Source organism: Molossus molossus, unplaced genomic scaffold (assembly GCF_014108415.1).
Source record: "Molossus molossus isolate mMolMol1 unplaced genomic scaffold, mMolMol1.p scaffold_m16_p_19, whole genome shotgun sequence".
Classification (NCBI taxonomy): Eukaryota; Metazoa; Chordata; class Mammalia; order Chiroptera; family Molossidae; genus Molossus; species Molossus molossus.
The window spans coordinates 50,566,762-50,628,585 of record NW_023425354.1 but is presented as its reverse complement, the minus strand read 5'-3'; the positions used below and the strand labels follow the sequence as shown (position 1 = coordinate 50,628,585).

Here is a 61,824-nt window from a genome sequence, read left to right as displayed (position 1 = left end):
TTTTTAATTGTTGACAGTATTACAGATGTCCCCCATTCCTACCCTTTGTCCCCCTTCTGCCAGCCCCTACTCCCCCTACCACCACCAGGCCTTCATCACACTATTGTCTGTGTTCATGAGCTATGTTTATAAATATATAAGTTCTTTGGTTTATCTCTTCCTGTTTCCCCCCCTCCCCTCTGAGATATGTCAGTCTGTTCCATGCCTCTATGCCTCTGGTTTATCTCCTTTTTTAACAGACAGGGAGCAAGCAAGTATCTTGTCCATTAGGACTATAACAAAGATCTTATAAGAACAGTATACGGCCCTGGCCGGTTTGGCTCAGCGGTTAGAGTGTCTGCCTGCGGTCCTGAGAGACCCGGGTTCAGTTCCCGCTAAGGGCGCGTACCTCGGTTGCAGTTTGTCCCCGGCCCTGGTCGGTTGTGGGGGTGGCAGCCACTCGATGTGTTCCTTTCACATCGATGTTCCTCTCTCTCCCTCCCACTCTACCTGAACAAAAAATGAAAAAATGTCCTTGGGTGAGGATAAAAAAATAAATTAAAAAAAAAGAACAGTATACGACCTATTTGAGAGAAACAATACAAAATTAAATGTTTTAAATTTGTTATCCAGTAGGTTAAATTCTTCAGCTGCACACTTCTGGAGTTTGGCTCCTGGGGAAGTTTCCCTCTGGGTTTTTATGCACCTTCACTTATTTTGTATTGATCATTGCATTGATTACTCTAACAGCACATCTTGAGCTGACTTTCAAGTGATTTATAAAACAGTTACAGTCCTTAATATATTATCCAATTTTCTGCTAAAAATTACAATCTAATAGTCCAATTCCACATTGCCATTTCATTTGGTTATTCACTTAATGAGGAAATGAATAGATAAACTGACAAATATTAAGTAAAGAGGCAGGAAAAGAAGGTAGAGTCTGATAACAGTAGCCGATCTTAGTTGTATCCACACCTAATACTGACCATCCTGCAAAAACATGAGATTTCTTATGCCCCTTGGAATATTCCCCCCACTGCTTGGCTTCAGTGGAAATCTGCTTCTCCCTGAAAATAAAGCATCCTGGAGCTCTCTTAACAGGTAACCATTATTCTCTCATGCTTTAAGAACTCCTTAGTCCTGAGCTAAACAGAAAAGCACCCCTCACCTTCAGTCTCCACTGCTACATATACTGTTGCGGGAAGCTCTTCCTTCTTTGAGATCCATGCTATTTGGCTATTCCACATACCTACTGTTACCATCTACTGACTTCATTCATTAAAGATTTTGCCAGTTCTCTCTTCACCCAATGTTTATCACATTTCCTGGAGGCTTCAATGTCCACATGAATTATACATCCAATATTTTGGCTCCTATCCTCCACTGCCTTATCTTCCACTCCGCCTCACTCCAGAAAATGCCTAATCTTCAAAGTCACCAAACCAAGCATCTCCTTCCTGATGTTCTAGCTTACGTGTTGGACTATTCCCAGCGCAAGTCTTCAATACCACTAACACTGCTAGTATTCTGGCTTTTACCTTTTTTATTTTCATCGCCCTTTTTTTTTACCTTTACTTTTCTCCGCGTTAAGCAAAAATTCATCATCTATTTTTTTTATTAATTAATTTATTTTTGTTACAGATGTTTTTCCTTTCCCCCCCACTGATTCTGCCCAAACCCTCACTCCCCGCCAAGTCCCCAGGTTTGTTGTCCATGTCCATTGTTCATGCACACATGCATATATGTTCTGTGGTTTATCTCTCCACCCCGACCCCTCTTCTGGGGATTGTCAGTCTGTATCCCACTTCCACGTCTCTGGGACTACCCCATTCCTCTGACTGTTATGTTCATTATATTCCACAAATAAGTGAGATCATATGATACTTGTCTTTCTCTGTTTGGCCTGTTTAACTTACGATAATACTTTCCAGGTCCCTCCATGTCGTCTCAAAGGATAAGAGATCTTTCTTTCTTACTGCTGCATAGTACTCCATTGTGTATATGTACCACCGCTTTTTTATCCATTTGTCTACTGATGGACATTTGGGCTGTTTCCAGATCTTAGCTATTGTAAATAGTGCTGCTACGAACATGGGGGTACATATATTCTTTCTGATCGATGTTTCAGGCTTCTTAGGGTATATTCCTAGAAGTGGGATCACTGGGTAAATGGCAGTTCAATTTTTAATTTTTTGAGGTAACACCATATTGTTTTCCATAGTGGCTGCACCAGTCTGCATTCCCAAGAGGAGTTTACTAGAGTCCCCTTTTCTCCATACGCTCACCAACACTTGTTTGATGATCTGTTGATGGCAGCCATTCTGACAGGTGTGATATGATACCTCATTGTTGTTTTAATTTGCATCTCTCTGATGATTAGTGATGTTGAGCATTTCTTCATATGTCTCTTAGCCATTGGTATGTCCTGTTTGGAGAGGTGTCTATTTAGTTCCTCTGCCCAGTTTTTAATTGGGTTCTTTGTCTTCCTTTTGTTGAGTTGTATGACCACTCTATATTTGGAACTTAACCCCTTGTTTGATGTATCATTGGCAATTATGCTCTCCCATACAGTGGGTTGCCTTTCCATTTCGGTGGTTGTTTCTTTTGCTGTGCAGAAGCTTTTGAGTTTGATGTAGTCCCATGTGTTCATTTTCTCCTTTGTTTCTGTTGCCTTAGGTGATGTATCAGTGAAAATTCTGCTGCGTATGATATCCGAAATTTTGTTGCCTACACTTTCTTCTAGGATTTTTATGGATTCATGAGTCACATTTAAGTCTTTTCTCCATTTTGAGTTTATTCTTATGTAGGGTGTAAGTTGATGGTCGAGTTTCATTTTTTTTGCATGTAGCTGTCCAATTTTCCCAACACCATTTATTAAAGAGGCTGTCCTTACTCCACTGTATGCTCTTGCCACCTTAGTCAAATATTAATTGAGCATATTGTCTTGGGTCCATTTCTGGGTTCTCCATTCTGTTCCAGTAATCTATCTGCCGGTTCTTGTGTCAGTACCAGGCAGTTTGATTACACTGGCTTTGTAGTATAACCTGAAATCTGGTAATGTGATCTCTCCTACTTTGTTCTTCTTTTTCAAGATTGCTGTGGCTATTCGAGGTCTTCTTTTGTTCCATATGAACTTTTGAAGTATTTGTTCTAGTTCTGTGAAGTATGTCATTGGTATTTTGATGGAGATTGCACTGAATCTATAGATTGCTTTGGGTAGTATGGACATTTTAATTATGTTAATTCTTCCAATACATGAACAAGTTATGTGCTTCTACTTTTTTATATCTTCCTCTATTTCTTTTTTCAATGACCTGTAGTTTTCTACGAATAGGTCTTTTATTTCTTTGGTTAAGTTTATTCCTAGGTATCTTAATTTTTTGCTGTGATGGTAAATGAGATTTTTTTTTTTTAGTTTCTCTTTCTGTGTATAACAATGCCATCGATTTCTTGACGGTTAATTTTGTATCCTGCTACTTTCCCAAATTCATTTATTAAGTCTAATAAATTTTTGATGGAGTCTTTGTAGTTTTCTACGTATAGTATCATGTCATCTGCAAATAATGACAGTTTCACTTCCTCCTTTCCAATTTGGATCCCTTTTATTTTTTCTTCCTGTCTGATTGCTGTGGCTAAGACTTCCAATACTATATTAAATAAGAGTGGTAAAAGTAGGCATCCTTGTCTTGTTCCTGTTGTTAAGGGAAATGCTTTTAGTTTTTGCCCATTGAGTATGATGTTGGCTGTAGGTCTTTCATATATGGCCTTTATTATGTCGAGATATGATCCCTCTCTATTCCCAGATTGCTGAGCGTTTTTATCAGAAATGGATGCTGGATTTTGTCGAATGTTTTTAGCACCTATTGATATGATCATATGGTTTTTATCTTTCATTTTGTTTATTGATTTGCAAATATTGTACCAGCCTTGCATCACATTTATTGATTTGCAAATCCCACTTGGTCATGGTGAATAATTTTTTTTTGATGTATTGTTGAATTCCATTTCCTAGTATTTTGTTCAGGATTTTGGCATCTATGTTCATCACAAATATTGGCCTGTAGTTTTCTTTCTTTGTAGTGTCTTTTCCTGGTTTTGGAATTATAATTATGCTGGCCTCATAAAACGAGTTTGGAAGTCTTCCTTCTTCTTGAATTTTTTGAAATATTTTAGAATGGGTATTAGTTCTTTGAATGTTCGGTAAAATTCCCCCGTGAAGCCGTCAGGGCCGGGGCTTTTGTTTGCTGGGAGAGTCTTGATTACATCTTCAACTTTTTTGTTGTTATTGGTCCGTTCAAGTTTTCTATCTCTTCCCAGTTCAGTTTTGGGAGACTATGTGTTTCTAGAAATTTGTCCATTTCGCTTTGATTGTTGAATTTGTTGCTGTATAATTGTTCATAATATTTGTTAACAATCCTTTGTATTTCTGTGGTGTCAGTTATTATTTCTCCTCTTTCATTTCTGATTTTGTGTATTTGGGTTCTCTCTCTTTGTTTCTTGATGAGTCTAGCTAATGGTCCATCAATCTTGTTTATATTTTCAAAGAACCAGCTCTTTGTTTCATTGATCCTTTGAATTGTTTTGTTGGTCTCCACGTCATTTATTTCTGCTCTGATCTTTACTATTTCATTCCTTCTACTTGCTCTGGGGTTTTCTTTTTGTTTGCTTTCTAGTTCTTTAAGTTGTGAGGTTAGATATTCTATTAGAAATTTTTATTGCTTCTTGAGGTAGTCCTGTAGTGCTATGAACTTCCCTCTCGGACTGCTTTCACTGAATCCCATAAATTTTGTGTTGTGTGTTCATCTTCACTGGTTTCTAGGAAGTTGTTAATTTCTTCCTTGATCGCCATGGTAACGTATTCATTATTCAATAACATGCTATTTAGCCGCCATGTTTTCAAATGTCTTTGCATGTTCTTGTTGCAATTGATTTCTAGTTGCATGCCATTGTGATCTGAGAAGATGCTTGATATGATTTCAATCTTCTTGAACTTGTAGAGACTTAGTTGGTGCCCAAACATGTGGTCTATCTTTGAGAGTGTTCCATGTGCACTTGAGAAGAATGTGAATTCTGCAGTTTTGGGGTGTAATTCTCTGTAGATATCTATTAAATCCATTTGATCTAGTGCTACATTTAGAGTCTGTGTTTCCTTGTTAATTTTTTGTCTAGATTATCTATCCAGTGATGTCAGAGGGGTGTTGAAGTCCCTTGCTATGATTGTATTGCTGTTGATTTCTCCTTTGAAGTCCTCCAGAAGATTTTTAATATATGTTGGTGCTCCTATATTGAGTGTATATATGTCTTCCTGTTGGATAGATCCTTTCAATATTATGTAGTGGCCTTCTCTGTCTCTAGTTATGGCCTTCATTTTGAAATCTACTTTATCAGATATGAGTATTGCTACCCCAGCTTTTTTTTCCTTTCCGTTTGCTTGAAAGATTTTTTTCCATCCCTTCACTTTCAACCTATGTGAGTCTTTTGTTGTGAGGTGGGTCTCTTGTAAACAATATATATGTGAATCATGCTGTCTATCCAGTCAGCTACTCTGTGTCTTTTTATCGGAGCATTCAAACCATTCACATTTAAGGTGATAATTGATATGTACTTATTGCCATTTTTGTTTAGTGTGGTTCTATTTTTCTTCCTATTTCTTCTACTAATTACAGCTGTCCTTTTAGCATACTGTGCAGTGCTGGTTTGGTGTTAATATGTTCCCTTAGCCTTTTTTTGTCTGGAAAGCTCTTTATTTGACCTTCTATTCTGAATGATAGCTGAGCTGGATAGAATAGTCTTGGATTCAGATCCTTGTTTTTCATGACCTTGATTACTTCATGCCACTCCCTTCTGGCCTGTAGTGTTTCTGTTGAGAAGTCAGCTGAGAGCCTGATGGCGTTTCCTTTGTAGGTAACCTGTTGCTTATCTCTTGCTGCCTTTAGGATTCTCTCTTTGTCTTTAATTTTTGGCATTTTAACTACTATGTGTCTTGGTGTGGGCCTGTTTGGGTTCTTCTTACTTGGGTTCTCTGTGCTTCTTGAACTTGAATGCCTTCTTCCTTCACCAAGTTAGGAAAGTTTTCTGTCACTATTTCTTCAAATATATTCTCTAACCCTTGCTCATTTTATTCCCCTTCGGGGACTCCTATGATACAAATGTTATTATGTTTCCAGTTGTCCCACAGTTCTCTTAAGCTATCTTCCTGTTTTTTAAGTGTTTTTCCCTTTTGGTTTTCTGATTGGTTGATTTTTTCTACCCTGTCTTCTAATTCACTGATCCTGTCCTCAGTACAGGCCTCTCTGGTGCCCCCGCACCCTGGAGGTCCTGTGGGTAACTGGATCACACGGTCCCTTTGGATACCCGGCTCTATGCCTATCTTATGGGCTTCTGGGTCACACAGGCCTCTCTGGTGCCCCCGCACCCTGGAGGTCCTGTGGGTAACTGGATCACACGGTCCCTTTGGATACCCGGCTCTATGCCTATCTTATGGGCTTCTGGGTCACACAGGCCTCTCTGGTGCTTCAGCACCCCGCAGGTCCCGTGGGTAACTGGATCGCACAGTCCCTGCTGGGTGGCACAGGCCTCTCTAGTGCCCCTGTACCCGGCAAGTCCCAAGGGCGGGCAGCTGGATCGCACCAGTCCCTCTTGGACTCTGGCTTCCCACCGCTCTTGTGAGCTGCTGGAACGCATAGGCCTCTGTGGAGCCCCAGGTGCTGACGCTGGCCGCTGCTGCTCCGTGGGGCTCAAATCCTGCTTAGCTTTTCCTGTAGTTTTGGGGGATGGGTCTCAACTGCTGGTCTATGCTTCTGTTGCCTGGGGATGGATATCTGCTCCCCAGCCTCTGTTGCTGGGGGTATACCTCGACTCTGATTGAACTGCTACTGTGTCCATCATCTATCTTTTTGTCTATTCTCTCAACAACATCATAAAATTCATTGCCATCTCCTATTCCTCTATTATACTTGAGTATAAAAACACTAAACCTGAATGAATCTGGTAATTTAGTATTCCACACTTCAGACAAAATGGTACCACTGTCAATTCCAAACCACTAACCCCACTGGGCCCTCAGTACTGGAGTTATGTCATCAACTTGCTCAGTCACTCTATTTCTCTGTATTTGAAATCTTTCCCACTCTCCTCCAATTTCTACTTGACCCTTTGATTCTGGAGAATGATCTCACATCCTGCTTTTTAAAAAAAGTAAATGTCACTGGATAGAAAAGGCCTTACATTTCTACTGCCAAGCCATCTTCTTCCTTTCACTGTGGAGGTCTCTCCTCCAATTTAGGTCTACCTCCCATGCCTGGCTCTGAATCTCATCCCCTTCCTCCTTCTTATAATATTTATAAAGTGGAGCATACTTTTCCTTTCCTTTTATTCCAATCTCTCCCATTCTACTGGATCCTTTCTTAAGCTCTTCCTGGACGCTGCTTTGTTCTTCTAGTAACTGTCTTATTTACCTACTTTCCTTCACAGCAACAATTCTCAAGAGCTGTGCATACACTCTGTCTCCATTTTCTCACCTCCCACCTACTCCTCTACTTACTCCAACCTGGATTTTGCTCCCTCCACTCTACTAAGTGGATTTTCATTATGTGCCCTGACTGGGAATCGAACCCACAACATATCAGTGTATGAGACGACACTCTAACCAACTGAGCCACCTGGCCAGCGCTGGTCATTCTCTCTTACTAGAAATGTTCTCTTCCGTTGATTTCCAAACCTCTACCCTGCTCTAGTTTTCTTTGTAGTTCTAGCTATCCAACTTCTCTTTTCCTCTCCTTCATCAGCTCATCTGCCTCTGCCTAAACATCAAATGTTTTTGTGAACCCAATGTAATGTGGCTCAAGTTTCCATCTTAGGCTCCTCAATTCTCACTTTACATGTTCTCCCTGGATGATCTCATCTACTCCCTTGGCTTCTTTACCATCTATAACCTATGAATTCCAAATTGACATCCCAACTCTAGTTCTCTATTCTGAGCTCCAGACTTGATCTCTCTACCAACAGCACTTCAAACTCAACACATTCAAATTAAATTCATGATCTCCTCCTCCTCTCCTTACAACCTGTCTTGCATTCCTATATTGTTCCTCATAGTAGATGGCAACAGCTAAATATTTAGAAATCAGCCTTGAAATCTACCTAGCCTCATTCACCCATATCCAATCAATAATCTTTTTTTCTTTACAACTCCTAAATATGTTTCAAGACCATCATCTCTCTCTCTCTCTCTCTCTCTCTCTCTCTCTCTCTCTCTCTCTCTCTCTCTCTCTCTCTCTTCCTCTCTCTCCCTCCCACTGTATCTGAACAAAAGTGAAAAAAATATCCTCAGGTGAACATAAAAAAAAACAAAACAGAAGTCAAGCCACCCACTCTTACATGTTCTATGACACCCAGGTAAATTTAAATGTTCCTTTTCACTGTCATATTCTTCTTGCTCCTATTGCCTCTGACCTTAATGCTCCTTCTCTCTCTTTGTAAGTTCACCCTATCCATCCTTCAAGAGTAAGAGTTTTAATAAGCTTTTCCTAGTAGGAAGTAGAATCTTTCTAGAGCAATTACCTAATACTTTCTCCTATTCAATTATCCTCTCCTGTCTTCTCTCTTTCACTGAGTTACTCTAACATGTCTTCTTTCTCACATTCAGTCACTGAATCCTGTTACATCTCCTGCTCAGTTACTGCATCTTGTCGTAATCTCCTTTCCAGCTACTGCACCCTTTCTTCTCTCTCTTGCACATTTACTGTATCCTATCATTTCTCTGTTTCACTTATTGCATCCTGTCTTGTCCCTCTTTGTCATTTATTGCAACCTGCCTCGTTGCTCCATTATCCCATCTTGTTTTGTCTCTCTCATTCATTTTACACCTTCTATGATCTTATCTACTTACTTATTGTATATTGCCTTAACTCTGAAGTTCAGTTGTTCCTTCCTGTCTAATCTCTCCTGTTCAGTTATTGCATCCTATTCTCTCTTGCTTTCTCTCTCTCCGCCCTCCCCAGGTACTCTCTCATTTATTGCATCCTTTCTTATCTCCCCTTTTCAGTTATTCTGTCCTGTCTTATCTCTTCTGCTCAGTTATTACATCTTGTTCTCTCTCTCCTCCTCCCTCCCTCTCTCTCATTTATTGCATATTTTCTTATCTCTCCTCTCCAATTACTGCATCTGTCTTATTTCTTCTGTTCAGTTATTCCATCCTTTCTTATGTCCCCTACTCAGTTAACATACCCTGCCTTATCTTCTCCTCTTCAGTTATTGCATCTGTCTTATCTCTCCTGTTATTCAAAGCAAGTTCAAATTTTAGAGTGATAAATCATATACTCATCACTGACTTTGTCATTATCAATAGCTGTACCTTCACCAAAAAAAAATCCCAATTTCATGCATCCCATTCTGTCTCTGCAGAAATTATCAAAGCTTCCAAGGAGAAATAGATAATCAGAATAGGCATATATCTAGTAAAGAAATTGAATCAATAATTAATAAGCTTTCCCAGAAAAGCACCAGACCCAGATGTTTTTATTAGTGAATTCTACCAAAAATTTGAGAGAAATGATACCAATTCGCCAGAATGTCTTCAAGAAAATAAAAACACAGGGAACATTTTCTAACACATTCTATGAGACAAGTATGGCCCTATTAACAAAACCAGATACAGACATTACAAGACAGCAAAACTACAGACCAATATATCTCATAAACATAGATGCAAAAATCCCCAACAAAATATTAGAAAATTGAATCCAACAGTATATAAAAAGCATTACACGCCACAACCAAGAGGGATTTATTCCATTCGCTCTCTAGCCAATATCCCTCTTCTTCCAACACACCCACTCCAGAAAGTACATCCCTAAAATTCTTTGCCATCATCTATAGGATCCTTCTCATCAGCACAAATATACTTTCTCTCTCCCAATCTTTTTCTTTTTTAAATTTTTTTTATCCTCACCCAAGGACATTTTGTTGTTGTTGTTCAGATAGAGTGGTAGCAAAAGAGAGAGGAACAAACATCAATGTGAAAGGGACACATCGAGTGGTCGCCACCCACACGACCCAACCAGGGCCAGGAACAAACTGCAACCGAGGTACGTGCCCTTAGTGGGAACCGAACCTGGGTCTCTCTGGACCGCAGGCCGACACCCTAACCGCTGAGCCAAACTGGCCAGGGCTCTCTCCCATCTTTTAACAAAACTTCCCTTGGCCCCATGTCTACCTCCAAAGACCACTTCATTTTTAGCTACCCTTCTCAACAATCCTTTTTCCCTCTAATCTTTATTATGAGACAATAATACTTGCCCCTAGCTGTTGAATCACCTCCAGGCTTGGGATTCCCAGAGGCTCCAGATATTGTAGAACAGAGTGCTATGTCCCTTCCTCATTCCAAGTTCCTGACCCATAGAATTTAAAGCATAATAAAAAGGTTGTTTTAAGCCCATATGTTTGGGATAATTTGTTATGCAGCTACTGTAACTGGAGCATGATCCAAACCATCATTATATTCCATCTACATTGTGGCAATAGCCTGTTGCCTCCCCTTGGCCTCCCCTTGCTGCCTATAATCTACATTCAACACAGGAATCTGAGTGGTTCTTTTAAAACTTCAGTCAGATTGCATTTCCCCACTTTCTAAATTTCTTCCCTAGTTTATCTCAGTGAGATTAAAAGCCAAAGTCCCCAAGACCCTACATTACCTGACCTTCCCTACCTCATCTCCTGCCACTCTCCCCCTTGCCCATTTTGCTCTCATTTTCCTTGCTACCTCCTGAACAGGTGTACTTGTGCCTCAGGGACTTTGCATTTACTGTTCCCATTGTCTGAAACACTTTCTCTAGATAGCCATACTGCTTACTTTTTCATATCCCTCAAACTTCTACCCAAATGCCAATGTATTGTAGAAGCCTTTCCTGGATCCTCCAGTTTGGTATGATAATTCCTTTCCCCTTTACTCTGCTTTATTTATTTTTTTAGCATTTACTACTAAACTGCATACTGACTTGTTTGTTTGTGCAGGTCCACCCCCATTCACTGAAATTGTCATGAGGGCATGGGCTGTGCCAGTTTTTGTAGTAACACCCTGTGCTAGATCAGTGGCTGACATATAGTGGACATTCAATAAATATGTACTGAATAGGCAAATAAGTGAACGACTATACCCACATGTTAGAATGAGAACACTAAAGTGTAATAAGCAGTTGACTTAAAAATAAATATACAGCCCAGCTGGTGTGGCTCAGTGGTTGAGCATGACCCATGAACCAAAAGGTCGGTGGTTCGATTCCCGGCCAGGACACATGCCCAGGTTACAGGCCAAATCCCCAGTGGGGGGCAGGCAGGAGGCAGCCAATCAATGTTCTCTCTCATCAATGTTTCTATCTCTCTCTCCCTCTCCCTCCCTTCCTCTCTCTCTAAATCAATCAATAAAAATTTTTAAAATAAATATACAATATCTTTTCAGGAGCGAAGACCCATTGGAGTCCCAGAGAAATTTAGAAGACCAACAACAATATGACTTGCCAAATCTCAAGGGGTTTTATTGAGGTCATATTGTCATGCTGGACATCACAGAAGCTAAGACATAAATCATTTTTTCCAACCTAGTTCCCAGCTGTATTTTTTAAACACAATTTATATATGAAAAACATAACAATAACAAAAATAAGCTTGTGAATTGACATTTCCTACCACCATCTATCCTCAGCCCTTTACTACCACTTTGACTCCTGGGTATATTTAGGGAAAATATCAGCATGCTATTTTTACCTTTACCTCTAATTAAGAAATGTTTGCTTCAGCAGCCCCTGGTGGACACTATTCTAAGCATTTCACATATGTGTGTCTGTGTGTGTATATAAATTGAGATTATGTATAAATTAGGTATAATTTCCATTTGCGATATAATAATCTATAATACATATATTACTTCTATAAGTATTATATACTATAAATTACTTATATAATCTAATTTAATTCATACAACTCTATAAGGTAAAATGAATGTTAGGTTTTCACCAGATTTAAGTTTTTAATTGATAAAGATCACAGAAAACTATAATATTTTTAAATTTTAAGGATAATAAGGGAGAAATGCTAGAGAGAAGCTTTTATCCAGACTGTTTAAATATGGCATCCAAAATCACTCTCCTTCCCACCCAGACCTACTCAGAAAGAACCACACACATACAAAAAGGCTTAGTGTTCATTTCCTGTATTTCCAATTTAGACAGTCATTAGAAAAGCAAGAGTAAGAAAAATGTCTCCTGCCTCATTCAGTGTTGGTTCTCTTCTCCTTTACGCAAGATCTGCAAAGTTCTCTGAGACACTCCTGGTGGTCTGTGCCAGTCTCCACTGCAGTATCACTGTCTTGTCTTAGAGTGTTCACGGTCTGAGTGATCAGTCTATCCGCAGCTGGTCAAAGGTCTGACTTAGGCAGAGTCCCCATTAGCCAGAGCTGTATAACTCAGCCTACATGTCTTGGTCTCATTCACAGTTTCTTATTTTATCTTTTAGTTTAAAAAGTGGTACATGTATTTGATAAAATTTATGTCTATAATTTAGATATTAAATTGCAAAAAAAGTAAAAATAAGTGAGTCGTGAAAAACTTAAATGAGAGAAAAATCAGATGTTTCTTCTTTCTGGCTTACAGTCTAACATTTTGGGTAAATCACTAGACTTCTGTGAATCATTTTCATTGAGATTAAAAAAAACAACAAAAAAAAAACGCAGGCCAACTATTCCACAGTACTGTATCAAAAGAAATAAAAAGTAGAAAAAATTATTCTGTTATGTGTCAAAGAAAAATTCTAAGTTAATAGAATGTATAAAAAAACTGTGATCACCATTAATCAGTAATTTAAGCTAGCAGATGACAGTAGAAAGTATCATACCAGATCTCAGGAACACACTAAGAGTAGATTTCCTGTCATATTCAGCAACAGCTGTGTATGTGGCAAAACCACTGAAATCCGATTTACAAGCATCATGCTCACATGTGATGGCCCACTCATCTTCTCAGTGCACAAAGAGAGTATTGTGGGTAGCCAGTCTTTCCTCCCACCTTAAATAAAATATCTGGTACCCACCTCATCAGAGCTACAGCTAGTCATGAGGATTTGCCTGTGAACTAAAAACACGTGTTTGTGCCTCCTTCCGTTATGCAGTGGGATGTATATGGAACGTCACACAGCATTCTGTTGTCCCCTCAGTAAAAGCACATGAGCTGGAGATATCCATGGCAAGTCCTCCAGAAAAGGAACAGAAGTGTTTATATCTATACTGAGTACCTTATGACTCCTCTACTGGTCCATCACCACCCTAATCTAAGAATTTACTTTCTCCTTCATGTTTAGACTTTCAGATTTGAAAAGAATCTATCGCCTGTGTTTCTAAAATCCGGACCTGGGCTAGGAATTGTGTCTTAATATCTATCACTCACTGCTTCCAATCATAGCATCAGATCTAAAATTCATCCCAGCTTCTCAGTGGCTCCAAGCACTAACAAATCAATTAGTCCTAAACTCCTCACGTCAGGCTCATTCTGCCAGACCAATTTCATACTCAGGACAGACAGTAAGTGGGAACCTGGCTTTGAATTCTGTGATGAATGATGTAAAGCAAAGCTGGAGAAACAGCCTTAGAAGCCTGCATCTCCGTCCCCTATCAAATGCCTATTAAAAAAAAAAAACCCTAGATCATCCTCTGTCAAATTATTTATGGGTGACAACAAATATTTCTAATTATATCCATTCACAGCTACAGTCAGTGAATATTGTGCAAAGAGATTGCCAAAAAGGATTTTGCCAAGTAGGTTCCCAGCTAGGACAGCTGAGGTGGCTGCTGTGTTTGCAGAATGGCCTCTATAAAAGTAGAACCAAGATGCCTCTGTCCTGTCCCTCCTCAACATTCTTTAAGGTATGTATATGTGGAAGAGCACTTGGCTAGTTTTACATTCCTGGTGACTATTATTCACTTAGGGAAATGGCTGCTGTTTCCCAAATTTTAAGTTTTCTTTCCAACATTCCTTAAAGTGATGTTGTGCACAATAATTACTAGTATTTTGTGATTAAATGGAAAACAAATAAAAGAGTGCCCATTCTCTCGTTTGTTTTTTCTTTCAACAGTAGGTCTGCTTTGAGCCTGCCACCTTCTTCATCTGGTAACACGAGAGGTAAGAGTAATCTATTATTACACTCTAAAGAACAAAGGAATCTCTGTATTGCTATGTCTTAAAGAGCTACCACTTTCTATCTTAGTTTAGTATTGGAAATAGCATACAAGGAGCAGCTGCTCATTAAAAATGGTTTCTCATAAAATTTTGACTGTTCAGACCATTTAACTACACAAAATTTAATGACTCTTTTCTTTTACATGTTATTAGAACTTCAGAAAGAATGTAACAATCACATGTAACATTTAACATGAACTACTACTGTAACTCCAACAATAAGGATATCTCAGAGAGATGGGATGCTAATATCAACCAACAATGGGCTGATCCGAAACTCAAAATTTCCAGGTGCCAGTCCAGGCTTTTCACTGACTCTAGTTGCCTGGTCAAGCCAGTTGGCATTTATATATCATGAAATAGGGTGCTGCAGTGGAATTAGCACTAATAAGTCCTAATGTGGACTCATTTTTGTATTATATTAGAACAGAACTCATGTTCAAGCACCAACACTTAAACCTCTGTGTCACTGAATGACCCTTCACCTTTCTGAGCCTTAGTTTTCTCATCAGTAAAGTGAGGGGCCTGGGTTCTAGGTGACTTAGAAGGTCCCTCCTGCTCTTGCCATCTATTATCTAAGTCAGTGGTTTCCAATGTCTCCTCCCATAGAACCAAAAACATGTAATGGACCTCCCCTAACTCTATGTTGGGATCTGTACTTTTTTTATTATGTTAGGAATATACATAATGATGAAAACATCCTATACATTTAATAATTATTCTAAATGAATTTATATTTAAAGCAGCCGCTATATTCACTTAGAAAAGAACAGAAAACATAATGTTTCTGTGGGAAAGTTGCTTGTTGAACATGAGGCAATTATCACCGTGTAGGTGAATTCAAGGGCTTGTTGCAACAAGCCTGAGGATCCTTGGGGCTTGTGACCCACAAACTGGGCAAAGACTGATTTCAGACAGGAGATGAGAAGGGTAATATCTTTTTTGGGTTTTGTGGATACACTGTATATAGCAATCTCTCCATGGTAGTTAATTCAAAATTGCCCGACATAAAAACAAACACAGAAACAAAAAATAGTGTAATAGAATAACATTTCTTCTTTAAAAAACAAAACAAAAAAACTTAACATTAACTGTTTTAATATCTGTCCCCTGAAAATGTCTAGGTTTCTCTGTATCATCCAGAGACTTTTTCAAGTTTGAACTATACTAATTTAAGAGCTATAGTATGTAGCAAATTCTGTATCTAACACTGCAAGTTGAGAGGAAGTTTTGACCAAGACTCCTCTGGAAAGCTTATAAAAGGTTGACGCTATTGTCATGGTTGACAACCAAGGCAATGCCTTCCACAAACCATCCCCTCCCCTGCTCCACAAAGGTCACCTTCTTTAACTCTGGCCACTCATCTTGTCCTTGCCATCAGGGCAAGAGGACTTATTTTCTCACAATTAATTTGTCAGTGGGGAATGTTTAAGTTTATTTTGGATTGAAACTCTATACTGGCTATCCATTTCAGAAGAGATATTTAGAGGATTGGTATTTTTTTAAATAAGGGGAGAGGAAAGAGAGAGAGAAATGGAGAGAAAGAGACCTAAAACAATAAGAATCAGGTAAGAAGGATCTGTATGCTAAAAACAAAGAGAAGTATAGACTAAAAGTATACAATGACTACATACATTTTATTAAAAATTCAGATGTTTTTCTCCATGAAAATTTTTAAGTTATCTTTTGTTTAGACACTATTTCTGACTTTTACACAATTTAAGAACTAATAAAAAATAATTTTGACTTAGGATAAAATCATTTGTTGGATTTTCAGCTTTTGTTGTACTTACTTTCCTTTTTAATTACCTAATACTTGTCAGTGAACTAGGACTTTGTGTTTATTACATGTTTTCAACCTGAACTATGTCCTCAAAGAACAGATGTACCTTTCATATATCCAACTTTAATATCTTTTTACATCCAATTTATACATCCAACTTTAATAATTTAGGACAGGAAGAACACTTTCTTAAATAATTGTGTTTAAATAGGTTCATTTAGATTGCAAAGCCATTGTTAACAGTTATTTCCCATGTCTTTGTATCATTACAATGTCAAAAACTGTGGAAAGAGGAAAGAAAAGAAAAGCAAGCAGAAAAAGGATTCTGAACACACTTGGGGCATTACAAATGTTGCTGATTAAAACGTCAATTCCCCCACATTTCTCAATTGATACAAAAGATTAATGGAGGCTAAAAATGTCACAAAAATTAAGCTGCCAATATAAGACTTTCAAATCAATGATCTAATCTTTCAGAACCTTTACACAGTACACAGGAGTGGTCCCTGAAAACCAGTGAGGATACGCACATGGCAGTGAAGCTTATTAACCAAATGTGAGCACAACAGAACAATGCCCACCCACACCCTGGGTCATCATCCAACTGTTTCTTCCCTCTAGGTACACCTGGTGTTATTGTGTTGCCATCAATAACCCACAGCCATGAGTACCGACTCTGAGATGGCAGTTTTTGGGGAGGCTGCTCCTTACCTCCGAAAATCTGAAAAGGAGCGAATTGAAGCCCAGAACAAGCCCTTTGATGCCAAGAATTCTGTCTTTGTGGTGGACCCTAAGGAGTCCTATGTGAAAGCAACAGTGCAGAGCAGGGAAACGGGGAAAGTGACCGTCAAGACTGAAGGAGGAGCTGTGAGTTTAAAAAAAAAGGAGGGAGAGGCAAAATAGATCCTTTTGTACTACTTAGTTGATATACACTGGCTCTTTCTTTTCTTAACAGACTGTCACAGTTAAGGATGATCAAGTCTTCTCCATGAACCCTCCCAAATATGACAAGATCGAGGACATGGCCATGATGACACACCTGCACGAGCCCGCTGTGCTGTACAACCTCAAAGAGCGTTACGCAGCCTGGATGATCTATGTGAGTGCCCCTTTGACAATGCTTTTCAATAACTCTATGAACTGTGTTAGTTAAAACAAATTAAAGACTTCATTTTCAGACTTGGCTACTGCAATCATTTGGTTAGTGTTGTAAATTCTGATGTATTTGAAAATATACATGTGGGAAGCCATCTACTCAATACTGAATTAGTTAGGAAACGGAAGCATTTGGTGAGGCAGTGGGTGTTAGAGGGAGGCAGCAAAAGGATGAAACCATTAAGCATTATGAGAACTTAAGGCTTAGGTCCCTTAAATGCAGTACTTAGGTCCCTCTCTTTGTATTTCCAAGGCAGATTAATGAGGTGACTACTGATTGAGCTACCTTGTCATTTCTCACAGACCTACTCGGGCCTCTTCTGTGTCACCGTCAACCCCTACAAGTGGCTGCCGGTGTACAACCCTGAGGTGGTGTCTGCCTACCGAGGCAAAAAGCGCCAGGAGGCCCCGCCCCACATCTTCTCCATCTCTGACAACGCCTATCAGTTCATGCTGACTGGTGAGCGAGTCCATAATTACAATTTCTATGGCCACTTATAAAATATGTATGTACTGATAACACAGAAGATATAGGGCCAGTACCTTGAAAATAAAATGTTCAGTACAAACATAATAATAGCACTAATACATTTAGGAAAATATATTTAGAATAAAATGTACCAGTTCTAAAACTATAAGGAATTTTGCTTAGATTTCTATGCTAAAATCCAAATTAATTAATGCAAATTCCAGCTAAAAATGAACTAAACTTAGGAATCAACTATATATTTTAATTATAGTTTTTATATATAAATATAAACTTAAATTTCATACTGTGAAGTTATCACAATTAGTATATTAGACCTTGGATTGGACATTAATATCATGCCAGGATTTTAAACTATAAACTAGGTGATTAATGGGACATGAAACTATTATCCATTCACCTAATATTGATAGTTTATTCACATAGCTATTATGGTGAAATAATATATGACATATTTTGTCACCTTAAAGGTAATGGAAGTTTAACACACTGATTAATTAGCACATCTTTTGCTACTTATTTTTTAAAAGTAACTTAAAGAAAATAGCAAAGCACCAATTGATATAGTTAATTACTTTTGTGTGAGTGGGGGGTTTTAAAAGGCAAGTTTGAGTTTACAAGTACTGTGTTAATGTATGTGCCAAGTTTTTCTTTTTTTTAAAAACATCTTGTGTTTTGGTTTCTCTTTCACAGATCGTGAGAACCAGTCCATTCTGATTACGTATGCACATTTCATGTCTTTTTGTTTTTTCTGTTGAGTTTTGATCTTTGTAGTAGTTACTACTACAGCCTTAAATTCTGACTTTTTCTTGTCTGGAATTGACAGCGGAGAATCTGGTGCAGGGAAGACTGTGAACACCAAGCGTGTCATCCAGTACTTTGCAACAATTGCAGTTACTGGAGAGAAGAAAAAAGAGGAACCTGCTTCTGGTGGCAAACTGCAGGTGGGTATGATGTTCATTCGAGGATGGAAGAACTAAAAGACTTTTTATAATGTGACCACAGTACTTCAGAATTATGGCAACCAATTGCATGCAATGCCAGATTTGAAAAATAACTCTTAGAAGGACTTATGAGAATGAAATATATTGGCAGAGTCAATATGCAAAAGCTCTCACAACCATTTAAACAAGAGGAAAAGATATGCTTGAAGGATATAGAAATCAAGACCACCTCACTGGAGTATCCCACAATTTGTCCTCCACCTACTTTAGAAAACTTGACCCAAAAGTTATATACTGCAAAAGGGGAAAGGAGAATAAAGAATATCAGTGAGAAGTTATTTTAGCAGACTGCAACTCATCTTTTGTAGGGTTTCTTTATCTATCTTACTCAATTCTCTTAAGGGGACGCTTGAAGATCAAATCATCAGCGCCAACCCCTTACTGGAAGCCTTTGGCAACGCCAAGACCGTGAGGAATGACAACTCCTCTCGTTTTGTAAGTTTCTTGGTCTTCCTTTTCATGTGAGAATTAGCACTGCCTCTTCTATACATTTGAAAGCAGTATCTTTTGCATCTCTTTGTCCATAGCTAAAGAACTGGTGTCTGCCTTTTAATATATACAATAAGTTCTCCTTTGCTTCTCTAAGGGTAAATTCATCAGGATCCATTTTGGTGCTACAGGAAAACTGGCTTCTGCAGATATTGAAACATGTAAGTTAGTAAATATTAGTAAATGAATACCTTTTTCTTTGGGGTATGTATTAAAAATCTTATTCTTATCTATTTTCCAATGTGGCCTTTTCTTTTAAATGTGGTTAATCTCACTTTCTAGATCTGCTAGAGAAGTCCCGAGTTACTTTCCAGCTAAAAGCTGAAAGAAGCTACCACATATTTTATCAAATCATGTCCAACAAGAAACCGGAGCTTATTGGTAAGAAATATCTTTGATTAATTTCTACCAAGAAATAATGACAGCCCTTCAAAGAAGGCCCTCTGAATGTTTTTGATGACCAAAGTAACTGTCTATTTATTCTTTTCCATGTGTTCAGAATTGCTTTTGATCACCACCAACCCATATGACTTTGCCTTTGTTAGTCAAGGTGAAATTACAGTGCCTAGCATTGATGATCAGGAAGAGCTGATGGCCACAGATGTAAGTAATAGATACAAAGCAAGAAAAGGTAAATTCATTATCCAGTATACAACATTTTCCTCTATTAGAGTAGACAACATTAGCAGAGAGAATATAAATAGGCAATACTACCTTTCACGCTTTCCTATCCATGAATAAAATCACAAGATATTTCAATGCTTCTGCCCAACATGTATTAGAAACATTAAATATCCATAATACATGTTAGGACTTTGTCATTCCTTGGCTAATTGACACATCATTTTTTTCTTTTCAGTCATTTTTGGTCAATTTCTGTACTCCAATAATGATGTTTCTCTTCTATTTTATGCCAGATGCTAGATCCAAGAATCTGAGAAAAAGCTACAATATTTTTAATTTTTTGTAATAGAATTGGAAATTCAGTTCCTCTATAATCAGATGTAAACACAAAATATGTGTTGAATATAACTCTATGGGTTAATAATATAAGCCCCACCTCCCTATGCAGTATAAAAAGAAATGGATTGTCTATCTCAATAATATTCTTTTTGGAACTCTATGAAGCCTTTATATTTATTTTTGGAATTATAGATTTTTCTTTCCCTCTTTTTTTAAGGATTATTACTCTGGCTTATTTTCCTTATATATATTTTGTGCTTTCTTCTGAATTTCTGAGTAATCAATCTTATTTGATTAATTTTAATACCAATGGGAATATCCCAAAATTCCCAAGATAGAATTTAAAGTTGCTTGCAAATATACATTTCTTTCTTCCTTTTTTTCCTTCCTTCCCTCCCTCCCTCCCTCCCTCCCTTCCTTTTCTTCCTTCCTTCCCCCTCCCTCCCTCCCTTCTTTCCTTCCTTTCTTTCTCTTTTTGTTAATCCTCACCCAAGGATATTTTTTCCACTGATATATTTTTTTTTTTTTTTGTACAGATAGAGTGGGAGGGAGAGAGAGAGAGAGGAAGAGATAGAGAGAGAAACATCGATGTGAAAGGGACACATCGAGTGGCTGCCACCGCACGACCAACCAGGGCCGGGGACAAATTGCAACCAAAATACGTGCCCGGGAACCGAACCCGGGTCTCTCCGGACCGCAGGCCGACGCTCTAACCGCTGAGCCAAACCGGCCAGGGCTCCATTGATATTTTTTTAAGAGAAGTGGAAGGGAAGAAGAGAGAGAGAGAGAGACATCGATATGAGAGACACATTGATTGATTGCCTCCCACAAGCACTCTGACCAAGGCTGGGAATCAAACCTGTAACCCAGGTACATGCCCTTGAGAGGGAATTGAACACATGACCCTTCAGTGCACTAGCTGACATTCTAATCACTGAGCCACACTGGTCAGGGCTATGCTTTCCTTTTAAAATATTATTTTCAAGGAATCTATGAACTATTTGTGTGTCTCTGCCTTATAAATGTCAGCTCTTACTCTCTATAACTTTTTATTATATTCATATGCCCAAATGTGACAAAAAGCTGAGAAATACCAGCTAGCGTCAGAAGTTAAAATAATGTAGCAGGCTCACTCCAAGATTCTGTAATAATGTCTCAGTTCTGTAAATACGTAGAGTCACTGAGCAGGGACTGGAAGGTAATAATTTGGAAAGGGTCTTAGGAGACAAGAGTGGTAAGTAAACATACTCTCCTCTCTGATGTCTGCCTCCATTGTATAAGCCTTTCAAAGCCTAGGACAGGCAACTAAGAAGATAACAAAATCTGATAGACAAAAAAAACCCACAAAAATATTTCAATACAAGGAGAAAATTCTTTCCACACATGTGTTCCCTACATGAATAATCACCATGTAAAGTTCATTGCCAGGCATCTCATGGTCAGTAAGCTGTGACCTGATATCAGAGAGGCATGTGGAGAAAAATTCAGGCCATTGCTGTTGTCCTCATATCTTCTTCCCAACTGCATCCTTCATGACCATTGGGATGAAAAGGTAGACTTTGATTATGTATTAGCTTAGGACAATGTAAGAGAAGGAGCAAACACAGAGATTAGTGAGGCTGGAGAAAAGAGCAAGAAAAGCCATGAGACAGCCCTGGCCAGTTTGGTTCAGTGGTTAGAGTGCCAGCCCACGGACTGAAGGGTGTTGGGTTTGATTTCCAGTCAAGGGCAGGCACCTGGGTTGCAGGTTTGATCCCCCACCCCGGTGGGGTGGAGCAAGAGGCAACCAATCAATGTGTCTCTCACATCAATGCTTCCCTCTCCTCTCTTACTCTCTCCCTTCCACTCTATTTAAAGAGCAATGGAAAAATATCCTTGGGTGAGGATTAAAGAAGAAAAGAAAAACCACAAGACCATAAGAAGTATGCACAGCAAGGTCAGGCTAATGTGGAGAAATGGGAAAAGCACTGGCCTTGTTATCCATAGTCATGGCTCTGAATCCTGGCTGAGTGAGAGTGGACAAGACATAACATCTTTACTGTCCACATGACTCAGAATACCGATACATATTTCTTGGTGTTGCTAAGTAGAACAAAATAGTGATGGATATGAGTGCCTTTTTAAAATAAAAAAGTGAAAGTCAAATATAAGACAAGATATGATGAGAAAAAAGTGGGAGGAGTGTCCTGAGTCTGCCATGGTGATAACTGTGAGGTGAGTTAAATTCAACTCTTTTCACAGAGTGCAGTGGACATCCTGGGTTTCAGCGCTGATGAAAAGGTGGCTATTTACAAGCTCACAGGAGCTGTGATGCATTATGGGAACATGAAATTCAAGCAAAAGCAAAGGGAAGAGCAAGCTGAGCCAGATGGCACTGAAGGTACCACTCCCTGTTGATATTTTTCAATTGACAGAACTGACACCACCAGCTCCTCAGAGGAACAGACCATGTTTTTACTTTCTTTGACTTACCTGATGATAGGAAAAAGTACGAATGAGAAAAAATGACATACAACCTGGTGTTTTACATGACTGAGCAGATTTGTGGGGATGTATTTCTGCCCATTCCATTCTTCATTGACTTATCGCAAGCTAGTATTTGCTATTTGATTAAAACATTTTTTTTTATTTCAGTAAATATTTTGTGTGCCCATGTGCACTAGAAACAATAACAGATCTAAATATTGCTGTCACTACTCCCCTATGTTAGAGTTTATCATATTATTTTTATCTGTGGCCCATGTTAGCTATGTTTTAAATATTACACAGAGAATCAATTCCCAAGTTCCAAATTATCATCTCTAAAAATATTACTACAATTAACAGGAAAAGTGGCAATTATTTTGAAGCAATATCAGCAAATGAATAGGTTTTGCTACATTTGTACATGTTACTCTTCAAGCAAAAATGTTTTCCTGAATCATTGTCTATCACACCTTCGATTGTATAAGCCTTGACTGGTTTCACCATCTTCATCTGTTCATGCAGTTGCTGACAAGGCAGCCTATCTCCAGAGTCTGAACTCTGCTGACCTGCTCAAAGCCCTCTGCTACCCCAGGGTCAAGGTCGGCAATGAGTATGTCACCAAAGGCCAGACTGTACAGCAGGTAAACATGACTTAAACCCCCAGATTCATTTGAGCCACGGGAGACTTAAGGGTCCATAGTTGTTTTCAATTATAAAACTAAATTACCACTGTTCCTGAAGGTGTACAATTCAGTGGGTGCTCTGGCCAAAGCCATCTACGAAAAGATGTTCCTGTGGATGGTCACCCGAATCAACCAGCAGCTGGACACCAAGCAGCCCAGGCAGTACTTCATTGGGGTCTTGGACATCGCTGGCTTTGAAATATTTGATGTGAGTAATGAATTTACAGAAAATTAGCAAATACAAATCCCTGGTCCTTTAAAGCATAGAAAATCAACAAACAACAAGTTAGGGAGATTGCAGGACTAGGTAAAAAAGGTGAAAGGATTAAGCAAAAACAATATATGTGTGTGTATATACATACACACACACACACACACACACACACACACACACAGAGGGGCGGGGGAGAGAAACAGATGGTAATTACCAGAGGGGAAGGGTTGGGGGATAAATATATAAATGGTGATGAAAGGAGACTTGACTTGGGGTGATAAACACACAATGCAATATACAGATGATGTATTATAAAATTGTACACCTGAAACCTATATAATTTTATTAATCTAAATCACCCCAATAAATTCAATTAAAAGTAAAATAACAAGTGTTGGTGAGGATGTGGATGAAAGAAAACTCTTGTGCACTGCTGGTAGGAATGCAGACTGGTGTAGCCACTGTGGATAGCTGTGTAGAGTTACCTCAAAAAATTAAAAATGAAACTGCCTCTGGGGATATATCCAAAGAAACACAAAACATTAATTAAAAAAAAAAAAAATACATGCACTCCTATGTTCACTGCAGCATTATTTACAATAGACAGTATGTGGAAGCAACCCAAGTGCCCATGAGTAGGTGAGTGGATAAAAAGAGCTGTGGTAAGCCAGTCAGAGAAAGACAAAATATTACATGATCTCACTTATATATATTTTGTGCTTTCTTCTGAATTTAAGAAAAGCCCCTATTAAATAGAATTTTTTAATTATAAATTTAATGTTAATTTGTACTTTCTACTTATTTAGTTCAACAGCCTGGAGCAGCTGTGCATCAACTTCACCAACGAGAAACTGCAGCAGTTTTTCAACCACCACATGTTCGTGCTGGAGCAGGAGGAGTACAAGAAGGAAGGCATCGAGTGGGAGTTCATTGACTTCGGGATGGACCTGGCTGCCTGCATTGAGCTCATCGAGAAGGTTTGTATGACTTCTCATGCCTTCAAAACATGAAGAACAAATAGTCCACCTTCATATGCTTAACCCAAACCCCAATTTTCAAAGAACAAGCAATAGTACTTTATGGCATACTTGTAACTCTGATCAGTTGTGAGGTGTGTCACAAGTGATATTATTAATGATTTGTAGAAAAACAGTGATTTGTATAAAAATGGTTACAACACACATACTCACACACACACACATACACAGTCACATTTATCCCACTTAATCACTTCATTTTCCCTCACTGTTATTCCTACATGATTTCATGCATATGGGGAAAGGAATGAAATTACAGCTAGTCCTCTGAATATTGTAATTAACTCCAGTGAATTCACGTGGTATGTATCATCCTTCATGTGTATCAAGGCAGGATATGTTAGGTGTTTTAAAGGTTGGAAAGTTAACTCTACAATTCTTGTAGTCATTAAGACTATGATTGCTATTAAGTTAATGATGACTAACAAATAAACTTTTCTATAGCCTTATATAGAATATGAGCCCTAAATTCCCTATTATCAAGGGGACAGAGAAATAGTTCTATCAGTTCTGAAGATGTTAAAACTCATCAAGCAATCATTAAACACTTTCAAAGTGTAGTGGGAACTCATCATTTATCTACTGATAACAAAAAGGCATATTGATATGTGTGAACCCTACCCTAATCGGTGGAGAGAGTAAATGCAACTGCCACGTAAGAAAACTTTAAATACTAATGTCAAAATTCATAAAAATATGAGAGATGAGAGCGTAAAAGCAGACTAGATCTGCCCAATTTGAACACAAGATATTTTACTTTGGTGATATATCTCTACTATTCATCAAAACTATCTAGTCCTCAGGAAAAGCATTTGTTTTCTTTCTGTAGTATTTCTGTTTCTGGAACACCTAAAATAGTTTTGGAAAGACAATTTGTGACTAAAGCAAAAATCATCAATGTTGAATTTTATATCAGGCTTTCATATCAAATTTGCCACTGAAAAAAAGTCAATTTGCTTATATAGCAGAACCATATTAGCACCACTTAACTCCACAGTGGCGGGGAACATAGCTTAGAGTACAAAGAGTTTTAATGACACTCATGAGATGCACTTTCTCCTGGGAATGGATCATTTCTAGTCATTATACATAATTGCTCTTCTCTTCATACTTTTATCATGTCTAAATTCGAAGTGAAGGAAGTTACACTGTCAGTAGGAAAGAAAGTATTTAGATATATACACTTACGGAAGAAAGAATTCAACTTTGAAATGGCAGTTTCAGAATTTAATTTTATACTCTAAACATAAAGTTTATCAAGTGGCACAGATGGGCTTTTTTACTTTTAATGGAGTCTTTTTAGCAAACATATTTCCCGTATGTTCTTGGTACATGATTGTTTCACATTTCAGTAGAGAAGAGGCAATAAAGTAGTATCATGCCTATTTAATTTCTCATCATTCCAAGACTTCTTTTGGGACATTATATTTTCAGGTTTTCATCAAGTACATAAATTATTGGAGCAAATTTTTTTCCTGAGGGACTCAACATTATTGTACCCTTTTTCAACTCTTAGCCCATGGGCATCTTCTCCATCCTGGAAGAGGAGTGCATGTTCCCCAAGGCCACAGACACCTCCTTCAAGAACAAGCTGTATGAACAGCATCTTGGAAAGTCCAACAACTTCCAGAAGCCAAAGGTTGTCAAAGGCAAGGTCGAGGCCCACTTCTCGCTGGTGCACTACGCGGGCACCGTGGACTACAACATTGCTGGCTGGCTTGACAAGAACAAGGACCCCCTGAACGAGACCGTGCTTGGGCTGTACCAGAAGTCTGGATTGAAGACTCTGTCTCTCCTCTTCTCTGGGGCTCCAACTGCTGAAGCAGGTCATTTTTATTGAATTTATTGGGGTGACATTGGTTAATAAAATTATATAGGTTTCAGGTGTACAATTTTGTAATAAATCATCTGTATATTGTGTTGTGTGTTCACCACCCAAAATCAAGTCTCCTTCCATCTCCATTTATCCCACCCTTACTCTCTTCTACCTCCCCCCACCCCCTTCCCTCTTGTAATCACTATACTATTATCTGTGTCTGAGTTTTGGGTTTTTTTGCTCAGCCCCTTCACCTTTTTCACCCAGCCCTCCAACTGCCTCCTCTCTGACAGCTATTAGTCTGTTCTCTGTATCTGTGAGTCTGTTTATATTTTGTGTGTTAGTTTATTTTGTTCATTAGAGTCCACATATAAGTGAAATCATATGGTACTTGTCTTTCTCTCACTGGCTTATTTCACTTAGCATAATATTCTCTAGGTCTATCCATGCTGTTGCAAAGGTAAGATTTCCTTCTTTTTTATGGCTGAGTAGTATCCCATTGTGTAAATGTACCACAGCCCTTTTATCCACTCATTGACTAATGGACATTTTTAATGTCAGAAATATGCTCCTAGATCCAGAGTTACAGAAGTAGGGAGCAGACTAACAAACCTCAGAGGGACGAAGTGTGGGAGGGGTGGGAAGCCATAAACCAAAGCACTTATATGCATATATGCACAACCAATGGACACAGACATTAGGTTGGAGAAAGCAGAAGGGGGATGGGAGCAGGAAGGAGGGGGGTTAATGGAGGAAAAAGAGGGACATCTGTAATACTTTCAACAATAAAAAAAGAAAAGAAAAAAAATATGCCCCTAGAGCCACAAATCAGACATATACTACTTATCAGAGACAGATATAGCTATAGCAAAATCTAACATAAAAATACTGGCCAACATTAATGAAATGAAGTATATTTAATAAATGTGGCACAGTCTTACAATTATAGACTTTCAGGACTAAATTTCACACTATGGATCATTTAGTCCATGGCCTCCTTTCACCAATAAGAAAACAGAGACTCAGAGAAGTTAAGTGACGTTCTCAGAATCATACAGCTCGTCTCTACCATTTTAATAGTATTGATTCCTTTAAGGATCCAGCTAAGTTGGAGATGAGGAAATTCTTTGTCAGACACTAGTGCTAAGAAATTAAAGTTCTGTTCTTTTAAGTCACCTAAGACCAGATGTACAGGTAACAGTATGAAAGCACAGGCAAATAGAAAACAGGACTCTCTTGCCGTTTAGCAGAGGCTCACCTACTTAGGATGCAACTCTGCTTGTTTTCTGGGGGATGTGTGCACTCAGCAGGCCTTACTACTGTTTCCCAGGCACTCCTCCAGGGGATAGACTTTGCTGATTTGAATGAAAGAAAGCCCATCCTTTCTGCAAATCTACCCTTTACACAAAGTTCTTTTGTTGTTGTTGGTTGTTGTTGTTATTTTCCTGAATGTTCATAATGTGAACCAATGCTTATATGTTCCAAATCTATAATTGGAGGAGGAGAGATATGGAAAGAATAGGAATGCTACAAATGAATGAGTGCAAATTTAAATTCCAAAGGGAATTTTGGCAGTCCTGATGTCTATGTATTTAAAGGGTTATTGTGAATAATTGTAATTTTTATTTTATTTTTCAGAAAGTGGTGGTGGAAAGAAAGGTGCCAAGAAGAAGGGTTCTTCCTTCCAGACAGTGTCAGCTCTTTTTAGGGTACAGTATATTCTTGAATTCCAAATGATCACTTTTGTAAAGAAATTAAATTATTATTATAATTTTTAAAATATTTTTAAAGAAATTTGTGGTGAAACAGAAAAAAGTAGTGAGATACTAAAAATAATCTGAAAAATGCCTTAGTTAAAATTTAACAAGAAGACCCACAGTGTGTCTGTTCACATCAAACCTTACAATAAATGATCCACATCCTCTCTAAGCCCCAAATCTAAAACATCAGGTATTAAGCAAATTTTACATGAAATCAAACCTTTTCTTAAAATCAACCACTGTATTAAGTTACATGTATTTCATATGACCAGTCCCAATATTAATTTTCTCTGATTGGCAGTGCTTGAGAAAAAGAAAGTGAAATTGACTGGTTGTGTGTAATCCGTAATTTTCTAACTACGCCATGCATATGATTTCACTATCACGGTTTGTTCTTCATTGAGACAGGTTACTATAATATGAAATAGGAGCACATTAACTGATAGGGATTCTCATGTAAATGTCACTAGAAATAATCTTAAAACTTTTCTTATGGTTTATAGGAGAATTTAAGCAAGCTGATGACCAACTTGAAGAGCACTCACCCCCACTTTGTACGCTGTCTCATTCCCAATGAAACCAAAACTCCTGGTAAGATATTTCTGATATCCAAATAAGACTCTGGTGTGACTTTTAATTAGAATTTAGACAGAAAATATATCTTTCTTTTAGGGGCCATGGAGCATGAACTTGTGCTACACCAGCTGAGGTGTAATGGTGTGCTGGAAGGCATCCGCATCTGTAGGAAGGGGTTCCCAAGCAGAATCATTTATGCAGACTTCAAACAAAGGTTTGTGTTTCATTCTTTATCCCTTTCAGCGTATTAGTTTAGATCAAAATCGCCACATATTTCAAACATTTTTTAACTTTTCCTTGAACACTAAAATGCAATTATTTGAAAGGTGATCATAAAAGAAGTCTTGGTTTATACGATCATACGTTTTTTATATCTTCGCAAGTTTTACATAAAGAACTATTTGATTATTTGAATGCAATTTTCTTCTCCAAAAATCAATCTATGATTGTGTCAATGACAGCTACAAAGAGTACTTCATTGGAAAAAAAACACATTTAATATTCTTTTTATTCTGACAGATACAAAATTCTAAATGCAAGTGCTATTCCAGAGGGTCAGTTCATTGACAGCAAGAAGGCTTCGGAGAAACTTCTAGGGTCCATTGACATTGACCACACCCAATATAAATTTGGTCACACCAAGGTACCACCCACACAAATTTCTATCTATCATAACTTCATCTCCTTTGGATTTTCTCATAAATGAAAATAACATATTTAACTTGTTCTTTGGTAAGGTTTTCTTTAAAGCTGGCCTGTTGGGAACTCTAGAGGAGATGCGAGATGATAAGCTGGCTCAACTCATCACACGCACTCAAGCCGTGTGCAGAGGGTACCTGATGAGGGCGGAGTTCAAGAAGATGATGGAGAGGAGGTGAGGAACCAAGTACAACTTCCACTTCTCCACATTTTAATAGTTGAATCCAATAAAGTCATTACTTTTGTTGAGGAATGGTCACTTTCCACATTCTTTTTCATTTGCATCTTTTTTCCTTTCCTATAGAGAGTCCATCTTCTGCATCCAGTACAATGTCCGTGCTTTCATGAATGTGAAGCACTGGCCCTGGATGAAGCTGTATTTCAAGATCAAGCCCCTCCTCAAGAGTGCAGAGACAGAGAAGGAGATGGCCAACATGAAGGAAGAGTTTGAGAAGACCAAAGATGATCTGATTAAATCAGAGGCAAAAAGGAAAGAACTTGAAGAGAAAATGGTAGCTCTGATGCAAGAGAAAAACGACTTACAACTTCAAGTTCAATCTGTGAGTATTATACATTGCACAATTTAGCCACATCTTATCATCCAATCACTACCTAACTTGATATGATAATTTTTTTAATTTAAGGTTTATAAATAAATGTTTTACACCAAAACATTTGTTGTAATTGTTCGCCTTTCGAAAATACCAAGACTCCAACCTAAAGAAGCAATAGATGCAAAGTCAGAAATTATGCTGCATATGTTCATATGTGTATTCATACATAGTGAGCAAAGGCATAAACATATCCATAGACAATTTCCTTTCTTTATGGAACCTTCTCTTGGATTAGAATGTTCTTTGGTTAGAGAATATTTTTGTGGACAAAATAGAAGTTATATTGTTTTCACCAGGACAAAAAAAAGAGACTAAATCAATCACCCTCAAATGTAAGAAAGCTAAGTCCTAGAATGAGTAAGTGACTTTTTCAAAGTAGCAGAGGTGCAGATTTTGCCAAAAGGTTCATTTTCCTGATTTGATCTTCCATGTATGGATATTTACTTTTAATCAGTACATTATGTTATTAACCAATATGTTATTATATTTAATCAGTATATTTGAAATTACTAACATTTTGTCCTTCTGATTTTTTTTTTTTTTTTTTTTTTTTTTTTTTATCCTCACCCGAGGACATTTTTCGATATTTTGTTCAGATAGAGTGAGTGGGAGAGAGAGAGAGAGAAACATCGACGTGAAAGCGACACATCGAGTGGTTGCCACCCACACGACCCAACCAGGGCCGGGGACAAACTGCAACCAAGGTACGTGCCCTTAGCGGGAACCGAACCCGGGTCTCTCCGGACCGCAGGCCGACGCTCTAACCGCTGAGCCAAACCGGCCAGGGCTGTCCTTCTGATTTTTAATAATTGTCAAGTTAGTTGGCATATGTGTTGACCAAACTGGTTGAGTCACTGAAGTTTCCATCTTTTAATAAATTAGTGTGCATGTGCAGATATAGCTCAGACAAATGAAAATATTTCATTTCCACCTTTAGGAAGCCGAAGGGTTGGCTGACGCAGAGGAAAGATGTGACCAGCTGATCAAAACCAAAATCCAACTCGAAGCCAAAATCAAAGAGCTGACTGAAAGAGCTGAGGATGAGGAAGAGATCAATGCTGAGCTGACAGCCAAGAAGAGGAAACTGGAGGATGAATGTTCAGAACTAAAGAAAGACATCGATGACCTTGAGCTGACACTGGCCAAGGTTGAAAAGGAAAAGCATGCCACAGAGAACAAGGTACAAATCATGATACATTTTAGAGTACTTGAAAATGCTAGCTTGTTAGTAAAGTATTTTAATTGAAAGTTTATCTTAAAACTATTGAATATAAAAGAAAAATATTGTCAAAATTATGTCATTTACTTAGCCTTTACGATTTCTATCTGTTAACCTTGACCTATATATCCCATAGTTTACCTTTTTCATCAGACTGATGTTGTCCTAAGATATTGCCATATTCTTCATCAAGATTACAGGATGTCATTAACATTCCTATAATTTTTTTCAAATCTAAAGGTGAAAAACCTCACAGAAGAGATGGCAGCTCTGGATGAAACCATTGCAAAGTTGACCAAGGAGAAGAAGGCCCTCCAGGAGGCCCACCAGCAGACCCTGGATGATCTGCAGGTAGAAGAGGACAAAGTCAACACCCTGACCAAAGCTAAAACCAAGTTAGAGCAGCAAGTGGATGATGTAAGTGTGAAAACCAGTATTTTCCCTTAAGATGAAATAAACAATTATAACACATAACCATAAATTATTCTCATAAACTTTTAAGTACTGGTTTAGGGGTAATAATGAAAGTTCAGGCTATTTGGTGTATCTTTTAAAATTCTCTGTGTATCTTTGAAGGCTATTAACATAGGGTTCAGTGCTTTAGAACAAAAATAAATAAAATCCACTAAAAATTTAGCTTGAAGGATCTCTGGAACAAGAAAAGAAACTTCGCATGGACCTAGAAAGAGCCAAGAGAAAACTGGAGGGTGACCTAAAACTGGCTCAAGAATCCATAATGGATGTAGAAAATGACAAACAACAACTTGATGAGAGACTCAAAAAGTGAGTATGATATAATTCATTTGTAACCATTTAATTGTCTGTCAGTTCAGATGTAATATATGCTTTAAAGATCTCTAAGCTATTACTTCATGGCATATGGAAGAAACATCTACTTTTTATTTAATGAAAATAGTAATTTATTGACATGTAAAACATGTCCTACTCACTTCCTCAACACCGGCAGTAAAAAGATGCTCATTATACATAGACAAGAAGACTGGTAAGAGAATTGACTGCCAGCTAATGTGATGCTCTTCTGACAGGAAGGAGTTTGAAATGAGCAATCTGCAAAGCAAGATTGAGGATGAACAGGCCCTTGGGATGCAGCTGCAGAAGAAGATCAAGGAGCTACAGGTTAAGTCATAAATTCCACCTTTTCTAGGCATTACAGGAATTAAAACTGCCATGAATTCACATTAATGTTGATATGTCATGCCCAGGCCCGCAGTGAGGAGCTAGAGGAGGAAATCGAGGCAGAGCGGGCCTCTCGGGCCAAAGCAGAGAAGCAGCGCTCTGACCTCTCCCGGGAACTGGAGGAGATCAGCGAGCGGCTGGAAGAAGCTGGTGGGGCAACTTCAGCCCAGATAGAGCTGAACAAGAAGCGGGAGGCTGAGTTCCAGAAAATGCGCAGGGACCTAGAGGAGGCCACCCTGCAGCATGAAGCCACGGCAGCCACCCTGAGGAAGAAGCACGCGGACAGTGTGGCTGAACTTGGGGAGCAGATAGACAACCTGCAGAGGGTCAAGCAGAAACTGGAGAAGGAGAAGAGTGAGATGAAGATGGAGATCGATGACCTCGCTAGTAACATGGAGACCATCTCCAAAGCCAAGGTTTTTATTAACTTTATCACCTCTATTTGCAACAATTCAAAATAATCAAGTTTATACATAACAATCTAATCTAACTGCACAAACTTTAGATGTTATCTCAAATATTAAAAGTATTCCTCTTAGGTTACACTATATTGAACTGAATTATTTCATTTATATGTAGAAATCACTTTAAACATTGTTACTAATACTGTGAAAGAATACAATTATAGGAAAAAAAACTTATCTAAAAGCCATACTCTGCATGATGTAGAATCTAAATGATGCTCATGTTTTCTAACCATTTCCAATATCATTTTCACAATCATTTATTTGTTCATCCAGGCAAAATTTGTGCCTCTACATCCAAGGCACCGTGCAGGGTTCTGAGGTAGATAGAAAGTAAACAAAGCTCAGCCCCCTTTTCCACAAGTACTTACAGATCTCCAAATCCCAGACTTACAAAGAAGAACATATCTCCCTTTTGCTTTGAACTTCCAACCACAGGGAAACTTTGAGAAGATGTGCCGCACACTAGAGGACCAGCTTAGTGAAGTGAAAATGAAGGAAGAGGAGCAACAACGCTTAATAAATGAATTGTCAGCCCAGAGGGCACGTTTACATACAGAAGCAGGTCAGTAAACAAATATGACCATCTTGTAGAGAGGTGAGGAATGAAAGTCAAGCTTCCAATTTCCACTGGTGTATACATATCAAACACAAATCATTTATTGGGCCATGTACACCCATTTGCCATTGACTTGTTATTCCTTCACCCTATTGTGAGATGGTAAAAAATGATTTATAACCTATAACTAGAAAAAAAGTAAACTCCCTGGGCTTAGAAAATTTTTGTTGCCTCAGCATTACTCAAAAACCCCCAAATCCAAATTAAAAGAAAGCTCACACATTTTTGAAAGAGCAAGAAAAAATCTTCTCAACATCATCAAAGCTCTTGAGTTATTCTCTCCATCATATGAAATAAGAAAACACTAATGTTATTTCAAATTATTCCTCACTTAGACAACAGAACTAAATCACTGTGTTTTGTCTTTCACAGGTGAGTTTGCACGACAGATAGATGAGAAAGATGCTCTGGTTTCTCAGCTATCCCGAGGTAAACAAGCATTTACACAACAGATTGAGGAACTAAAGAGGCAACTAGAAGAGGAGTCTAAGGTGAAAATTCTCCACTTGATACTTTAAATCACTTGAACTCTGCAGTGTGAGACACTATGGAATTTCACATAGAGAATATCAATAATCAGAACATAAACTTACATTACACACTTTTTGGTTGGTTTCAGGCGAAGAACGCCCTGGCCCATGCCCTGCAGTCAGCCCGCCATGACTGTGACCTGCTGCGGGAACAGTATGAGGAGGAGCAGGAAGCCAAGGCCGAGCTGCAGAGGGCACTGTCCAAGGCCAACAGTGAGGTTGCCCAGTGGAGAAATAAATACGAGACAGACGCCATCCAGCGCACAGAGGAGCTGGAGGAAGCCAAGTACGGGCTCTTGGTTTGAGGGTGGGGTGGCAGAAAGAAATAAAAGTTTTTAAAAAGGCAAAGAAAACATAAACAAAAAAGAATATTCTAAGCACAGAAATAAGTAAAGGATTTCAGTCTATTTTATTGCAGGGTGATGGGTTCCACCATATTCTCCTTCTGACAGTCCCATGTATGTTCACTGGAGAATGGGCCAAGACCAGAGCCCTCTGCCCATTATGGTCTACTCCAAAAGCATCTTAAATTTATTTCTACCAAAGTGAATTAATAATTATCAGTATACCCTTTATGAATTAAGTAGAATTAATTTCCTTTAATGTAAGAAAAAATGGGGACATTGAGATTATCTGGTATATTGTTATGAATATTATAATTAACACTAATCAATTTATCTCTACCTGGAGTATTGGAAATTCAGAATAAGACTATAATGCTCTTTTATCATTTAACTAACAACCAGTATCAGTAAAGTTTATTCACCAATAACACACACTTCTTGTAGAATAAAACTTGTGGGAGTTACACATGGAAGGAAAATAACCATTATATTCCCAGTGAAGGGAGCTCCCCTAAATTTGATTTATCTCAGTAGTTGTTATAACTAGACAGAATGAGAGTGTTTAGCAAGTATTTGCAGAGAGAGCATTTTAGATAAGAGGATAGGCTGGGAGAAATTGTGAATTGGATGGGCTGGTGAAGGGAGCAGTAAGATTGGAGGATAGCCCTGGCCGGTTTGGCTTAGCAGTTGGAGAGTCAGCCTGCAATCCAGAGAGACCGGGGTTCGGTTCCCGCTAAGGGTGCGTACCTCAGTTGCAGTTTGTCCCCGTCCCTGGTTGGTTGTGCGGGTGGCAGCCACTCAATGTGTCCCTTTCACATCAATGTTTCTCTCTCTCTCTCTCCCTCTCTCTCTCCCTCTCTCTCTCTTCCTCTCTCTCCCTCCCACTCTGTATGAACAAAAAATGAAAAAATGTCCTCAGGTGAGGATAAAAAAAAAAAAAGATTGGAGGATATTTGAGAAGTGTAACAGTGGAATATTTATTTTCTGAGCTGAACAAACCCAGAAAGTTACTGATTAATTGTATGACCTTGAACATGTCACTTTGGGCCAGTTTCCTCGTGTATAACGAGGACCATACAAGAAAATGTTTAAGGATCCTATTCAATACTCACATTCTTTGATGATATGACTACTGTTCATGGTTGTTGCTTCCTCCTCATCCTCCCTCACATTCTCCCATTGCTCAGTCAGCTAAAGTACTTAATATCTCTCTCCACTTCCACCTCTTCCAACACACACACACACACACACACACACACACACACAGCCTCGTGAATATGTCTGATTACCCCTGGGATAAAGATAAAAATTTACTATAGAAAACAGAATTCTAGAAAGAGCTAAAATGGATATTGAAAACATATTTTAGAAAACCATAAGGACTTGTAAACATAGGAACAAAAAAATCTTGAGAAAAACATGCTTTCTTAGTCAGCAGCTTTATAAAGTTGTCTGCAGTAACCCTGACTCTGTTCTTACTCACACTAACCAACTTTTCAGGAAGAAGCTGGCCCAGCGTCTGCAGGACGCTGAGGAACATGTAGAAGCCGTGAACGCCAAGTGTGCCTCCCTTGAGAAGACCAAGCAGCGGCTCCAGAATGAAGTGGAGGACCTCATGCTGGACGTGGAGAGATCTAATGCTGCCTGCGCAGCCCTGGACAAAAAGCAGAGGAACTTTGACAAGGTGGCCCAGCCTGCTTAACCTTTATCCATCTTTTACTCAGTCTCCTTTTCTCCTTGCATTGGCTGATGATTTACTGCTTTTCAGGTCCTGGCAGAATGGAAACAGAAGCAGGAGGAGACTCAGGCTGAACTTGAGGCCTCCCAGAAGGAGTCTCGTTCTCTCAGCACTGAGCTGTTCAAGGTCAAGAATGCCTACGAGGAATCCCTGGACCATCTTGAAACACTAAAGCGAGAGAATAAGAATTTACAACGTGAGTCTTTATTATCATTCTATTTCAAAAATAGTAGGGAGGTACCTTTCCAAGTTTTCATTTTTCTCAATTGATCTAGTATTTTATTATTAAACTATAGAGGAGATTTCTGACCTGACTGAGCAAATTGCAGAGGGAGGAAAGCATATCCATGAATTGGAGAAAATAAAAAAACAAATAGATCAGGAGAAGAGTGAACTACAGGCTGCCCTAGAGGAAGCAGAGGTACATGTTTTGTTTGCTCACCTATACTCTATAAATAAGTTGAAAAATTTATAGCAACTGAGATCAGTCATGTTGCAAACTTTTAGGGGATAATTCATATAATTCAGTGAGAAATACTGTATTGTACCTTGGGAATGCAGAACTAAAAGTATGAAAATGCGTGAGTTTTTTTAATGCCTTGTTGAAGAAATCATTGTAATGTACAAAAAAAAAAGCTCTTTGAACTTTACATTTAGGTAACCTAAATGTTGCTTTTTTAAAAGGCATCTCTTGAACATGAAGAAGGCAAAATCCTTCGCATCCAACTTGAGTTAAATCAGGTGAAATCTGAGATTGACCGGAAAATTGCTGAAAAGGATGAAGAAATTGATCAGCTAAAGAGGAACCATCTCAGAGTCGTGGAGTCGATGCAGAGCACCCTAGATGCTGAGATCAGGAGCAGAAATGATGCCCTGAGGATCAAGAAGAAAATGGAGGGAGACCTTAATGAAATGGAAATCCAGCTGAACCACGCCAACCGTCAGGCTGCGGAGGCAATAAAGAATCTTAGAAACACACAAGGAATACTGAAGGTACATTGGGATAAACACACATGGTGTCATACAGTCTGGGTGTCATTGTGTAACTCAAATTTTAATATTGTATGAGGACTGTATGCCATAAACCATTCATAATATGGTGATCAGTTGAAATTTTTATGTACACACCTAAAAAATAGCTCAATTCTGGGAAGCCCAGAACAGAGTTTATTTTGCCACCTGAAGAGAAGACAAAGTGGTGAAGGACGAGGAAACAGAGGGGGTGATGAGAGAGTTTGGTTACACACCACTGCATAAATCACTTCATCTATCTGGACTTCATTGTTCAATATACATAAAATAATAACACTAGACTAGCTGAGCTCTAAGAATACTTTCCTGACCCAAAATTTTGTAGCTTACACTGTGGTACTTTTCTGTGATTCAGAATACACTATAATATCACATTCTTTTGAGTAGAACTGCTACCCTAGGCTACAAAGAACTTGTCATTAATGGGACTTGCAAATTTTCCCATCCATTCATACTCTAAGTTATTAAGATCGTGTGTACATGACCCTAAATTTGTATTTGCTTTAATTGGAGCATGAGTAAGAGTCATTTTCTCTTTCTGAGTAGGACACTCAGCTACATTTGGATGATGCCATCAGAAGCCAAGATGACCTTAAAGAACAGCTGGCCATGGTTGAGCGCAGAGCTAACCTGCTGCAGGCTGAGATTGAGGAGCTGAGGGCATCCCTGGAACAGACTGAGAGGAACAGAAGGGTGGCAGAGCAAGAACTTGTGGATGCCAGTGAGCGTGTACAACTCTTGCACACCCAGGTGAGATTCAAGACTATGAATGAGCAAATGCACTCCCTGAAGCTGAAAACAATTTGAGAGAACAAGCTTGTTCATAAAGTCACAAGTAATTTTGGCAAGGTTTTAGAATTCTGGAAATGCACATCAATAATACATACTGGGGCCTAGCTGGTTCACAAGTATATTTATGAGCTGGCATAATCATGTTAATTGGAAATATTTTGAGTTCTGTAAACCTCAGTAAAAAAGCACAGAAGACTCTCTACTAATAGCCATATACACAACATTGGTGGCCATCTTGACTCTTGCAACTCTAAATGACAAATAGATAAGCAAATAAAATAGAGAAAGAATAAGTCCACATTATATTTATATATCAGGTGTGCACATAAAGCTAACTTCATGGGATATAAAAAAAGCTCTTAAGTTCAAACTCATGAAAGAAATCATTACAGATACTTGGCATTTGTATGGCTTTGTTACATAAGCAGTTGTGTATCCTCACAATAGCTAATAAGCAGTCATTATAGTATGCATTTATTGCCATAGAAAGATGTTCACAATACAGTAAGTGAAAAAAGCAACTTAAAAATAATATATAAGCATGATCTTTTTTGTTAAAAACATTCAGGAAACATCCAGAAGGATAAACAAAAGTATTATAAATGGAGTGAGAATACAATAATTATATTCTTTGTTTTTTTTGTGTATGTGCTAATTTGTATGTTCTACTATTTTTACAATAAACATGTATTATTGTATAGGTCACTGGTTTGATTCCCAGTCAGGGCACACGCCCAGATTGTGAGCCAAATCCTCAGTGGGATGCATGCAGGAGGCGGCCAATCAATGTTCTCTCTCATGGATGTTTCTATCACTCTCTTCCTCTCCCTTCCTCTATCTCTGAACTCAATAAAGAAAAACAAATTTTTTTAAAGTTACAACATAAGAAAATAATCATCACAGAAACATTACAATCACATACTACAAATAATTTAAAATTAAAACACAAAATTTTCATTATTAGTATACTTGAATTCACTATTACAAATACTATCAAGTTTCTAAAACATAAGAGATTCTTGGATCATATTCTGAACCAATATAATAATGCTATTTATGCACTTAAACTATAGAAACAACAAATGTGAATGAACACCTAAAAATTAATAATCAATTTTGGTGCTACATTGTATAACACTTTTAATTTTTTCTTGGGACAGGGACAGTGTTTTATGTTTACAAGCAGCCACTGATAAATTGTCAAATATCTTTGATATCAAAAATTAAATCTTACCTGGAAGAATTCAAGAGAATTTTTATTAACAGAAATATGAGTAGAAAGAAGTGAAGGCATAAACTTACAATCAACTTTTGATTTGGTTTTTATTCTGAACATTTCTTAGGCCAGCAGTTCTCAACCTGTGGGTTGCGACCCCTTTAGAGGTCAAACGACCTTTTCACAGGGGTCACCTAAGACTTTTGGAAAACACATATTTCCAATGACGATTCATAACAGTAGCAAAATTACAGTTATGAAGTAGCAACAAAAATAATTTCATGATTGGGGGTCACCACAAAATGAGGAACTGTATTAAACGGTCAAGGCATTAGGAAGGTTGAGAACCACTGTCTTAGGCCAATAATTTATGCTATGTAAATTAATAAAACTGACCATGTAAATATTTATAATTAAATATGCTTTTCTCCTTTTTTATTAATTTAAAATAGAACACTAGCCTGATCAACACCAAGAAGAAGCTGGAGACAGACATTTCCCAAATCCAGGGAGAGATGGAAGACATTGTTCAGGAAGCTCGCAATGCAGAAGAGAAGGCCAAGAAGGCCATCACTGATGTGAGCAAGATGAGCATGTGTTTTACTGATACACGTGTGCTACCTGCCATTACCAGGTTTCCTTATTTTCTGGATTTATTGACTAACTAGGCGGCCATGATGGCCGAGGAGCTGAAGAAGGAGCAGGACACCAGCGCCCACCTGGAGCGGATGAAGAAGAACCTGGAGCAGACAGTGAAGGACCTGCAGCACCGTCTGGATGAGGCTGAGCAGCTGGCCCTGAAGGGTGGGAAGAAACAGATCCAGAAACTGGAGGCTAGGGTGTGTTTCCACCACTTCATTTGACTCCCAGGCTGTTTACACAGCTAGTTGAACACCTTTGTTCTTTTCCAGGTGAGGGAGCTTGAAAATGAGGTTGAAAATGAACAGAAGCGCAATGTTGAGGCAGTCAAGGGTCTTCGCAAACATGAGAGAAGAGTGAAGGAACTCACTTACCAGGTGAGGTGATCAACCTTTCCATATTTTCCAAATTTTATTTTCAATGAAATAAAAATGAGTTGTTTTCAAATAATTACACTATCTATTTGCTACCTTTTTCATTTCAGACTGAGGAGGATCGCAAGAATGTTCTCAGGCTACAGGACTTGGTGGACAAATTACAAACCAAAGTTAAAGCTTATAAGAGACAAGCTGAAGAGGCCGTGAGTATCTTGACAGTGAGAGAGCAAGGTTCAGGAGCAAGTCCAGGTTTTGTGAAGCCTGAAGTTTATAGAATTTCAGGGGCTTTCTTTAAGGCAAAGAACATAAAATAGGGAATATAAAATTAGTTTGGAAAATGAGTATTTATTTAGAATGAGAAAATTGTACCATGAATTACTGGAGCCTTTGAGATTCAAGTTCATTTCTTCTGAGTCCTCTTTAAACAATTTTCTAGACATTTTCACACCAAAATGCTTCTTAGTTACAACCCAATTCCCTTCCTGTCTAGCACGCTCTACAAGTCCCATCTGAAAGTCCTATATTCCCAGTATTCACGGGACTATGCAAAAGAGGGCTCTGAAGTTCAATCCTTCTTTAACTTCATGATAAATCCATCTCAGGACATTTATTTCTTTTTTTATTATTATTATTTTTTCTTTATTGATTTTAGAGAGAGAGGAAGGGAGAGTAAGAGAGAGATAGAAACATCGATGACAGAAAACATTGATTGGCTGCCTCCTGCATACCCCCTACTGGGGATTTGACCCACAACCTGGGCATGTGCCCTAAACCAGGAATCAAACCGATGACCTCTTGGTGCATGGGTCAACGCTCAACCAGTGAGCCAAACCAGCCGGGCAGGACATTTCTTTCTTATTCTGTTAATTCTGAAACCTTCCTCAAGGTTTTCTGCACCTAATATTTCCACTGTGCCTACTTTAAAAGTGTGTTCCACTGAAACAAGATCAATTCAAATTCCTGCTATGTTGGTCTCCCTGTGGTCACTGTAGCATCTTGAGTTTGACAGAGTTTAGTAAGAAAGACCAGAACAGGAGGGTTGCAAGCCCATTCATTCATTGAGGCAAGTATGTGGGATGCCCTGCTCCTAATAAGTATGTCACCAAATAACAGAACCTTTTGCTTTCTCATTCATGAAACAAATTCTGTAGCTGCTTCTAGTAAAAAAAGATTATAGGAATTAGAAATGTCAAATTTCCTGTATGCATTTCTTTAATGCATTTCTCCTCTCAGGAGGAACAATCCAACGTCAACCTCACCAAGTTCCGCAAGCTCCAGCACGAGCTGGAGGAGGCCGAGGAACGGGCTGACATCGCTGAGTCCCAGGTCAACAAGCTGCGGGTGAAGAGCCGCGAGGTTCACACAAAAGTCATAAGTGAAGAGTAATTAATCCAAATGCTGAAAGGTGACCAAAGATATGCACAGAATGTGAAGTTCTTTGTCACTGTCACACATCACTGTAATATCAGAGAAATAAAATCTGCAGAAAATTTTGGAATCTAAAAATATCTGTGTCTCTTAATTACAAGATCTATAGGGCTACTAGAACTAATTAATTTATTCAACATTTGTTAAGCTCCTACTGGGAACAATCAGAGATGGTGACAAAAATGAATGTGGGCAATGAATGAACTTTAATAGAAGGCAAATGAAATGAAGTGCTCTGAGATAAAGTGTTTAATGCACCCTCAATTCCATTCAACCAATTTTAATGAGTACCAAGTATGTGTATGTACAGAAGTGGGAACCCAAGATATGACATCATTCCTTCCTTTGAGGAGCTCATGCCAGCAGAGAGACACAATTCAAGCAGATTACAGTAGAATACATTTAGTCTGATTTAAATATAAAAACAAAGTATGGCAATAACATAGAGTGAGCTGCTAGCCTGGGGTATACAGAAAGGTATCTCAAAGGAGGCTGTGAACTAGGTCCTAGAAGATGAGCAGAGAAGCTATTAGGTGAAAGAGATGGAGATGGCCATTCAAAAAAGAGAAAATGAGCATGCGATTTCAGAGTACATAGTTTAATCATAGGCTCCATGAGCAAAGGGCATCAGACAAGGCTGGAGATGGGAGTTAAAACCTAGTTGTGAAGTTAAAACCTCACTACCTCGTATGCACTGCTGGGGAATTAAGACACACATCAGACTAGTCAAATTCTGTGAGGGAGAGAATCAACACAATTCTGGCAGTGGCATGGAGGATGGAGAAGGCTAGGAAAGACCAGAGCCTGGAATGACTTTAGGAAGGCTATAAAATGGACAGATTAAAGATGACAGTGATAGAAATGACCAAGAATGCAGAATTAAAGCAGAGTTCTAATACTAGTATAAAAAAAAAAAATACTGGGAGAGCACTAAAGAAGTCACACAGTTTGACAGCATTCAAACCTCCCAGTTACTTTGTGGTTATAGATTTTACTTCCTTTTAGGAGAAATCGTTTTCCTCTGAACCTCCTCCCTCTCAAAAAAAAAGGAAAGAACTTTTTAGATAATTATTCCTATTAACCTTCGATTTTCTACATACAATTTTGTTTACCAAGAGACTAATTTTTCTCAATGCCATTTATATTTTAAGGTGGAACCAGAAATAGAAATTACTTCTTTTTTTTTAATCCTCACCCGAGGATATTTTTCCATTTTTTTGTACAGATAGAGTGGGAGGGAGAGAGAGGAAGAGAGAGAGAGAGAAACATCGACGTGAAGGGACACATCGAGTGGCTGCCACCCGCTCGACCAACCAGGGCCGGGGACAAACTGCAACCGAAGTACATGCCCTTAGTGGGAACTGAACCCGGGTCTCTCCGGACCGCAGGCCGACGCTCTAACCGCTGAGCCAAACCGGCCAGGGCTAGAAATTACTTCTTAATAGCAAATGAAAGTTACTGTATTTTGTCATAGCCATTGCCAAAGTGCTTTTTCTTCTTTGATACTTTTTTAAGGCTTATAATTTAGCTTCCTTGTGTGGACATTCAAAAAATAAGATAATAGAGCACCAATTTATTCTTTTACAGCAGTGGATATACCTTTCTAATGAGGGGGCTGCTTGAGGGAATCTCCTTCCCCAGTGTGGGAATCCTAATTAGTAACAAGAAGCCTGCTTCATGAGAAGAGGATTTAAAGGGGATAAAAAGTAATTATAAGGGCTGCTTCACCTAGGCTGTGATGAAGACTAATGAAATATCTTGCCTAGAGAAGGCATTTATTATCAGATTTTAATTTAACTCTGTAGCATTAATCTCTTGACCTCAGGAGCACTGGACAATTGCTTTATTATTCTGTCTCCTATCTAAATAATTGCTTATGTAGACAGTTGAGAGTAGATTTAATTATATATGGGTCAATTATTCTGGGGTCCTGATTAAAGCAGAAAAGATTTAGTCACAGCTATTTTGGTTAATATTCTTCCTCACAGATTAGGTGAGTTATAGATTTATTTCCTTATCTCTTACAACAAAACCATTCATGATAATCTAGAAGTATTTAAAATATGCTTTGCCTTTTCTTTCATTGATATGAGGGATCACTGAAATTTGGGAACTGTTTCTAACCTATTAAGGGTGGCTCTAGAACCTGAACGGGAAGCATGCAAGAAGGCAACCAAAAACAACACTGAATTAGGAATAATGGAGATAGTTTAAGTCTTATTTCTCCCTGATAAGTAGCACTGTGACTTACTGTGATGGAAAGATACTGAGACTGGAAGAAGATTGTGAAATGTTCCAAAGGCAACATTTTCTCTTAATTTATAGATAAGCCCATTATACACAGGGAATTAGGCACAGTTCCATGACCATGCCCTAGTGTTTTTGGTATTCAGCCAGGCATCATTACACTAATAAAATCCCCTAAGAGAGCGACACCGCCCCCTTCCGGCCGAACTGTTTGGCTGCCGCGCAGTTCCCGTGGGCCCCGCCCCCAGCGCGGCCCTTCTGAAAATCTTGGTAGCCCGTGGCTGCAAGATTAATGTGAAGGCTGAGTATATCAAGCTGAGTATTCCAATAGATGACAAGTGAATGGAAACCTACATCAAGACTTCCGGTCAAGATGGCGGCGTAGGTAAACGCGGTATCGCGTCCTCCCACAACCACATCAAAGTTACAACTAAACTACAGAACAACCATCATTCAAAACCACCTGAAATAAAGCTGAATGGAAGTCCTACAACTACGGAATTAAAGCAGCAGCCACATCCAGACTGGTAGGAGGGGCAGCGGCGAGAGGGGCGGTGGCGCTATGGGCTGGTCCCACACCCAAGTGTGGCGGATAAAAATCAGGAGGCTCCCGAGGCTGGGAAGGTCCTTCCTGAGGACTGAGGGGTCCCCGTCCCACACCAGGTGCCCTGCTCAGCGTTCCAGTGCCAGGAAGAGAAGTCCCCATAACTTCTGGCTGAAAAAACCAGCGGAAACTGAGGCTCAGGGAAGGTGAAGCGGCTGGAGCCCCAGGCAGCTCCTTAAAGGGCCCGCACACGGACTTATCGGACTCTCTCCCTCTAAGCTTGGAGGGGAGGCAGCTCCCTAAAGGGTCCGCGCACAGACTTGTCGGACTCTCTCCCTCTAAGCTTGGAGGGGAGGCAGCTCGAGGGGCACCAGAGACATACAGGGGAGAACTGAGCTGTTTGGCACTGGAGCGAGGGCTGGAGAGGGGGCTTTCTCGGGGACAAACGTGCTGTCAGAGGCCTTTGTTCCTTTGGTGAGCCCTTCCCTGGGGCGGCAGACAGTCGTCATATCTGGGACTCCAGCAACCTGGCTCACACTGGTAGCCCCGCCCTGCTGACTCCCTGAGGCCCCACCCCACCCCACCCCACCCCATCCAAATTTCAAGTCCACCCAAGCTGTTGCCACTTGCTTAACCATAGGATTGGCCTGTCTTGGATCCTGCTTCAGGTTTTTCCTAAATTCTTTCAAACGAGCAGCATCTGGTCTCAGCGAGCCCCATACCTCTCATTAAGTAATACACAGAAACAAACACAGGGAGGCAGCCAAAATGAGGAGACAAAAAAACAGGTCCCAAATGAAAGAACAGAACAAAACCCCAAGAAAAGAACTAAACAAAATGGAGATAAGCAACCTAACAGATACTGAGTTCAAAATACTGCTTATGAGGATGCTCAATGAACTTAGTGAGAACCTCAGTGAACTTAGGGAGGGCCTCAAGAGCATTAAAAAGGACCAGTTAGAAATCATGGATATACAGTTAGAATTGAAGGAGGCATTAACTCAAATAAAGAATAATTTACACAGCTTCAATAATAGAGTATGTAAATCCAAGGAGCAAACCATCGATTTGGAATATAAGGAAGCAAAAAATCCCCAATCAGAACAGCAAAAAGAAAAAAGAATCCAAAAAAATGAGGATAGTGTAAGGAGCCTCTGGGACAACTTCAAGCGTGCCAACATTCGCATCTTGGGGGTGCCAGAAGGAGAAGAGCGAGAACAAGAAATTGAAAACCTGTTTGAAACAATAATGGCAGAAAACTTTCCTAACTTGGTGAAGGAAACAGACATACAAGTCCAGGAAGCACAGAGAGTCCCAAACAAGATGAACCCCAACAGGCCCACACCAAAACACATCATCATCAAAATGCAAAAGGTTCAAGACAAAGAGAGAATCTTAAAAGCAGCAAGAGAAAGCAGCTAGTTACCGACAAGTGAGTTCCCATTAGGCTGTCAGCTGATTTCTCAAAAGAAACTTTGCAGGCCAGAAGGGAGTGGCAAGAAATATTCAGAGTGATGAAAACCAAGAACCTACAACCAAAATGACTCTATCCTGCAAAGCTGTCATTTAGAATCGATGGACATATAAAAACTTTCCCAGACAAGAAAAAGTTAAAGGAGTTCATCACTACCAAACCGTTATTATATGAAATGATGAAGGGTCTTTTTGAAGAAAAATAATAAAATGTATGAACAAACAAAATGTCAATGAATACATATCTATCAACAATGGAATCTACAAACAAAATGAACAGGTAGAACAGAAACATTCTCATAGATACAGAGAACATTTTGTTGGTTGCCAGTTGGGAGGGGGGTTGGGGGAATGGGTGAAAAAGGTGAAGGGATTAAGAAGCACAAATTCATTGCTAGACTGACAAACCTCAAAGGGAAAGGGGTTCGGGGGGTGGGAAGAAAAAAACCAAAGAACTTATATGTATAACCAATGGACACAGACAACAGTGTGGGAAAAGGTGGGAGGGGGGCGGGAGTGGAGAGGAGGGGGTCAATGGGGGGAAAATGTGGAACATCTGTAATACATTTTACATCCAACAATAAAGATTTGAAAAAGAAAAAAAAATCCCCTAAGAATTTTTTTATTAATTAATTATTTATTTTTGTTACAGATGTTTCTCATTTTTCCCCCATTGATACCATCCTCCCGCTCCTGCCTTCACCCACTTCACAGTATTATTGTCTGTGTCCATTGGTTATGCATATATGCATATAAGTTCTTTGGTTTATCTCTTCCTGCCCGCCCCCTCTTCCTCTGAGGTTTGTCAATCTGATCCCTACTGCTATGTCTGTAGGTTGATTTTGTTCATCACCTTATTTTGTTCATTATATTCCACAAATAAGTGAGATCATGCAATATTTGTCTTTCTCTGATTGGCTTATTTGGTTAGGATAATACTCTCCAGTTTCCTCCATGTCATCTCAAAGGATACGAGATCTTTCTTACAGCTGTATAGTGTTCCACTGTGTCAATGTATCACAGCTTTTTTATTCACTCATCTATTGATGGACACTGGAGCCATTTCCAGATCTTAGCTATTATAAATAGTGCTGCTATGATCATAGGGGTGCATATATTCTTTCTTATTGGTGTTTCCGGCTTCTTAGGATATAGTCCTAGAAATGGTATCACTGGGTCACATGGCAGTTCAATTTTTAATTTTTTGAGGAAACGCCATATTATTTTCCATAGTGGCTGCACCAGTCTGCATTCCCACCAGCAGTATACTAGAGTCCCCTTTTCTTCACATTCTCGCCAGCACTGGTTGTTTGATGATTTGTTCATGGCAGCCATTCTGGTAGGTGTGAGGTGATACCTTATAGTCATTTTAATTTGTATCTCTCTGATGATTAATGACGAACATTTTTTCATATGTCTCTTGGCCATTTGCATGTCCTGTTTGTTTGGGGAAGTGTCTATTTAGGTCCTCTGCCCATTTGTTAACTCGATTCTTTGTCTTCCTTTTGTTGAGTTGTATGAGCACTCTATATATTTTAGAAATTGATCCCTTTTCTGCCTTGGCCAGTATGACTCAGTGGTAAGAGTATCACCCGTGGACCAAAGAGTCCCGGGTTCGATTCCAGCCAAGGGCATGTACCTCAGCTGTGGTTTGTCCCCGACCCCAGTTGGGGTTGTGTGGGTGGCAACTAGTCAATGTATCTCTCTCATGTCGATGTTTCTCTCTTTCTCTCTCTTCTTTCCTCTCTCCCTCCAGCTCTATCTGAAAATTAATATAAAAAAGTATCCTTGCTCTGGCCAGTTTGGCTCAGCGGTTAGAGCGTCGGCCTGCGGTCCTGAGAGACCCGGGTTCGGTTCCCGCTAAGGGCACGTACCTTGGTTGCAGTTTGTCCCCGGCCCTGGTCGGTTGTGCGGGTGGCAGCCACTCGATGTGTCCCTTCACATCGATGTTTCTCTCTCTCTGTTCCTCTCTCTCTCTCTCCACTCTACCTGAACAAAAAAAAAAATGGAAAAATGTCCTCGGGTGAGGATAAAAAAAAAAAAGTATCCTTGGGGGAGGATTAAAAACAAAAAAAAAAAAATTATCCCCTTTTCTGATGCATCATTGGCAATTATGTTCTCGTGTACAGAGGGTTTCATTTCTATTTTGATGGGTGTTTCTTTTGCTGTGCAGAAGCTTTTTAGTTTGATGTAGTCCCATTTATTAACTTTTTCCTTTGTTTTTCTTGCCTGAGATGATGTATCAGTGAAAATCCTGCTGCGTGTGATGTCTGAGATTTTGCTGCCTACATTTTCTTCTAGGATTTTTGTGGTTTCACGAGTGACATTTAAGTCTTTTATACACTTTGAGTTTATTCTTGTGTATGATGTAAGTTGGTGGTCTAGTTTCATTTTTTTTGCATGTAGCTGTCCAATTTTCCCAACACCATTCAGGGAAGAGACTATTTTTACTCCATTGTATGCTTTTGCCTTCTTTGTCAAATATTAGTTGAGCATAATGTCTTAGGTTACTTTCTAGGTTCTCTGTCCTATTCCATTGATCTGCATGCCTGTTCTTGTGCCAGTACCAGGCTGTTTTGATTACAATGGCTTTGTAGCATAACCTGATATCCATTATGACCCCTCCTACTTTGTTCTTCTTTTTCAAGATTGCTGTGGCTACTCAGGGTCTTTTTTGGTTCCATATAAACTTTTGGAGTATTTGTTTTGGTTCTGTGAAATATGTCATTGGCGTATAAATGGGGAATGCATTGAATCTATAGATTGCTTTGGGTAGTATGGACATTTTAATGATGTTAATTCTTCCAATCCATGAACAAGGTATATGCTTCCACTTTTTTATATCTTCCTCTAACAAGGTTTATGCTTCCACTTTTTTATATCTTCCTCTATTTCTTTTTTCAATGACCTGTGAAGAGGTCCTTTACTTCTTTGGTTAAGTTTATTCCTAGTTATCTTAATCTTTTTGTTGCAATAATAAATGGGGTTGTTTTTTAATTTCTCTTTCTATGTGTTCATTATTGGTGTGTAAAAACTGCCAGCAATTTCTGGATGTTGACTTAGATCTTCTTTACTTTCAGCAATGATTTGTACTTTTCAATGTAGAGGTTATTTTTATATTTTTTGTTATGTTGATTCCTAGAATATTTGTGGTATTTTTTTTTTTTCCTCACCCGAGGACATTTTTCCATTTTTTTTTTGTTCAGATGGAGAGGGAGGGAGAGAGAGGAACAGAGAGAGAGAGAAACATCGATGTGAAGGGACACATCGAGTGGCTGCCACCCGCACAACCAACCAGGGCTGGGGACAAACTGCAACCGAGGTACGTGCCCTTAGCGGAACCGAACCCGGGTCTCTCGGGACCGCAGGCCGACGCTCTAACCGCTGAGCCAAACCGGCCAGGGCTATTTGTGGTATTTTTGATGCTATTGTATATGGTATTGACTTTTAAATTTTTATTTTCCCAATTGTTTTCTGTTAATATTAAAAACAATTTATTTATTTATTAATATTATTTCTAATCCTCACCCTAGGATGTTTTTTCATTGAATTTTTTTTTTTAAGAGAGGGAGGGAAACATCAATAAGCGAGAAAAAACACTGACCAAGTTGCCTCCCATATGTGTCCCCACTGGGGATCGAACCTATAATTTAGATATGTACCCTGACTGGAAATCGAACCCACAACCTTTTGTTATTGAGTGTTCTATACATACCTACTAGGTTCTATTGATTTATAATGTTGTTCGAATTTTCTGTTTACGGTGTAGTTGTTCTGTTATTGAACATGGGGTATTGAAGTCTCTATCATTGTTGAACTGTCTTTTCTTTATTTCTGTCCATTTTTGCTTACTTTGTTTTGGTGCTCTGTTATTAGGTACAGATAAATATGTATATAGGTGTTATATCTTCCTGATAAATTTGTCCTTTTATCATTATGAAACATCCTACTTTATCTATAGTAATATTTTTTGTTTCAAAATGTTCTATCTTATATCAGTATAGCTACTCCCACATTTCTTATGGTTTCTGTTTCCATCCTTTTCCATATTTTTGCTTTCAATTTATTTGTATCTTTTCATTTTAAGTGGGACTCCTATAGATATAGTCAGATCATATTTTTTGTTAATTAAATCCAGGCTGAAATCTCTGCCTTTTGATTAGATTGTTTAATCCATACATATTTAATGCTTTATTGATATGTTTGGAATTACATCTTTTGTTTTCTATATGTTTTATTTTTTTGTTAATCTAGTTTTATTTTACCTTTTTTTGCATCAAAGTAAGTATTTTCTACTGTAGCATTTTTACTTCTTTAATGATTTTTTTCAAGTGATTTTTTTAAATGGTTATTCTAGGGTTTACCATGTGCACCTTATCAGAATTAGTTTCAGATTTATACTAGTTTAATTCCAGTGATATATAGAAATGTTAATCCTAAATAGGTCTATTCTTTTTCCCATTTTTGTCACATTATTATTATTTATAGTGTATTTCTTGCTTTTACAAACCCAATAATATTGTTATAATTATTACTTTACTACCTGTAGTCATTTCCTTAACCCAATATAGCTTTGCTCCCACATAATATAGCTTTGTGCTGTATTGGCAAATATATTGCACACATACTGTATTTCTTTCTTTCTTTTTTTTAAATAAGGATGAGTTTATTACTATAAAGGGGAGAAAATCACCTATGGGTAGAGATTTAAGAAATGCTGAGATTTGGACTAAGGTCTTTAACACAAAAATTTGAGTAATATTGTGCAAAACTTAATTTTTTTTTAATTCAAATAATATTGTATTAGGTTTTTAAAAATATGTTTTTATTGATTTTACTAGGGGGAGAGAAATAGGAATATCAATGTAAAAGAGAAACCTCAATTGGCTGCCTCCTGCACTCCCCCGACTGGGGACAGAGCCTGCAACCTGGGCCTGTGCTCTGACTGGGAATTTAACTGGGACCACTCAGTCCATGGGACGACACTCAATTCAGTGAGCCACATGGGCAGGGCTAACATTGTGTTAGTTTTAAGTGTATAACATAATGATTTCATATGTGTATACACTGAAAAATAACTACCACAATAAGTTTAGTTAAAATCCATTCTTATACATAGTTACAAGCATTTTTTCCTTGTGATGAGAACTTTTAAGATCTCACTTAGCAGCTTAAATTTACATTACAGTATTGTTAACTATAATCTCCATGCTATACATTACATCCTTCGGATTTATTCATCTTATAACTTGAAGTCTGTACCTTTTGGCCACCTTTACCCATTTCACCCACCCCATCCTTCACCTCTGTCAACCACCAATCTGTTCTCTGTATCTGAGTTTGTTTGTTTTTGTTAAGATTCCACACGTGAATGGTCTTTCTGTCTGACTTATCTTAGTTAGCATAATGCCCTCAAGACCCATCCATGTTGTGGAAAATGGTAGGATTTTCTTTGTTATGGCTGAATAATATTCCATTTTGTGAGTGTATGTGTATCACACTTTCTTTATCCATTCATCTGTTGATGGACACTTAGTTTGCTTCCATATCTTGGCTATTGTAAATAATGCAAAAATGAACATATGGATGCACAAGTCTTTCTGAAGTAGTATTTTGGGTTTCTTTGGGTATATACCCAGGAGTGTAACTGCTGGGTCCTTCTTTGTCTGTTGTTCATAGACTTTGTTTTAAAGTTGATTTTGTCTAGTATAAGTATTCCTACCCCAGCAATTTCTCATTTGCATATTCATGAAATATCTTTTTTCATCCCTTTACTTTCAGTCTGTATGTGTCTTTTGATCGTAAGTTATCTCTTGCAGATAACATATACAAGGGTCTTGTTTTCTTATCCACTCAGCTACCCTATGTCTTTTTTATTTTTAATTTTATTTTATATTTTTTCTTTGGCTTTAACATCTAGAAAACCCACAGCCAAATTATACCAAAAACTTTTAAATATAAATGTATATTGTATTATTCCAATTTTTAGTAGGAATAAATCACACTGCTTGCTCTATGGTTTCTTTTTTAAAATTTTAAATTAAATTAAATTAAATTTTTTCTATCACCATTTATACCCTCTATGCCCTCTTCCATTTCCATCCATCACACTCTACCCTTGCAATTACCACACTAGTGTCCATGTCCATGAGTTCTCTCTTTTTTCCTTTTGTGCTCAATCTCTCCACCACCCCACCATCCTCACCCTGAGCTATCTACCCTCTCTCTGTTTATAGTCTGTCTCTATTTTGCTTGGTAGTTCAGTTTATTCATTAAATTCCACATGTGAGTGAAATCATATAGTACTTATATTTCTCAGACTGGCTTATTTCACATAGCATAACGTTCTCCAGGTCCATCCATGCTGTTGCAAAGGGTAAAACAAATTTTCTTCCTTTTTACAGCAAAGTAGTATTCCGTTGTGTTAATGTACTTTGGCTTATTTTATCCACTCATCTACTGATGGACAATTGAGCTGCTTCCAAATTTTGGTTATTATAAATAATGCTGCAGGGTTATATACATTCTTTCAAATTAGTGTTTCAAGTTTCTTTAGATAAATTCCCAGAAGAGGAATCACTGGATCATAAGGCAGTTCCATTTTTAATTTTTTGAGGTAACTCTATACTGCTGTCCACAGTGGATGCACCAATCTGCATTCCAACCAATGAAGCATGAGAGTTCCTTCTTCTCCACATTCTCACCAACACTTGTTGTTTATTGAATTATTAATGGCAGTGAGGTGATATCTCATTGTGGTTTTAATTTGCATATCTCTGATGATTAGTGACATTGAACTTCCTTTGTCTATTGGTCAGATGTGTGTCCTCTTTGGAGAAATGTGTATTCAGCTCTTTTGCCCATTTTTTAATTGGGATTGTTTGTTGTTTTGGTGTTGAGTTTGTACGTTCTTTATAAAGTTTGGATATTAACCCTTTATGAGATGTATCTTTGGTGAATATATTCTCCCATTTAGTGGTTTGTCTTTTCATTTTGTTGATGGTTTCCTTTGCTGTGCAAAAACTCTTTAGTTTAATGTAGTCCCATTTGTTTACTTTTTTCTTTTGTTTCCCTTGCCTGAGGAGATATATTAAGAAAAATATTGCTATGAGAAATGTCTGAAATTCTACTGCCTACGTTTTTTTCTAGTATTTTTATGGTTTTGAGTCTAACATTTAAGTCTTTAATTCATTTTTGTTTATTCTTGTGTGTGGTGTAAGGTCTTTCTTTTCTTTCTTTCCTTCCTTCCTTCCTTCCTTCCTTCCTTCCTTCCTTCCTTCCTTCCTTCCTTCCTTCCTTCCTTCCTTCCTTCCTTCCTTCTTTCTTTCTTTCTTTCTTTCTTTCTTTCTTTCTTTCTTTCTTGCACATATCTGTTCAATTTTCCCAATACCATTTGTTGAAATAAACTGTCTTGAGTCCACTGTATGTTTTTGCCTCCTTTGTCAAATATTGACTAGAAAGGCATGGATTTGTTTTTGGGCTACTCTGTTCAATTGATCTATATACCTGTTTTTATGCCAGTACCACGCTGTTTTGTTTACTATGCTCTTGTACTATATTTTGATATCAGGTAGGTTGAATCCTCCAACCCTGTTCTTTCTCAAGATCTCTGTTGCAATTTGAGGTCTTTTGTGGCTCCATACAAATTTTTGAAACATTTCTTCTAGATCAGTGAAATACTCCTTTGGTATCTTGGTAAAAATTGCATTGAATCTGTAGATAGCTTTGGGTAGTATGGACATTTTAATGATATTAATTCTTCTTATCCATAAACATATGCTTCCATTTATTTGTACCTTCCTTAATTTATTTCTTCAGTGTCATATAATTTTTCAAGTACAGGTCTTTTACATCCTTGGTTAAACTTGTTCCTAGGTATTTTATACTTTTTGAAGCAACTGTGAATGGAACTATTTTCTTAGTTTCCCTTTCTGATAGTTCATGATTGGTGTATAAAAATGCAACTGATTTTTGGATATTTATTTTGTATCCTGCTACTTTACTGAATTCATTTATCAGTTCTAGCAGTTTTTTGGTAGAATCTTTAGGGTTCTCTATATACAATATCACATCATCTTCAAATAATGAGTTTTATGTCTTCCTTTTCAACTTGGATGCCTTTTATTTCTTCTTGTTGTCTGATAGCTGTGGCCAGGAGTTCCAGTACTACCTTGAATAAGAGTGGTGAAAGGGGACATCCCTGTCTTGTTACCAGTCTTAAGATGAATGCTCGTAGCTTTTTCCCACCGAGTATGATGTCTGTGGGTTTGTCATATATGGCCTTTATTACATTAAGCTATGTTCCCTTTATTCCCACTTTGCTCAGAGTATTTATCATAAATGGGTGCTGAACTTTATCAAATGCTTTTTCTGAATCTACTGATATAATCATGTGGTTTTTATCCTTGAATTTGTTCATGTGTTGTATCACATTTATTTTTTTTCAGATATTGTACCACCCTTGCATCCCCATAATATATCCCACTTGATGATGGTGTATGATTTTTTTCTTGTTGTTGCCATTCTTTTATTCACTTGCAATCTAATTTTTACTTTGTCTACTAAAAAATACAAGAGCAGATAACAACTTTATCACAAATTAATTGGCTTTCTTATTCACAAATATACTCAAATTCTTTGTAGCATTTTTATTGTCTAATGTAAACCCTTAAATCTCCTCTCATTTCACATTTCTTTTTCTTTTTAATTATTTTTGTTACAGATGTGTCTCCTTTTTCCCCAAAGTCACCCTCCTCATCCCCCCTCCCAAACATTGTTATCTATGTCCACTGGTTATGCATACATTCATGTAAGTTCTTTGGTTTATCTCATCGCTCCCATCCTGCCCCCCTCCCCTGAGGTTTGTCAGTCTGAACCATACTCCTTTCTAGGTCTCTGGGTCTGTCTTGTTTGTCAGCATTTTTTGTTCATTATATCCCACAAATAAGTGACATCATGTGGTATTTGTCCCTCTCTGATTGGCTTATTTTGCTCAGCAAAATACTCACCAGGTCCCTCCATGTCATCTCAAAGGTTAAGAGATCTTTCTTTCTTACAACAGCATAGTGTTCCATTGTGTATATGTACCACAGCTTTTTCATCCACTCATCTATTAATAGACACTGGGCTATTTCCAGATCTTAGTTATTGTAAATAGTGCTGCTATGAACATAGGGATACATATATTCCTTCTGATTGGTGTTTCAGGATTCTTAGGGTATATTCATAAAAGTGGAATCACTGGGTCAAATAGTAGTTCAATTTTTAATTTTTTGAGGAAACACCATATTGTTTTCCATAGTGGCTGCACCAGTCTGCATTCCCACCAGCAGTATACTAGAGTCCCCTTTTCTCCACACCCTCGCCAACACTTGTTCGATTATTTGTTGATGGCAACCATTCTGGCAAGTGTGAGGTGATACCCCATAGTCATTTGAACTTGCATCTCTCTGATGATTAGTGATGTTAAGCATTTTTTCATATGTCTCTTGGCCATTTGTATATCCTGTTTGGAGAGGTGTTATATAGGTACTCTGCCAATTTTTAATTGGGTTCTTTATCTTCCTTTTGTTGAGTTGTATGAGTACTCTATATATCTTGGAAATTAACCCCGTATGTGATGTACCATTGGCAATTATGATCTCCCATACAGTGGGTTCCCTTTCCATTTTGATGGTTGTTTCTTTTGCTGGGCAGAAGCTTTTGAGTTTGATGCAGTTCCATGTATTAATTTTTTTCTTTGTTTCTCTTGCCTTAGATGTTGGATCAGTGAAAATTCTGCTGCATGTGATGTCTGAAATTTTGTTGCCAATGTTTTCTTCTAAGATTTTTATGAATTCAGGAGTCACATTTAAGTCTTTTATCCATTTTGAGTTTATTCTTGTGTTTGGTGTAAGTTGGTGGTCTAGTTTCATTTTTTTGCATGCAGCTGTCCAATTTTCCCAACACCATTTATTAAAAAGACTGTCTTTATTCCATTGAATGTTCTTGCCACCTTTGTCAAATACTAATTGGGCATAATGTCTTAGGTCAATTTCCAGGTTCGCCATTTTTTTTCCATCGATCTATATGCCTGTTCTTGTGCCAGTACCAGGCTGTTTTGATTACAATGGCTTTGCAGTATAACCTGAAATCTGGTAATGTGATCCCTCCTACTTTGTTCTTCTTTTTCAAGACTGCTGTGACTATTCGGGAATTTTTTGGTTCCATATAAACTTTTGGAGTGTTTGTTCTAGTTCTATGAAGTATGTCATTGGTATTTTGATGGGGATTGTATTGAATCTATAGATGGCTCTGAGTATATGACATTTTAATGATGTTAATTCTTCCAATCCATGAATAAGGTATATGCTTGCACTTTTTTACATTTTCCACTATTTCATTTTTCAATGACCTGTGGTTTTCTGTGAAGAGGTCCTTTATTTACTTCTTTGGTTAAGTTTATTTTTAGGTATCTTAATTTTTTTGCTGCAGTGGTAAATAGTTTCTCTTTCTGCGAGTTCATCATTGGTGTATAAGAATGCCATCGATTTCTTGATGTTAATTTTGTATCCTGCTACTTTGCCAAATTCATTTATTAAGTCTAGTAGATTTATGACAGAGTCTTCAGAGTTTACTATCTACAATATCATGTCATCTGCAAATAATGAGTTTCACTTTCTCCTTTCCAATTTGGATCCCCTTTCTTTTTTCTTCATGTCTAATTGATGTGGCTAAGTCTTCCAGTGCTATTTTAAATAAGAATGAGGAAAGTGGGCATGCCTGTCTTGTTCCCATTCTTAAGGGAAATACTTTTAGTTTTTGCCCATTGAGTATGATGTTGGCTGTAGGTTTTTCATATGTGGCCTTTATTATGTTGAAATATAGTCCCTCTATTCCCACATTGCTGAGCATTTTTATCAGAAATGGGTGCTGTATTTTGTCAAATGCTTTTTCAGCATCTATTGATATGATCATATCGTTTTTATCTTTCCTTTTGTTTATGTGGTGTATCACATTTATTGATTTGTGAATATTGTACCATCCTTGCATGCCTGGGATGAAATCCACTTGGTCATGATGAATAATTTTTTTGATGTATTGCTGGATCTGATTTGCTAATATTTTGTTAAGGATTTTGCCATCTGTGTTCAACAGAGATATTGGCCTGTAGTTTTCTTTCTTTGTAGTGTCTTTATCTGGTTTTGAAATTAGGATTATGCTGGCCTCATAAAATGAGTTGAGAAGTGTTCTGTCTTCTTAGATTTTTTGGAATAGTTTGAGGAGAATGGGTATTAAATCTTCTGTAAATGTTTGGTAAAACTCCCCCATGAAGCCATCTGGGCCTTGGCTTTTGTTTGCTGGAAGTTTCTTGATTACATCTTCAATTTCCTTTATTGTTGATCTGTTCAAGTTTTCTATCTCTTCCTAGTTCAGTTTTGGGAGGCTGTGTGTTTCTAGAAATTTGTCCATAGCTCCTAGATTGTCCAATTTGTTGGCATATAATTTGTTCATAGTATGTTTCCATGATCCTTTGTATTTCTGTGGTGTCAGTTGTTACTTCTCCTCTTTCATTTCTGATTTTGTTTATTTGGTTTCTCAGTCAGTCTGGCTAAAGGTCATCAATCTTGTTTATCTCTTGAAAAAAGCAGCTTTCTATTTCATTGATCTTTTGAATTGTTTATTTAGTTTCTATGTCATTTATTTCTGCTCTGACCTTTACTATTTCCTTCCTCCTACTAGCTCTGGGATTTTCTTTTTGTTTACTTTCTAGTTCTTTCAGTTGTAGGGTTAGAAAGTCAATTAGAAATTTTTCTTTTTTCTTGAGGTAGGCCTGTCGTGCTATGAACTTCCCTCTCAGGACTGCTTTTGCTGTGTCCCACAGATTTTGTGTTGTTGTGTGTTCATTTTCATTGATTTCCAGGAAGTTTTTAATTTCTTCCTTGATCTGGTTAGTAACCCATTCATTGTTTAATAACATGCTATTTAGCCTGTAAGTGTTTGAATGTTTTTGTGTGTTTTTATTGTAATTGAGTTCTAGTTTCATGCCACTGTGATCTGAGATGATGCTTGATATGATTTCAGTCTTCTTAAATTTGTAGAGACTTGCTTTGTGTCCTAACATGTGGCCTATCTTTGAGAATGTCCCATGTGCACTTGAGAAGAATGTATATTCTGCAGCTCTGGGGTGAACTGTTCTGTAAATATCAATGAATTCCAACTGATCTAGTTTGTCGTATAAAAACTCTATGTCCTTGTTAATTTTTTGTCTAGAAGATCTATCCAGTGGTGTCAGTGGCGTGTTAAAGTCACTAACTATGATCATGTTGCTATCAATCTCTCCCTTGAAGTCCTCCAGAAGTTTTTTAATATATTTTGGTGCTCCCGTATTTGATGAGTATATGTTTACCTGGGTTATATCCTCTTGTTGGATCAATCCTTTTAATATAATGTAGTGACCTTCTCTGTCTCTTATCATGGCCCTTGTTTTGAAGTCTATCTTGTCAGATATGAGTATCGCTACACCAGCTTTTTCTTCATTTCCAATTGCTTGGAAAATTTTTTTCCATCACTTTACTTTCATCCTGTGTAAGTCTTTTTTTGTGAGGTGGGTCTCATGTAGATTGCATATATATGGGTCGTGTTTTCTTATCCAATCAGCTACCCTATGTCTTTTGATTGGAGCATTTAAGCCATTTACATTTAAGATAATTATTGATAGTAATTAGTGCCATTTTAATTTTATGCCTGTGTTCTCGCCCCCCCGCCCCTTCTTCCAACAGTCCCTTCAGCATTTCTTGCAGTGCTGGTTTGGTGTTGGAAAATTCCTTTAGCCTATTTTTTATCTGTGAAGCTCTTTATTTCTCCTTCGATTCTGAATGATAGCCTTGCTGGATAGAGTAGTCTTGGATTCAGACCCTTGCCTTGCATTACTTTGTACACTTCATGCCACTCCCTTCTGGCCAGCATCGTTTCTATTGAGAAATCAGCTGACAGTCTAATGGGAGCTCCCTTGTAGGTAACTTTCTGTCTCTCTCTTGCTTCCTTTAAGATTCTTTCTTTGTCTTTACTGTCTGCCCTTTATATTATGATGTGTCTAGCTGTGGATCTTCTGGGGTTCATCTTGTTTGGGGCTCTCTGTGTTTCCTGGACTTGTGTGACATTTTCCCTTCACCAGTTTAGGGAAGTTTTCCGTCATTATTTCTTCAAACAGGTTCTCTATTCCTTTCTCTGATTTTTCTTCCGGTATCCCTATAATGTGAATGTTGTTACATTTTGTATTGTCCCACAGCTCCCTTACACTTTCCTCCTGCTTTTTAAATTTTTTTCCCATTTGCTGCTCTATTTGGGTGTTTTTCTCTATCTTGTCTTCTAAGTTGCTGATTTGGTCTGCAGCTTCTTCTAATATACTATTGAACCCTTGTAAGGTATTTTTCATAACAGTAATGTCATTCTATATTTCCTCTTGATTTTTATGCATAGCTTCTATCTCTTTTTTTAAGCTGAAGTAGTTCCCAGTGAGCTCTTCACAATTCTTATTAAGTTGCTTGTAGTTGTCACCAAATTGTTTGAGCACCCTTAAAATCATTGTTCTGAATTCTTTATCTGACAAGTTGCTGTCTTCCATTTCCAGTAGTTCCTTTCCTAGTGATTCTTCTTTTTTCTTTCCTTTGGGTGTTGTTTCTTTGTCTCCCCATGTTAGCCGTCTGGTAGCTCTAGACCCCCTGAGGGATGTTTGGATGTGTAGACAGCTCACTGTATACCAAATAAGGCTACTGTGCCTCCCAGACTGTTTTGTTGCATGCCGCCTCTTGCCTGCTGTGGATCCTGGAGGATTGACTGCTGGGGGCTGGTATTGGTATGTCCTGGTAGGTGCTGTGGCTGGATCACATGGGCCCCTCTGGAGCTGTGTTCCCAGCTGGTTGTGGGTGCCACCTGTAGCTGTATAGCTCAGGCCCTGTTGTAGCCGCACTTCCTGCCCGTACTATGGGCAGCTGTGTTGCACAGGCCTCACTGGAGCTCTGGCTTTCCACTGATCCTGTGGGCAGCTGGGCTGTACAGGCCCCATTGGAGCCCCCACTTCCCGCTGATCCCATGGGGAGCTGGATTTCACAGTGCCTTCTGGAGACCTGATTCCACACTTATCTTGTGGGCAGCTGGGTTGCTCGGCTGTGACCTGTGCCTGGGTTACCCACAGGTCCAGTGGGTAGCTGGATCACACAGTCCCTTTGAAGACCCGACTCCATGCCTATCTTAGATCTTGTTTTCTAATCCATTCAATTACCTTATGTCTTTTGTTGGTTTTTTGTGTTTGTTTTTTGTGGTACATGCCCCAGCAGGAACTGAACCTGGGACTCTCTGGTCCACAGGCTGACTCTCATCCACTGAGCCAAACTGGCCAGGGCTCTCTTTTGTTGTTGTTAATTCTCACCTGAAGATATTTTTCCATTGATTTTTTTTTTTTTTTTTTAGATAGAGTGGAAGGGAGAGAGGGAAGGAGGGAGGGAGGGGGAGAGAGAGGGAGGGGGAGAGAGAGGGAGGGGGAGGGGGAGAGAGAGACGTGAACGAGACACATCAATTTGCTGCCTTCCACATGACCCTAACTGGGCCAGAGATCAAACCTGCAACCCAGGTAATTGCCCTTGACCAGGAATTAAACTTATAACCCTCTGATCCATGGGCTGATGCTCTAACCACTGAGCACACCAACCAGGGATACTTTATATCTTTTGATTGGAGAATTTAAGCCACTTACATTTAAAGTGATTATTAATAGGTACATATTTATTGTCATTTTATTTTTATTTTTTTCTTTATTGCTTTTTAGAGCAAGAGGAAGGGAGAAGGAGAGAGATAGAAACATCGATGAGAGAGAAAGAACATCAATTGGCCACCTTCTGCATGCTCCCCACTGGGAATTTGGCCCACAACCTGGGCATGTGCCCTGACCGGGAATTGAACCGGCAACCTCTTGGTGCATGGGTCAGTGCTAAACCACTGAGCCACACCGACCAGGCTGTCCAGGCCATACAAGTCCAGGCTGAACTTGTATGCTCCCTGGACTTGTATTTTATTTTTAAAACGATGTTCCTCTGTGTTTTTTTTCTTTTGCTTTTTCTTCTTCCACTTCATAAAGTAATCCCTTTAACATTTCTTCCAATGTTAGTTTGGTAGTAACAAACTCCTATCGCTTTTTCTTGTCTGTGAAGCTCTTTATTTCTCCTTCAGTTTTAAATGATAGCCTTGCTGAGTAAAGGAGCCTTGGTTGTAGGTCATTGTTTTTTATCACTTCTAATATTTCATACCAATCTCTTCTGGCCTGAAATATTTTTGTTTGGAAATCAGCTAAAAGTCTAATGGGAGTGCCCGTGTGGGTAACTGACTGCTATTCTCTTGTGGCTTTTAAGATTCTCTTTGTCTTTAACATTTGGCATTTTAATTATGATGTGCATTGATGTGGGCCTCTTTGGGTCCATTTTGTTTGGTACTCTTCCTGAACTTGTATGCTTCCTGCACTTGTATGTCTTTCCTCTTCATCAGGTTAGGAAAGTTTCAGACATTATTTCTTCAAATTGTTTCTTGATCCCTTGCTTTCTCTCTTCTCTTTCTGGTACCCTTATCAAACGAATGTTGTTAAGCTTCATGTTGTCCCAAAGGTCCCTTAAACTATCCTCATCATTCAAAAAAATTTGTTCTGTTTGCTGCTCTGATTGGGTGGTTTTTTTTTTCTACTTTTCTTTCAAATCACTGATTCAATCCTCTGCTTCATCAAGCCTGCTGTTTATTCCTGTCAATGTATTCTTTATTTCAGATGTGGCATTCTTTATATTTGGCCCTTTTTCATGGTTGCTCTATCTTTTTTCATGCTGTCAAGCACCCTTATAATTATTTCTCTGAACTCTGATCATTTGTTGACCTCTACTTCATATAGCTCTTCTTCTGGAGAATTCTCTTATTCCTTCATTTGGGCCTGTCTCTTTGTTTCCCCATTTTGGCTGCCTGTTTGAGTTTGTTTTTATATATTAGGTAGATA

General features: G+C 38.4%; 1 protein-coding gene across 1 annotated transcript; it reads left to right on the top strand.

The window, feature by feature from the left end:
* Positions 1 to 13,865: 13,865 nt before the first annotated feature.
* Positions 13,866 to 41,626, top strand: LOC118634762 (myosin-4). Its single transcript, XM_036269508.1, has 40 exons — positions 13,866 to 13,894; positions 14,104 to 14,150; positions 16,612 to 16,857; positions 16,946 to 17,089; positions 17,449 to 17,605; positions 18,326 to 18,353; positions 18,459 to 18,576; positions 18,979 to 19,071; positions 19,223 to 19,286; positions 19,408 to 19,506; positions 19,625 to 19,728; positions 22,330 to 22,468; positions 23,077 to 23,195; positions 23,296 to 23,445; positions 24,258 to 24,428; positions 26,005 to 26,314; positions 27,943 to 28,013; positions 28,568 to 28,655; positions 28,737 to 28,854; positions 29,160 to 29,283; positions 29,378 to 29,514; positions 29,644 to 29,899; positions 30,891 to 31,133; positions 31,413 to 31,589; positions 31,810 to 31,955; positions 32,219 to 32,309; positions 32,396 to 32,785; positions 33,272 to 33,398; positions 33,825 to 33,943; positions 34,072 to 34,268; positions 35,827 to 36,010; positions 36,095 to 36,260; positions 36,361 to 36,485; positions 36,749 to 37,057; positions 37,643 to 37,846; positions 39,557 to 39,682; positions 39,773 to 39,943; positions 40,016 to 40,120; positions 40,228 to 40,323; positions 41,354 to 41,626. Exons 3-40 carry the CDS (start codon positions 16,654 to 16,656, stop codon positions 41,504 to 41,506), a joined length of 5,823 nt encoding a protein of 1,940 aa, XP_036125401.1. The 5' UTR covers positions 13,866 to 13,894; positions 14,104 to 14,150; positions 16,612 to 16,653; the 3' UTR covers positions 41,507 to 41,626.
* Positions 41,627 to 61,824: the final 20,198 nt, after the last annotated feature.

Coding starts and splice junctions, on each gene's coding strand:
- LOC118634762 (XM_036269508.1), top strand. CDS start 16,654: ATGAGTACCGACTCTGAGATGGCAGTTTTTGGGGAGGCTGCTCCTTAC. Junction 16,858..16,945: donor TCAAGACTGAAGGAGGAGCT/GTGAGTTTAAAA, acceptor TTTTCTTAACAG/ACTGTCACAGTTAAGGATGA. Junction 28,656..28,736: donor CAATGAAACCAAAACTCCTG/GTAAGATATTTC, acceptor TCTTTCTTTTAG/GGGCCATGGAGCATGAACTT.